A 71689-nucleotide genomic window follows, 5' to 3' on the forward strand; every position below is an offset into this window, starting at 1 on the left:
GGTTTTAATCCCGTTGAAAAAATGATAAATCTTTGGACTTTGACAACCACGGTTCAGAATCAATTGTCACAGTTTAACATGCCAAAAGGTGTTTGATCTTGATCAAGATTAAGAAAATATAATACAAGAAATATATTACTTTAGAAGAATTTCTCTTCATTCAAAACATAGACTATGATTCTTGGCATGAACTAGCGTGCATCAGGGTTCTCATCGGGTCCAAAGCCCATGCTAGGTCCAATGGAATTCTTCAGGTCAATGTCGGATGTCCCTCCTTTTCTTGAGTTTTCAATGAAAATACATGCTTTTAGCTCACCAGAAACTTGAGACATATTTGGTCTTCCAGATGAAGATGGCGTAACACATGACATTGCTAGTTCAAGAGCGTTCCACATAGAACTAGAGCTATAGTCTCCACCAAGGCTTGGATCCACAATATTTTCGATATCTCCATTTGTTAGCTTAAATCCCACCCATTCTACTATGTGAGGCTTTTCACGAGTCTGGTGAATCACTGGCAGACTAGTGATTATTTCCAATAATACAATCCCAAAGCTATAGACATCACTTTTCTCGGTCAACCAATTTGTTCTGTAATATCTGTAGTATAAAAAAAAAATTTATTTTATCAAAATGAAACGAAGGACATTATTTAAAATTAGATAGTGTATGAGAATTTACTTACTCAGGATCAAGATAACCCGGTGATCCAACTACATTTGTTGACACGTGAGTTTTAGATCCTATTGGGGAATATCTTGAAAGACCAAAATCGCCGAGTTTTGCTTGGAAGTGCTTGTCGATGAGTATGTTTGTAGATTTGACATCTCTATGAATCATTGGTGGTTTGCAGCCAATATGTAGATACTCCAATCCTACTTGAAATGACTTATAAAAGTTAAAAGAAGCATAAAACCAATCCTTCTAAGTGTTTGCAATTAAAAGGTAAATGCGATTTCTATAAATTTAAAATAGACCATCAAGTATTGGTAGCTCGACTGGTAAAGAGGTTTGACTGATAATGAGCTTTAGGTAAAGCCTAGAGATCACATGATGGAGTATCGCTTGGGACGAAACTAATATAACGGGTTCGGTAAGATTACGGGCTTTGGCTCAAAACCTTCTTGTAATTAAAAAATAATTAAAATGAACCTTGTGCAGTCTCTGCCGCAATTCTTAGTCTATTTTTCCAACTCAAAGGCGGCCTAGCACATTCCCCTGTACTCAACAAGACGTGTGTGATCAATTCCATCGAAAGTTTTAAATCTGAAATGCGGTCACTGCAACAGAAAATAACTAAGGTAATCAAATTTACCGGATAGATGTTTCCTTAAGTCTTCGTTGTGCATGTACTCATAGATGAGGACTAAGTGGTCTCCTTCATCACAATAGCCAACTAGACTTACTAGATTTATGTGGTGAACTCTGAGAAGAAGTTCTACCTATCAAACAACATAAACAACAAAATACAATAGCTTAGGTGAATCTAAATTTCATAGGATCTTGTAGTGATGAAGATTACTTATGGTGAGACTACCTCAGCCTTAAATTGCTCATAGCCTTGAGCTGAGGATTGAGAGAGTACTTTAGCTGCAACCTGTTCATCACGATTTAAATAACCATGATACACGATACCGAACCCTCCTTCTCCAATAACTCTCGCAAAGTTATCTGTCATCTCTTTGACCTCTCCATAAGTAAAGCTTCTCTTTTTGGCCACAATGAATGGGCGTAAAGCTGGAGAGTAAGGATCATGCATCACAAACAATATTCTAGTTCAAGATTCTTTATCTTTCATGGTGTTTACTTTACCTTTCGATGACTTCTTCTTTCTATTAATGAAAGTTATCAGAAGAAACACAACTGCAATGATGCAGATAAAGGCAACTGTCACAAGAACAGGAACCAGAATTTTATTTTCGTGTTTTCCATTACTTTCGCAAGAAGAAGACAAACAGAGGTTTGGATTTCCGTGAACACTGTTAATTGTAAATAATTATTTTTTGTTACTAAATATTGATAGGAGGGGAAATAAATAACTGCAAAACAAAAATTAATGGTGGAAAAAAGAAACATACATTAACTTTAGACCTTTCTTTTCCATGTTACGAAGACTTTGAGGAACTGAGCCACTAAGGTTATTGTAACTCAAGTCTCTGTCAATGTAAATAAACTTTAATATGAGAATGTTTTTACCATATAAAGCGAAATATGTGTGTTTAATTACTCCCCTATCAACTTACAGGAAGGTCAACGATTCCATGCTAGAGAAAAACTCTGGCACTCCTCCAGTCAAATTATTAGTTGATAGATCTCTGGTGTTTGAAAATAGATGGAATGATCATAAAAAAAATGATATCTTCTAACGATATGCAATAGCACCTTTTAAAGAAAATCTAACAACAGTTTAATCTTCATCCTACTGAAGTGTAGCAAAAATAGAGGTAAAATGCGAGACTTACAATTTTTGTAGCTCTCTTAAATTTTTTATGTCAGGAGATATGGCACCAATTAATCCACTTGTAGACAAATCTCTGTTCAAGGAGCGATGCATAATTTAGGTCAAAGATACTTTTCAGATATCACTGTGAAAAATTTGACTTATCTTACAAAGAAATTATAGTTGGAGAAGTAGATAGATTAGTGTTAGTGCAGTTTAATCCATCCCACTTGTATAGTATAGGAGCGCAGGGATCTCCTTGCCAATTGATTTTGTGTAATTTATAAGTAGCTTGGATTTTCTTGATTCCAATTACTGCATATAAAAAAGTTACTAGCTGTCAATTATAACTTAAAAAGAAGATTAAAAAATGTTGATAACAACTACTATAAATTTTTTTACATACTGTCGTTTTCATCCGTTTCTGAATAAGGAAGTTGGATAACTCCGAAAGCCTCAATGGCATTAAGCAGAGGTGGAAGAGTTGATGACTTAGCTTTTACGAGGGCCAAATCCAATGCGCAAATACGACGTTCACACATATTTATAGATTTAATAGGTAAAGTCTCTGCCATGAACTCTAGAGGTCTATATTCCGAGAAATATGTATGCTCATTACATAAAATATTAAATACTCTGGTATCATTGGGCTGGAGATCTTGGATATCAGCAAAGTGAAGGTACACATCAACTTGGGTGTACGGTTTTCGCAGAATCCAGCTCATGGTCAGCGGCTTACTAGAATTTTTGGTTGTCACAGCCTTTGAAATTACGGATTGTGGTATTTCAAAGGCATCCAAACTAGTTACATTGACTTTGGTGTTTATTTCTGTCCAGTCCGAGCCTATCTCTGTATACCACTTACGATCATGGATATCGAAAGGATACCTGGCACAATTTTTCATTAGACATAGATATCATATGTGTAAGTTTAACATGAAAGTTTTATTGTGATCGGGCTGGTAGGTAAGACTAAACTAGGATGATCAACATTCAACTATTGGTGCAACTGATTACCTTGATTGGAGTGGAAGAAAGAACAAAAATGATGAATTATAAGAAAAAGAAATCAATTTATTCTTCTTTTATTTCATGGAGTATATTTTTTCGTTATATTTTTTATTTTTCTAACTAAAATGGAATGAACTAATTAAATATTTTATACTACATTCAATGAAAGCTAAAATTGAGCATAATCAATTTTTCCTCTAATTTCTATTAATCTAAAAGTGCAACTATCTACCTTCTAGGAGGAATCTAGAATACTGCTTATTCAAATTGATAAATATGATTCCTCCAATTTTGGAAACACTATTTTTTGAATGTCCTCCATTAAAAACCCTTTAACCACCATTTTAAATTGATAAATATGATAGTTCATAGTGCTACTATTTACCTTCTTGGAAACACCATCGTTGCGGTACCATGTTTTGAAAATAATACTCCTTCCGTTTTACAAAAAGTGTCATTCTGACATTTTTCACACTTATTAAGAAAACTATTAAAAATATTATTTTACCATTTATTCATACATTAGATAACTTTTTTTAATTAATACATTAAATCAATAGGGTCAAAACTGGAATATTGTTTAAAATTCTGCATTGAAAATATAAAACGACACTTTTTATGAAACAAAAATAAAACCTTAAAACGACACTCTTTGTGAAACGGAGATAGTACTGCTTATTCTACTACATTTTTAAAATACTATCTTTTATATGTGTTTGGAAAGTCATTTATAAAACTAAAAATTATAAACACTTAGAAACTAGCTTATAAAAATGTTTATTAAGTTTTGTAAGGTTTTATAATCAGCATTATAAGATATTTTATAAAGTTTTATTACATGTTTATAAGATTTTATAAGGTAATGTATTTATGAAATGAAGAATGTATGTTTGAAAACCAATTTATAAAATGAGGTAAGTCTATAAATGATTATAAGTAAATTAATCGAAATTGTATATTTCAAAAAAAAACTCTTTCTTTAGTGATATACTGATATTTTTTAGACTATGATATAGTAAAAGTAGTAGATTTCAAAATTTCCCTATTACGTAAAACGTGTAGCTTACTAGTTTGTGCTAGTGTCATCAGGTTCAAAATCACATATTACACATTGTTAACCAAAAAAAAAAAAATGTAACCATTTGTAGCCTATATATTTTCAACCTATATTAACTATGCTAATCCATTAATTATATATATATATATACATATATATGTAGCCTATATACCTAATGATATTTATAATTGCATTTATTTCAACCCTCCAGAAAACTCCCACCTATAAGCTTATTTTCGTTCCAGTAACTGAAAAGCAGGTTGTTGAACAATTCAAAATCAAAGTAATTACCGTGTCTGGAGATTAAATTTCATAAAATCAGTTGAGAAGCGTTGTCGGAATAAGAGCTTCAGGGAGCCAGATTCAGTAGCATAACTATCATCTCTCAAGGGCCGTAGTTCTAAGGCTGATATGAATGGTGTTGTTGTTCCTGTCGAAACAAGACAAATGTCCAAAGAGTTTGACTTTGACATGTGAATGACCTCCTCCGCAATACCATTGTGCATTGTGATCTTACTAATATCCGAAAGTTGATCTTGAAAATCTATGGTTGTCCACAAGTTAGGGCCTATGTAGAGATCAAACTTGGGCATAGTTTTAAGACCATCGTAGTTTCCATATACGAAGACAGCTCTTATAAGATAGGTTTTGCCCTGCATGACCATTAGATTGTAGCAGTTCCGTTGTCCTTCTGGAAAATATCTCAGGTGTCTGTATGGCTTCAAGGACTCATATTCGTTATTTTTGATTTTGCCACTTTTTCCGCTTCGGATGAAATCAGCATCGGATGAGTAAATCAAACTGGTAATGTTTTCGGTATAACTAGACTCGCTACTTGGCATTCCGCAATCCAAGCTGATGAATCCTAGAAAAATTCAATGAAACGATAAATGGAAACCAAAATCTTGTGCTAATATGCCAAGTGCAAAGACAGCCACGAAAGTTTGCAATACCAGTGAACTTTGGCTATATATTCATAGGAAAATGAAAACAGAAATCTCGTGCAAAGATCGTTTATCCTCAAAAACATTAAATACCTAGTTGACCTTGAGCATTATTGAGATGAATAATGAAAAAACTCCCAATCAGCGCCATGGAAAGAACACTTCGAATACTCTCCATTACAGGAATTAAGATAGCTACTTTATCAGAAAAAATAATTATGATAACAAGCAACTACAAACATTATGGTATAAAGCTATTTGTAAACTAGAAAGATAAAGAGGAAGAGGCAAAATATATATTTGTTTATCCAAAAGATGAGGCATATTTGAAAGAAAATAATAATGATTAAAAGCCCCTCCAGATTGGTGTTGTTGGCATTTCGAGCACGTCGCTGTTGTAAAACTTCTATCCAGCGTTTCGATTACGTCGCCATACATACGGCATACCCGATATCTACTACTACAAGTTGAATATTATTTTTCTATTGTTTACCATATCAGCATTTTGTAAATTAAATAAGTACTTCTATTCATATTAATGATAAATTAAATTTATATAATAAAGATAGAGATAATTAATTCAGTAATATTGTAAATAAGAAAGAAAAAGAGAAAAGAAAATAAGAAATTATTGTATGTGATATTCCATAAATAATGATATATATATATATATATATATATATATAGGATCATAAAAATTTGGAGAGAAAGCTAAAACGTAAATAGTAAAAAAAATAGATAATATTCTAAACTTGGACCCTTTCATCAACGCTTACCTCAAGCATAAGTTTTCCTTAGCCATGGCTTTTGCTGTTGCCAATTTAGAATTTGCTTATAGGCTTCTTCCTTTTTGCTTCTCTCATTAGATAGAATCATTTTCTCCTAATGCGAGTAAAAATTTGTATGCGTCTATATCTGTTACAACAATGGTAAATCCATAATGTAAACAAAGTAATTAATATCTCCTCATAATCAGTTTAACAAATCTTCAGCTTGAATCTTTGTCCTCTTGTGAAACATCATTAAGATTCACAAAACAACTCAAGAAACTCTTGAACAAAATTCCTCTTAACTGACATGTATTCTCCATCTGACTTTGATCACTATTCTGGAGTGGAAAGTGGAGTTTGAGGAAAGTTCAACAAACAGAGGAAAAGCATACGAAGCTGTGAGCTGTATGAAAAATCAAATCATAACTCACAACCGATTTAGTGCTTTTGCCTCTTTAGGAAAATTCTGATGATTGAAAAGTTGCACTAGGGTTTTCTTTTATGAAATTCCTTGTAGGATAAGGCAACCAAATTTCTTTCTTGTTCTAAGCTAAGCTAAGATAAAAGAGATATATATAAAATAAGAAGAACAACAAAAAATATTGAATCATAAAAAGGAATAATTAAATAGAGATGATGCAAGATTAATACTCATGAAAATAGTTTATCATTATATATTGATTCTCTCTGGTCACTGAATCACTTAAGCTCTAAAGATTCTCCTAGGAGATGGGAAGAGGCGGAAGAAGGCGGAGAAGAGGCGGAGGAAGGAGGAGGAGAGGCCGCGGAGGAATGAAGGAGTTGGAGTAGAAGGCTGAACGTAGGCACAAGCGGCTTGCTTAACGAGGCGGTTGCTGATGGAGATGGTGGGACATGCGGTAGAGGCGGAGGGGGAATTGACGGTGGTTGTGGTGGAGGGGAGGATGTCCCTAAGGGAGGTGTAACATGGAACTATGGAAGAGGATCATCATTGGAGGATTCGTTGACAGTGACGAGCTTTAAAACGGTGTCGTTTCTGCGTTAAAGAAGAGAAAGCTGCATGAAATTTTCAGCCTCCATTTTAGAAGAGAGTGAGAAGCTTTTGAATTGTCGATACCACACGATCGATTCTTCTTTAATGATACCACACGATCGATTCTTCTTTAATGATACCACACGATCGATTTTTTTTTTTTGGTTCAAATATTCTAAATGTATTTACTTCATAACATTTTGCCCTTACCTTTAAGTACGTTAAAAAGGTAAGGTTTAGGGAAGAACAAACAAATTACAAAAAGTTAAGGTAAAAGAAAAAAAAAGATATTAAAACACAAATTGACAAACAGAAAAAGATAAATAGGTTAGGAAAAAAATATATTAAAACCAAAAATAAGGAGAATGATTGGCATCATTATATTATACTAGATTTTGCATCTACGCATACTAGTTTTTTAATGCTATCATATTAAAAAAATCATATTTAAACAATTATATTTTTTTAGATTTTAATTTGTTGTAATAAAATTTATCAAAAATAATTCAGTTTTAATTTCAAAATTTATATATAGATTTTGAGGTTTTAACGATCTTGTTTGAATTTATATATGTATTATTTTAAAAACATATTTTTTGTCGAATGTTTAACATTTTGTATACCAAAACCAACCCAAAATATAACAAACTAATTAAATTAGTATTAAATTAGTATTTAATTAGTATTAACACAAAGATATAGTACTATACATCACTTATTAGTCAAGAAAATAATGTTTTTTCTTCAGTTGCATCTTTGTTATGTATGTTTTTTATGAAAAAATGATAAAATTGAAAAAAAATTTCTTTCCTTAGGTAGTTTAGTCAATACATCTTTATGATTTATTCTAAATAAAAAAACCAAACTAATAAACATAATTTTGCTCTCATATGTTTTTAAAAAATATAAAATAAAATTTGAAACTAATTTTAAGTCACAAAGATTGATGAGTTCAATATAAATTTTTTTCAATCTTATCTTAAATTGGTAAATACCAAGCTTTTGTCGAATAACATATTGTGTGTGCTGAGAAAGACAAAAATTTTCTAAATTTTACTGTGTTAATGAGTATAAATTATACATGATAGTATTGAATTACCCTTCAATAAACTATTAAATTAATTTTTGGTATATCTTAAAATAAATTTCACAAACTTATTGTCACCCTTAAATTCTGTTTAAACCACTAATTTTTTTTTTTTTTGTCAACAGCTTAAACACCTAGAACGGTTCGACAACCCAAACCGGAGGTACTGAATTTACGTACATAAAATCGATAGAGCAGACACGAGCACTTTTTGCTAAGATATCGGCCTTTGTATTTCTTGCGCGTGGGATATGTGAAAGTGTGAATGAGTTGAAACTCTCTTTAATCTTCACAAACTCCTCTGTGTATATAGCAAATGCTGGCCAATCGTTAGGTGTAGACACTATCTTCACCAAATCCAAACAGTCCGTTGCAAAAGCTACCTCTGTCATATGGTTTCCTATCATGCACAGCATAGCCCAAATGAGAGCTTCCATCTCTGCATGAAGAGGTGAAAGACTTCGCCGAACATTCCTTGCTCCCATTATGTTGTCTCTATTTCCATCCTGAAAATAGTACCATCCTAAGCCGGAAAATGAATCCGTATCTTTCCAAGAAGCATCTATATAACACCACCAACTCCCCTGTGTAATGATTCTCGGTTCTGGGGGAAGGTTATTGTGTTGTGGGCCTAGATCGTCCTCTGACCTTTGCGCCTCTTCCCATAAATTCGCTTCAGATACCGCAATTTTTAATGTGATTTGTGGGTCCACATCTAAATTCGAATATACTTTCTCATTTCTCGCTTTCCATATGTACCACGCAATCCAAGGGAAATGAGTGTCACATATCCCTTTTGGTAGTCTCCAAAAAAGATAATCGAAATTAACGAAGACCGATTCCATCGGAAAAACGCCTAGGGGCGTTGGTATTTGAGATAGAGCCCATGTTTGTAAAGCAGGAGGACACTCAAAAAGAGCATGATTAATGGTTTCCCTCTCTGCCCCGCATCGATTACATTGCGTGTCACATTGTATTCCTCGGGAGCGTAACTGAGCTGCTACTGGGAGGCACCCAGATATTACTTGCCAAATAAAATGTCTTAACTTTGGAGTACATTTTATGTTCCATGTATGTACGTGTAGTGCTCTAATATCTGGACCATAAACAACTTCTGTAGGATTATCTGGGAATTGTTGCATTGTTTGATATCCTGATTTAACCGTATATTTTCCTGATTTCGTGAACTGCCATCCAAGTGAGTCTGGACTATAGGTCCTACTAATGGGAATGGCACGAATAATTTCCACGTCACCTGGGTCAATGATAGCATTTATCAAACCCATATTCCACATATTTGTTAATGGATCAATCAGATGATTAACCATAAGATTCGGGTAATAATTATACCCCTTACAAGTGGCTGATCTCGGGCAAGAGGATGGTATCCAAGGGTCATTCCATACCGAGATAGAACAACCCGATCCAACTCTTTTGATGAGCCCTTTATTAACCAGAGATCTAGCCGAAATAATGCTACGCCATCCGTAAGAAGACGAGTAAGACCGCAAAGAAGGCTCTAAGGGAGATGTATTTCTGTAATATCGCCCCTTAAAAACCCGTGCAAACAGTGATGTTGGTTTATCTAATAATCGCCATAGTTGTTTTGCCAGAAGTGCCGTGTTAAAATCCTCCATCGTTCGAAAACCCATCCCTCCGTTTGTTTTGCTTCGACACATTTTTGGCCATGCAAACCAATGCATTCTTCTATGAGAAACATCCGAACTCCACCAATATCTTGCTGCTGCACTAGTCAACTTTGCCGTTGTGGACTTAGGCAGTCTGAAGCACGACATAACAAAGGTAGGCATCGCAGATGCTACCGATTTAAGTAAAACTTCTTTACCCCCTTTTGAGAGTAGCCGCGAGGTCCAGCTGTTAATTCGATCATGTTGTTTATCCGCTACAAAGTTGAAAATTTTACTTTTAGCTCCACCCAAACTTTCAGGTATGCCCAAGTATGATCCTGTGCCTCCATCTCTAGAAATGCCCAATATTTGTTTCATCTCTTGTTGAGTATCCTCCGGAACTGAGTGGCCGAATTGAATGGAAGATTTTTCGAAATTAATTTGTTGTCCTGAGACACTTTCATATTGTTTTAGTATACTCAAGATCTTCTGGCATTCATCCTTAGTTGTTTTACAAAAGAACAAACTATCATCCGCAAAAAGTAGGTGTGATACCACTGGACTTGCTCTAGCAATCTTTAAACCTGTTAATCGCTTTTCTTCCTCCGCTTTTCGTATATTGGCTATTAAAACCTCCGTGCAGAGGATAAATAAACAAGGTGAAAGAGGATCCCCTTGTCGCAGTCCCCTTCCCGGGCTTATTTGACCTCTCGGCTGTCCATTTAATAATACTTTATACCGAACCGAGGTAATACAACACATCATCCATGTTATCCACTTCTCAGCGAAACCAAATTTCCGCATAATATTTTCAAGAAATGACCATTCCACTCGATCATAGGCTTTACTCATATCCGTCTTAATGGCCATATATTTATTTTTGCATGATTTATTGGTCCGCAAAGCATGAAACATCTCTTGTACAATCAGTATATTGTCTGAGATCAGACGACCCGCCACAAAAGCAGACTGTGTTTCCGAGATCAGATCTGGTAATAATCGTTTTAATCTTTGACATAACACTTTAGATATGATCTTATACCCCACATTACAAAGACTAATAGGTCTTAGTTCCGTCATTCTCGTGGGTCTTTCTGTTTTTGGTATTAAACAGATATTAGTCATATTTAGTCTTTCATCAAAAAACCCAGTATTTAAGAAACCATTAATTAACGGCCATGACCATTGATAGAATAGTGCAGTCATCCCATCTGGTCCCGGAGCTTTTTCTGGATTCATCATAAAAAGTGCCTTCCGTACCTCTTCCTCTGTAGCTAAAGCCGTGAGCATCGCATTATTATTATCTGTGATTTACCGGTTTTATCTCCTTCAACGCCTCCTCGAAGGCTGTGGGTGAGGTCGACGTGAATAATTCATCAAAGTATCTGACTGCCACTCGTTCAATTTCTTTTTCCGAGTCGACCCAAGTCCCTGTTTTATTATATAACCCAATAATTCTGTTTCGCGCTTTCCTTTGTTTAACCTGGGCATGGTAAAATTTTGTATTTTTATCTCCTGTCTTAGCCCATTGAATACGACTTTTCTGTTGCCAGAATAGCTCTTCATCCTTATACGCTTCCTTTAGCTTTTTGGCGGCCTCAAGTAATTCCTCCTCTGTTTTTGTATCATCATTTTGAATTTCTTCTAGAATCCGTTTCAACTCTTCTATTTTTTCCCGACCATATGGTTTGTTATTTTTCCGCCACCGTGATATTTCTCTTCGGCAGTTCCGAATTATATCCACAAATAACAACTCTTCACCACCAAAATTAGAGTTCCAACCTTTGGAGATAGATTCCATTAATCCATCTTGTCCAATCCATCTTTTGTCAAATCTAAATTGTGAATTTTTCCTTATAGGTTTATTCTCTATTGTAGCAATAATGGGTCTATGATCTGATCCAATCATTGCCAGGTATTCCAAATAAGAGTGTGAAAAAATCTCATGCCAATTTTCATTTGCTAAAGCCCGATCTAATATGCACCGAACAATTTTTCCATTTCTCCTACCTCTCCAAGACATTGTATTTCCTAAGCATGGAAATTCTAGAAATCCGCAATCCTTTATCATAAGGTTGAAAGATGTAAAAGTAGAGGCATGCCTTAAATTACCTCCTTGTTTTTCATTATTACTAGTAATCTCATTTAAATCACCAATCTAAACACACATATTAATATATGTATTATTTTTTTTATGTTGTAGGATATATTATTTTAATTTTTTTATAATTTTAACTCGTATAAATATTTTTAAATTATTCTAATGCTTGTAGGTTAGTATATTAAAAAGATAACTAAAACCTATAACAAAAGAATCAATTACTATTTAATAAAAATAGTATTGACACGAAAAAAATTATTATATGTTTCTTCTCTAATGGAAGAAAAAAAGAATTTATCATCTTTAATTTCATTTCTTTTATATCAGTTTTATAAGAAAACCAAAAAACAATTTTAATTGATTGCATATTATTTTATATCTAAATAATTGGTATTTTGTCTATGAAATATTTTAATTTAATATTGTTTTAGTTTTCGTTGTTAATGGAAAATATATATATATATATAATTTTCTTATTCTTATATATATATATATTTTTTCTTTTTTATTAACAATAATATTATTTTTGGAAACTTTCTTAATTTTGATTATTGATATGGACCAATAGAATTGCCCTTTTTAATCCTATGTGGACACTCTTACATGCATTTAGCTTCAAACTTTATTAATAATAGGATGTGAAGTCTTAATCTAATGTGTCGCACTCATAGCGATTCTCGGAAAAAAATGATGATGTGTTCTATTATCATTCGTCTGTCTTACTTAAATCAAACCGAGAATATTTACTTAAATCAAACCAAAAATCCGATTTCGAATATACCGATAATTTTTTTAAATGATTTTAATGGTTTAGTTAATAGGTTTAATTATCGGTTTGATTTAAGTAAAACGGTCGAATTCGGGATTAGCCATTTTCTTTGATAAAAACCCCATGAAACAAAATATTCTGGTATGGTTTAATGTTTCAACTAACTAATCGGAATTCTGTATTAATTTGATTACTTCAATTTTGGTATAGCGTTATTCTTTCGCGATTAGATTCTGATATCTAACCTCATTCGTTATATGAGGATAAAATTTGTTTGTTGTAAAAAGTTAGTTTAACTAAACTAAAACAAACAAAAAATTAAATTTTCAAAAAGTACAATTGGTAATGCTATTACACCCATATTTATGATATAAAAGGATGATAGACACATATAAAACAAAAAACAAAAAAAAACATCTCCTTCCACGAAAGAGCAATTTTATGCATATCAAAATAGTTAGTTTGATTCAGTTAATAATAAAAAAATATACCAAAAATTATTTTCTAATACTTCCATCTAAATATCTTAGTTGTAAGTTTAACAAAAAAAAATAAGCAGATAAATATACTAAAAAGTAAAGATCCTAATTCTTTTTATCTTTATATAAAACCACTTTTCATAACCCCTAACATTATAATTCACGCAGTTGCACATCACCAAACGCTTAACTAGGTCGTCCTCCAGTTTTTTCCCTTTTTGTTTGTTCTTCGTCTCGTGGAATCATGTTTAGGCATAGCTTGACGCATGCATTAGTTCAAGCACATGGTAATTTTCTGAACACTTATCTTCTTTTAAAACGCACTGATTTATTGCCTCATTAATGCAACAATATACACAACAGAATTCTAAAAAGAGGATTACCACATGCACATATAGTTCTTTTTCTTAGTTTCTTAGTTATTGGTGAAGACATCGACAAGTTTATTAGTGCTGAGATTCCTGATAAAGATGAAAATCCTCTTCTATATGAGATTGTTGGTGAGGTCATGTTACATGGACCATGTGACACAAACAATCAGCACAGTCCTTGTAGGGTAGGTTGGAAAATGTTCAAAGTTCTTCCCCAAGGCCGTTTATCCAGAAACAACTATTGATGAAGCTGGTTACCCAAAATATCGGAGGGGGAAAGATGGTAGAACAATTAATAAGAAGGGAGTTGAATGTGATAACTCTTATGTTATTCCATACAATCGGAACTTATTGATTTAATTTTGAGCCCACATCAATGTCGAATGGTGCAACCAATCATGCTCTATTAAGTTCAAATACATAACCAAAGGTCCTGACTACGTGATTCAGACTGGATATACTCCTAGTTTCTACTGCAATAGAACAGTGATGTAGTTGTAATATAAAGGATACGGAATCCAGAGGACCAGTGTTACTCTATGACTTTGCGAGGATTGAATTAAAGCTAAGACGAAAGATGGTTTGTTGCGAAAACTAAAAAGTAAACAGAATGGCAAACAACGATTTAAATTCAAATTAAAACAAGCACTAGATCAAAGCAATTCGCAGGAATTTCAGAGATAAGAACCAGATGACTATTCAGGGCACAAGTGTAACGCAAGTCTCGAACTCAAACAGAAAAGCTTATCGATCCACCGTCGTGATCTCGATAACTTTGTCTAACAACCTAAATCCTAAACTGTCGTTTGAACTTAGAAAATTGCAGACAAGCATTAGCTAGCAGGTTTGATCTGTTCACGATTTGCCTTAACTTCAACTGTCGTTGGCTAAGGACAAATCGCTCACCAATGTTTATTCTAGCGACCTATTACACTTTTGATGAATAGATTAACCTAAAATCGCAGATTGAGTGATCAATTCAACCTAAGCATTAAGTCTAACAATGGTGAAGACAATAGATATCAAGCCCTATTTGCATCTAATTCTTTAACTCATGAAATCCTTTGAACGCTTTAATCTAGCTAAGAGATCTACTCAGACATGGAGAAAAGAAACACAGCAACAGATGAAAAGAAATTCATGGATTAAAATCGCAGAAGAGATAATAGGGGTTCAGAATTCTTCTCAAAGTGTAGCAGATTTCTTCTCCCAAAAGCTTACAAGTAAAAACTCTCTGGTTCAGAAAATTGTAAAAAAGAAAGCGTAGAAAGTCTGTAGAAAAACGTGATAATAAAACACAGGCGGCTGTGGACTTTTTATTCTCTTTCTCCTCCTAAAATTAGGTAAAAGTCGATTTCCTTATTTTACTCCCGTCTGGAGCAGGTGCTCCACAAAGGGTCCAAACCGGGAGCAGGTGCTCCGCGGATGATTTCTCCAAAAGCGTGTGAAATAGCTCCTTATTGCTCCAATTCATCTCCTTTTGCTCCAATGCCTCCTAAACACTCCAATCCTCTGATAAGGCCTCTAAGTCACCTGAAACTTCCTGAAAAGACTCCAAAAACTCTTAAAACAATTAGTAAACACAGGTTAGAATGAGTCAAAATCTCCACTCATCACTACGTGAGAGTTGGAGTTGGAGTTGGTGAAAGCGATAAAGAAAACAAAATAAAAGAATATTAGTTGGAGATTAAAATTTGATTTTCTTAACTATTCTTTTAAGTTGTTTTTTATTACAAACCGAACTTTTTAAAGTTTTAGTAAATGTTTGTTAAAACTAGTGAAAAAGAAAACAATCATATAGGATATGGTAAATATGGAAACAAATAACCACAATGAACCTATAATTCATTCCTCTATGATGTTAAATTCTTTAGTCTCAACAATTAGCTTTTTTGGTTTCTAAAGTCAATATAATATACAGATATGTGTCCGCTTGTGAAGCAGTATGTCGTATCTTGGCATTCGTTATTCAGTTTCGTAGGATAGCAGTTGAGAAGCTTTCGTTCCATCATCCTCATCAACAACTTCTCGTGTATAATGAAGATGAAATGGTTGAAGATGTGTTAAATCATGTCTGTTAGTCAGTCTAATCTTAGCGTGGATGAAATGCAATAATATGTATCTAGAAGCTAAGGAGCTCACTTATGCTGATTTTCCAAATAAGTTTGCATGGCATGTCAAGACAAGAACTAGGGAGCCACAAAAACGACGAAAAGCTATATGCAAGATCACATATGTGCCGCCTACATTAGGCAAAGTATACTATCTACGTGTTTTACTTAACCTCGTGAAAGGACCTACGTGTTTTGATGATATTAGAACAGTAAATGTTGTGCTCTATGCTACTTTATAAGAAGCTTGCTTTGCATTAGGATTGCTGGATGATGACAAAGAATTTATCAAAGCAATCAAAGAAGCCATTTATTAGGGATCTTGACAGTTTTTACGTAAACTATTTGTTATAATGTTGCTATCGAATAACATTGGGTCAATCCTAAATGTCTGGAACACAACTTGGGAAATGTTATCAGATGATATTTTACACCAGCAAAAGAAGATAAGGAAAATCCCAAGTAAGTCGCTTTTTTCATGCTAACATGATTTTAAAGTCTTGGATTTGATCAAAATTTATTTAATGATAAAACATGTAGCCATGTTCGTGTTTTCTCGTTTTTAAATGAGCTCAAAAGTTCCGGAGTTTATAAGCTATGGAGACGTGTTTTCAAAGTCCCTATCTCCTCATGTTAAATCGTCTTTATAAGCTATGGATTTTACAAATTTATTTGTCATATAAATCAATAATTGCATTATTTAGCTACTTTAGGAAAATAAAAGGATCGCTTCCACTTAAACTAATAAGCACCTAATTTTTTATCACCAATTTAAAATGTGTTTTAGAAAATTGCAAAAATTCAAAAACTTGCAGAACTTTGGTTATCAATTTTTTATCCAGTTTTTAACAAACTCACGAATTTTTCTGTTGGAACCTCACAATTTCTATTACCATCATCTTAACTTGCAGAACTTTCAAACTCTACACAAATAACTATGTCGTGTTCACTTTAAATTGTTTCCCACTAATTTTTTCTAATTCTATCCGCATATTTGGTTATGGATGATGAATAAATTAAAAAGTTTATATTATCAGAGATTGAGAAGCTGTGAGTGGTAATTTTCTGTCCAATTTCAAGATCCCCAGTCTAGATGACATTGAGATCGACAAATACAAAAATACTTTAATAGGTGACTAGAAGAGTTATAGTCGAAATGAACTGCGAGAAAAACATAGTGAGCTCATGTCGAAGATAACTGATGAACAGCTTTTGATTTACACAGAGATATTAGATGCAGTAGACCGCGATGCTGGTGAAGTCTTTATTTTTGTCTACGGTTTTGGTGGTACTGGGAAAACTTTCCTCTGGAGTGCTCTAGGAGCTGTTTTGAGATCAAAAGGTGAAGTAGGATTGTGTCACTTCTATTGCAAGGTGGTAGAACAACACATTCTAGATTGTGCATTCCTATTAATGTTAATGACTATACCACATGCTCGATGAAGTCGGGTTAGTATTTGACGGAATTAATCAAAGAGACTCGGTTCATAACATGGGATGAGGCCCAATGATGAGCAAGTTCTGCTTTGAGATATGACATAGAAGCGTGTGATATATTAAAGTATCAGGAACTGTTTGGTGGTAAGGTGATTGTTTTTGGCAGTGATTTTAGACAGGTTTTGCCAGTAATACCAGATGTGAAAAGGTCTAAACCCATGATGGCCGCTTTAAATTTATCAGCGCTTTGGCACAAATGTGAAGTTTTACAACTTACACAAAATATGAGATTGCACGCAGGTCTGACTGATACTGATGCTGAAGATCTTAAAGAATTCTCAAAGTGGATATTAGATATTGGTGACGGAAAAATAAATGAGCCTAATATGGGAGAAGTCAAAATTGAGATACAAGAAGATTTGCTAATTCTTTATTCCGACGATCTTGTACGATCGATTGTTCGGGAGATTTATGGTGAATTGGTTTGCCACCAATACAGATGCACAGTTCTTCAGAGACAGAGCTATATCAAGTCGTAGGAATGTGGATGTGGAGATCATAAACCAATACATGCTATCAAAGTTACCAGGTATTTTTCAAACTTTTAAGACAATTTTACTATCATTAATTCGGCCAATAAATTTAAAATATGGAAACATATTTTAACAATAATATGGACTTAGTCACGAGCAAACTTCACCTTAAATGTTTAATACATTCGTATTTCAAATTAAAAAGAAAATGATTATTAAAAGCGGTACTAAAATTAATATTATGTTATATGTAACTAATGTTTGAAATTGTTAAATATTTAGGTGAAGAAAAAAGATTTTTAAGTGCAGATAGTATTGAACATTCAAACATAAATGATGCTGACGACATCATATATACGCAAGAGTTTTTGAAGAACATTAAAATTTCAGGTATGCCTGATCACAAACTATTCTTGAAGGTGAGAGCTCTGATAATGTTACTACGAAACATTGATCCTAAGAGTGGATTGTGCAATGGTACAAGATTGATAGTGACTAAGTTGGAAAATCATGTTATTGAGGCTAGGGTGATTACGGAAAATTACGACAATCACGTAGATGAGTGTGTGTAAATACCAAGGATGTTTGTAACACTGGTAGACGCACGCTTTCCCTTTTGTATGAATCGTAGACAGTTCCCCATAACACTTGTTTTTGCAGTGATTATTAACAAGAGTCAAAGTCAAACGTTTGAGAGAGTTGGGTTATATTTACCCAAACCTGTATTCTCTCACCGTCAGTTCTATGTTGCAGTTTCAAGAGTAACATCTAGAAAATGTTTGAAAATATTTAGGGAGGATTACTGTAGTAACCTTAGAAAGTATCTATATAACTTGTTTGGCGCATTTTTATTTTTATTACAAAACTAACATAGCATACCCAAAACACCCTTTTCGCCTTTGTTGAAAAAAACCTAATTACGAAAATGACATTACATTTTTAATGCCACGTAGGCAGAATATAGCGCTGAAAAATTGATAAGTCTACCAGGCTTTGACGGTAGACTTATCAAATTTTGGTCAACGCAAAAATTTTGTCGGTAGAGTTATTAGGTCGATGGTAGATTTATTCGAGAGTTGGTAGTGTTTACAAATATTGGTAGACTTATCTTGGTAGAGTTTTGACAATGAGAGGTAGATTTATTATGTTTCGGTAGATTTGTTGTTATGAATGGCAGACTTGTCAAACGTATTGGTAGACTTGTTAAAGAAATCGTTGACTTTCTCGCATAGTTGACTTTGTCAGTAGATTTATTGACAATGAGGTAGATTTAATTTCTGAGTTGGTAGACTTATGTCCTTTGGCAGTAGATTTATGTGAAAAAAGTTGTCAATACGTGACGGTAGATATATTTGTTTTATGGTAGAGTTATATCTAGTTGGTAGGTTTTTTGCTTTTGTGGTAGATATGTTTGTTTTGTGGTAGATTTAAATTCAAGTAAAATTCCTTCCGGTGAGTGGTAGAATATTTGTTACATGAGGTAGACTTACAGAATGTTGGTAGATTTATTTGTTTTGTAGTAGATATGTTTGTTTTGTGGAAGATTTAAAATTCAAATAAAATTCTTTTCCGGGTAAAGGGGTATATTATTGTTACATGAAGTAGACTTACAGAATGTCGGTAGATTTGTTTGTTAGTTTGGTAGAGTTTATGTAATTTGGTAGAGTTATTGTACATATAGTAGACTTCTTATAATAATCATGTGGTGGATTAATTAAGTTTGGTATTTACAAAGATAACCTCGATCTGGTAGAGATATGAGGTGCTTATGGTAGACTTGTTTCTATGGTAGAGTTATTTTTCATGCTTGAGGTAGACTTAGTTGTTAATGTTTGGCAGACATTTGACTTTTTGGATTGAAATTACTTTTTTGTCCTAAATGTATTCTGCAATCTACGAAAAAAACAGAGGTGTGGTAGACTTGTTTTGGAGTATCGTATGTTAAACAGGTTTCGTACATATGGTAGACTTGTTCAATGGTTATATTTGACTTGGTTTTGTTACCATTGACGTTTTCTTTGCATGAGTTTGCTAAGATTATGTCGGTTAACTGTGATTCGATCACATATGATTATTGGTCTTTACGATATAGATGCCATAATCAATGGTCAAAAATTTCTAACATGAATATTTTTTCTATGATATATCTTTTCTCTAAGATAACTTTGCTTTTCATATTAACTTTCAACATATATGTCATATTTGTAATAACCATTTCTTAACTTATGATCTTTTGATTTTTATTTTTGAATATTTGTTACATTTAACTCTATTTACATAAATTCTTACAACATCACAACGTCAAATGATTTTAGTCATGTGTTTTGATTAAAATTTTATTCAGTTATGATATACATCATAGTGAAAGTAAAGAAATAAATTGAATTGAATAATAACATTACAAGCAAATGTGGCAAAAATGTGAAATGTCTGGGTCAATGTTTTATGCAAATATAATTTGAAAACGAAAGTATTATCATTTAAAATCTAATTATCATTTTTATAAATTCAAATATAGATATACTATCAATTTAATAATAAATTTACCATTATTTCAAAACAAATCTACCAAATGCAAATCTACAATTCATAGTGAAACATGTCGGATCGATGCTGGATATCCCATCAAAGATTTGTTCACCATGGCAAAGCTCATAATCTGTCAGAAAAAAAAAATAAACAAATACTGTCATTCATATATAAAATTCAAATATATACGACTGATAAATCTACCATAAATAACTAATAAATATACCAAACACATATCATTTTTCAAATAAGTTACCTTTAAATGACTAATAAATCTACCAAACCACATCGTTTTACAAATAAGTCTATCATTAGATGACTAATAAATCTACCAAACGACATCGTTTTTTAAAATAATTTTACCATCAAATAACTAATAAATCTACCAAATTACATTTCGTTTTCTAAATATATCTACCATCAAATAACTAATAATCTACCAAACAACATACCGTTTTTCAAATAAATCTACCATCACACATTATGAACTTTACAACCAAAAAAATACAATATCGATTTCCAAATATATCTACCAAACGTACCTGAAAAAAAAAAATTAGGGTTATGGTTTTTACAGAAAAATTAACGCCACCGACAACCTCCACAACACCACCATTCCATCGCAACAACGTCTGTCCACCGCGGTTGTGCGCGACGCGGCGAGAATGCTGCTTAAGAGTCATGCCAAATATTACTGAGATCTCCAGCACCAAGATCTGTGTGGATCTGCGAAAAAGAGGGAAGCTGTGAAGAGATAAAAAGGGAGAAGGAAGGAGAAAGTTGGAAAGAGGAAAGCTGTGAAAAGAGGGAAACTGCTAACCGGAATCTTTCGAGCCAGAGGAGAAATCCCTATGTTCGCCTATCAAGAAGCTCTACATGGAAAGCGAAGAAGCTGCGACGGTGGAAGATTCAGAGCTGATGGGACCGTATCTTCGTGCCGCAGAGACGCCGGCGACAAGAACCAATCTTCGGTGAAGTCTTCTTCTTCTTCTTCTTCTTCTTCTACAACGGCGACAAGAACCAAATTAAGGTTTTTTTTTAATAATCAGATTTTTATGTTTTTTTTCTGTAGAAATATACTTATACTCGTTTTTTTCTGTAGAAATAATAATAAAAAGAAATCAATTTTTTAAATTTTTATTAACCAGGATGACATTTTCGTAATAATTTTGAACAGCTGGATAAAAAAATCAATTTTTTAATTTTTATTAACTATAGTGGCATTTTCGTAATAAGTTTGAACATGTGGATAAAAAATAAATTTTTTAATTTTTATTAACCAGAATGGCATTTTCGTAATAATTTTGAACAGCTGGATAAAAAATAAATTTTTTTAATTTTTATTAACTTGAATGGCATTTTTGTAATAATTTTGAACAGCTGGATAAAAAGGACTTAATCCAACTTTATAAGGTTAGTCTAGTAAGATGATCAAAATGTTAGGCTAGGTTTGTCATTTCATCAACTTTAAAGGCTAGTCTAAGGAATTTTCACAAATATTTATTACTGACGAGAAAAGAATACCGCAAAGGAAAACAATGAATATTGTCTACAAGGAAGTTTATGCTAAAATTTAGTGTTTAATAGACATGTTTATAAAAACTAGAAGAATATCTTTTTTAGTTTTCATTTTTTATAGTGATTTGTGCTTAGAGATACTTGTCACTATTATATCGATTTCTGAATTAAAGTCATTCGTTGCATTTTTTTACATATTTCTTTGTTTAACAGACATTGGTTGGCACTTACGAATAGATGCTATTTATTTGAAATTTTGAACACACAAATTTAATATACAATCTTTACAAGGAAATTACGATCAAAGAATGAGGTTAAGACTGAAAAACAACTATACCAATACAAACTTTAATTTTTTTTCGCAATTATTGAAGACTAGCAGACAAGAGTATAAATACTAAAATATGAAAAAAACATCAAATACATTTTAAATCAAAAACTCTACGAGGTATAAATATATTTTAAAAACAAAAAGAATTATCAAATTACAACAATAACAATCATCTCATAACAGAAATACTAATGAAAACATATAAAATAACAATTCGAGCCTGCACAAGATGCAGACCAAATCACTAGTAATCAAATGAAAATCAAAATATATTTAACCCATTACAATCATCAATTCATCATGTTACTATTCTATCAAAAAGTAAAAAAAAAAAACCATTTTGTAAAGTTGTTACATATGGTCTTGGAGTATATCTTTACGTAGTAGATAGATATTGCTACGGTAAGTAAAAGCTACACTCCAAATACCAGTTTGATAAAGTTCTGTCGTTTCTCTCAATGCCAAAATTTGAGGAAATGGTTCACCAACCAATACCACACCAGTCACACTCACAAATCACACAAATCACAACCAAAGTAGTCAGCTCTCAGTTTCTGAGAGGAAAATGGGAGAAATCGGAACCAAGAGATGGAACTTCGGAGCCAACGAGGTCGTCGAACGATCAAGCTCTCTGAGCATTCGTGAGTATCTACATACCTTGATTAGTAATCTCGACGCCGGCGACTCCAGACCCATCATCCCTCTCGGACACGGAGATCCTTCTCCGTTCCCGAGTTTCAGCACCGACCCATCCGCCGTCGAAGCAATCTGTGATTCTGTCCGCTCCACCAAGTTTAACAATTATTCCTCTGCTTCTGGTATCCCTGTCGCTAGGAAGTAAGAAACAACTTCTTCTCCTTCTCCTTCTTCTTCTTTCGTTTTCTGTTTGATGCCTTTGATTTCGTTTTGGGTCTTCTTAGTTTTTTACTTTTGATCTCAAAGCTGTGTTTTTTTGGGTATCCTAAGGCTCTGTTCTTGCTTACTGAGTACAAAAGATTTGAACTTTTGCTTGTTTTCTGTTAAAAGAGTGGATAAATTAACAAGAAACAGCCGGAAAATGAGTTAACTTGTCCTCGAAGACAATAATGGTTAATTGATTAAATTGATTGAGATCTTGGGGATGTCATGATTATTGGAACGTTTTGGGTCTTTTTAGTAAGTTATGAAAAAATCTTGCTGGCCTTGCTTGTTTACACCATTTTGCTGTTTAATTTTAAGAACCGCTGACTTTTTTATCTTTTGATCTCAATCTAAGGGTCTGTTCTTGCTTCCTACGTACACAAGATTTGAACTTTTACCTGTTTCTGTTCAAAGAGTGGATTATCAACAAGAAACAGTCGGAAAATAAGTTAAATTTAAATTTTCCACAAAGACAATAATGGTTAATTGGTTAAATCATTGGGTTAGATTGAGATATTGGGGTTGTTTTGATTCGTGTTTCTATGATGTTTTATCTTTTTTACATATTCAGACTACATTTTGCAATGTGTATTAAAGCTTTTGAGAAAGAACTGATGGCTTTGTTTCCACCTCACAGGGCTGTTGCAGAGTACCTCTCTCGCGATCTCTCTTACAAGATATCTCCAAATGATGTTCATATCACAGCTGGTTGTTTGCAAGCCATTGAGATTTTGATCTCCGCACTCGCAACTCCCGGTGCAAACATCCTGCTTCCTAGGCCCACTTACCCGATGTATGATTCAAGAGCGTCTTTAAGCCAGCTAGAGGTTCGTTATTTTGACCTCCTACCAGAAAATGGCTGGGATGTTGATCTCGACGCAGTTGAAGCTCTTGCAGATGACAAAACCGTGGCTATTGTTCTTATCAACCCTTGCAATCCTTGTGGAAACGTTTTTTCTCGCCAACATCTTCAAAAGGTGTGTTTACTTGCTTCTTACTTTTCGTTTTGGATACTAGGCTTCATTTGTGGAAATGGTAAGAGAATGTGTTCAGATTTTTTTGATGTCTTTGTCATCTTTATATGGTTGGATGAAGATTTCAGAGACGGCTTGCAAGCTTGGAATACTTGTGATCGCAGATGAAGTATATGACCATTTTGCATTTGGGGACAAACCATTTGTGTCCATGGCTGAGTTTGCAGAGATAGTGCCTGTAATTTTGTTTGGCGCCATATCGAAAAGATGGTTTGTTCCTGGCTGGAGACTTGGCTGGATGGTGACTCTTGACCCTCATAGCATCATGAAAGATTCTGGGGTTTGTCCCTTAGCAATTGCTCAATCAATCTCTTTTTAAGAATGTATCTGTAAATAATCTCTGTTTTTTGCTATCTATTAGTTTCTTCAGACTCTAACCAACGTCCTCAACATGTCCACGGATGCTGCAACGTTCATTCAGGTATGTTAATGAGATGCATCGGTGTTGAATAGTGGCTGGTATAAGACATGTATCTGACAGTAGAAATGAAATGACTTTTAGGGCGCAGTTCCTGATATTGTTGGGAACACGAAAGAAGAATTCTTCTCATCGAAACTCGAAATGGTGAAAGAATGTGCTGAGCTTTGTTATGAAGAGATTATGAAGATCCCTTGCATCACTTGTCCCTGCAAACCAGAGGGGTCAATGTTCACGATGGTAAAGAATTGACAGCAATCAGATTACTTATCTGTCAAAGCTCAAGCTCAGAGATTAATCTGTTTGTTGGTGCAGGTGAAGTTAAACCTTTCTCTACTCGAAGATATCAGTGATGATTTGGACTTCTGCTGCAAGCTAGCCAAAGAGGAGTCCATGATTATCCTACCAGGTAAATGTTATAGTCTTGTTAACGAGCTTTGTTGATGGTTATGGGCAGTTAAAGTAATCGATGCGGCTCTTGCAGGTCGAGCTGTTGGGCTTAAGAACTGGCTACGTATCACATTTGCGGTTGAGCACGAGCTCCTCATTGATGGGTTTTCCAGGATAAAGAACTTTGCTCAGAGACACTCCAAGAAGCAGCAGCCATGAGTATGAAGTCTGTCTCATTCTCTCTCACTTTCAATAGCCAAAGCAAATTAGATTTTGCTGAGAGGCATCTGAAATGACAATGTTGGTTACTTTGTATGTAATCACTAATAAAGCTTTAATTCTCTTTGAACAAAGAAACAAACCACTGTTGCAAGAAGCAGCTATGACCATAAGATTGAAAATTTGCTCAGAGGCTTCTAACATAACATTGTTGGATTTGATAATAACATTGATTGTAATAAGCTACAGCCTTACAACTCTATTAGCAAAAAGAAAACTAATCAATATTTCCAAAAAGCAGCCATGACCATGAGATATCTAGCATCCTCCACAGCCACAGCAGATTAATCCATAATTTTTACTAAGAGCCTTCTAAATGACATTGTAGGCTTCCTAAAATAAAAAGCTATTATCACCAAAAACCGGCAAAACTAGTCCGCTCGCAGTCTAAGTATCTCCTTTGCTGTTCTTAACCTGAAGTATGGCATGTCCTTCTGCAAAACATGTTTCACCACTGCATATTAATTCCATAACTAGCCCACCCACAATTCTGCAGATATTGATGATATCTCTTATTACCTGGCTAAAATGTAGCTTCAGTCCTCTACTGTAAAAGTCTATGTATTTAAGCATAAACATCCCACAGTCATACCTGGAGAAATTGCAAAAAAGGAGTGTCAGAAAATCTATAACTGCATAACGCAAATGGCTATAAAAGAGCTGTTGCATTAGCTACGCTTGATAATAAGCTACAAGGAATACGATAAGCTTGTAACTGCAAATTATATAGCAAACCATGAGAAACATTAGTTTTTTTTTATACTGTTAGTTTTTTTTTTTCTATAGAATATGTTTTCCTGCTTATCCGAACATAACCTATATCAACACATAAACCGGATCTATTCCTAACTCACATAGCTAAAGAAAGCTTGGATAATTCTACAATGGATGGTTTGTTAATAAGATAATTTCCTTTCACTTGATCAATAACATAGCAAAACTGGAATTACTTACCCATTCTGTTGCCGAGGAAGGTCTTTAACGTATCCGATCTCCCATGAACTAACGTCAATATGTTTCCCGCTCTTGTCCTTTACTTCATCCACCAAGTACTTTGCCTGAAGCAAATACCACCATTAACTTACAAATATCTTATTTTCACAGTAGCTTCAGAATTATCACATAATCAATAGCATCATATTTTCAAAGTGCAAATGGGTAAAATTTGTGATCAAGAATTTATACCAAAGCATTCAAGACTTTGGGATTAAATCCATTTAGTGAATCAAGATACAGGAACTTGCATTCCCTGATATTAATCATTGCCAGGGACCAATGTAGACTTCCGTGGATTGGAACAAATATCTGCAACAGATTCAACATCAATCAAATTGGATTATGTTTGTAAGATTAACAAAAGGTAACCAAGAGTTTAAGTTTTGCGGAAAGCTCACTATGTCACAGTCAATAAGATTATATCCCAGCTTTCTCTGGGTAGTCCATCTCCTGACAGCTTCGTAGTTGTAACCGGAGGCACTTACTAGCTGAACAAATGTAATTAGAAGGAGTAAACATAAGCCTGTGAACATTTATTAACATCATTAATAGCTGTCACAAGCCTTATATAGACAACTGAATACTAGGAGCAGAATCTGCTAGTTTCAGCCAAAACACATTGAGATCGGAGAAATCTTAAGCGTGGCAGTTTATAACTTTTATGGAAGCAAGTCATGGCCGAAATGATCTGACACTAGGAAACATGAAAACCTATATTTTTTTGAAGCATGAGAACTAGAACAGAAAGCAAACCTTGACGTAGAAAAAGGTATTGAAGAAATGACACTTGAGGTACTTTTGAGGATCTCTAGTTTCTCTCTCTTTCAGCAGGTCAAGATAAAGGTTGATGACCTATAAAACAGAGCAAATTAAAACACCATACATCAGTGCAAAACTGGAAAATGCAACAAAAAGAGTTCGAACCAAATTTAAAAGAAAAAAAAAAACAGATGTAAGAAAAGCAACCTCGTCGTTAAGCCAAGCAGACGGTTTAAGGCATTGTAAAGTTTCTCCACGAATATCAATGTTGGAGTTTTCATGCGAAACCACAACCTTCGTTCTGAGATTGTGCAATCAAAGTTGATCAGATTCCTGAATCATCAATAACATGAAATGCTAGAAGCTCAAAAAAAAAAATTATACCTATTTCTCATAGAGAATGCAACATTAACTTCAGTTTCTTCTTCCTTTTTGAGCGGTAGAAAGAGTTCATTAGAAACCTTCAACAAATCCATAAATCAACTTTCAATAATAAACACATGAATACAGTCTCAATAACGTGCTCTGTCGACAAAACTTAACCCAAGCTAAGAACTTGTGACTAGTTCGAAACAACCTCATAACTCGAAGAACTCAAACTATAAGTCTTGATTGCAGCTAACTAAATCTCTGGAATGTACAAAACTATATACAAATAAGCAACTTAGGTATTACTCAAAGTTCTTAAAGCTAATAGATACTCTAGTACGAGTGTTTGCATCAACAATAATCAGACAACCATATGCAACAACATTGCAAATCAATAAAACAACTTTCAATAACAAATGTGTACCGTTATCAACAATGTGCTTCTTCAACTAAATTTATCCCAAGCTAACAACTTGTCACTATGCAGAAACAACCTCATAACTCGAAAGAACTCTAACTACAAGTCATGATTGAATCTCTGTAATGTACAAAACCAGATACTATCAAGCAGCTTAGGTATCACTCCAAGTTCTTAAAGCTAATAGATACTATAATCCGACAACCATAAGCAACAACATCGTATGCATTCAAGAGAACATTGGAGCAAGAAGAGCACCTCAACACGGTTTTTCATCAAACGGGGAGATCTGCGGAGCAATGATACTCTCAAGTTGTTCCCATTTTTACCATTTCGAACACCCAAAGAAGAAGATCGTTCCTCAACCAAATTTTCCGTATCATCTTCAACCACGAGAGCAGCTTCTTCAGAGCTTGAATCGTCGTCATCAACCAAATCAATCACAATCCTCTCTTTTTCATTGTATCTCAATACGGGTTTGTTTGAATCACACTTGAGACCAGACAAATTGCTTGTTTCACGACTAATCTCTACATTGCCAGTGCAAATTCTAGGTTTTTCCTTCTTCTTTTTCAAGACTGGAGCACGACGAACCAGTGACCTAAATCGAAGAAACCCTCTGCGACGGGCATGAAATTCTCGAACTTTCGTAACTGGGTAGCTCGAAAGCGTCGAGATTGTAGCATTGGAAGAGGAAACTGGCTTGCCCGAGAAGAATCTGCGTTTTTTCGGGATGGTGGTTCTCTGTTGACTCGAGACGCCGCGCTTGCGTTTGCGTTTGGTCGCTACGTTCACAGCCATTAGAGATCGAATTAGGTTGCGAGCAGGTTCGTGTTCTTGTCCCCAAGCGACTAGGATTACGAATCGCCAACGTCACGCGAATCTATTGGAGAGTCATTTCAGGGTTTCAAAGTGATTTCATTCAAGTCGTTTGACAAAAAGTTTAGTACTTTCAATTCACCCACTCGAGCGATTTCGCCGACTCAAGTACAAGACTACAAGTGTTACATACAATGTCACAAACTTGCAAGTGTCTTTGAAAACCTAAGTTTGAAAAATATTGGAATGAATTTATCAAAATATGAATCCACTTGTGATAACTGTCAATATGTTTGATCAAAAGAATAAAATAAAGTTTGTTTCAATTTGCTTTGACAGGAAAGTAAGCTCTATGGTAAAGAAAGTATGGAAAGTAAGCATCTTAATTCTTATATCATCTGCATCAGCTATATGAAGAGTAGACGGTTATTCTAACCATACCATCTCAAGGTGATAGTGTTGGAAATGCAGGGGATCATGGTAATTATGATACAACAAGTGTTTTGTTTGATTTATCAGATGATGATGGGTATGAGAGGATGGATTTTATTTACGCAGAGATGGTTAGTGAATATGCAAATGAAGAATTAAGTAGTGAGTTGTGCATATATTTGATTGCACCAGCTTGGGACTTGGTTATGATATTTAGATTGGTGGAAGCGTAATAGTCCTAAATACCCTATTTTATTAGAGCTGACTAGAGATGTTCTTGCAATCCAAATATCTTTTGTTGCTTAAGAGTTGGCTTTTAGTACTAGTGCCTGAATTTTGGATCCTTTTAGAAGTTGTTTGACACCTTAAATGATTGAGGTGATTTGCATACAACAATGGCTGCGGAGTTCCATTAAAAAAAAAGTAAAGCTTGCTATCTTAGTGCAAATGATTAAATGTCTATATTTCCTGATTTTTTTTTCATGTAAGTTCATTTTCAGTGATGAATGTCTAACCATATTTTCTTGTATAAAATCTCGGAAGCAAACAGAATTTGGTCGTTGGGTTGCAATTGGAATTAGAGGTATAAAATATTTTCTATGATCTTTGTTACTAGTGGCTGAAACTCTATGAATATTTTTTTGATGAAAATCAGAATGACTTACATTTAAAGATGATAAATTAACTAATCGATTGAGAATGGTTGAATCTTGATTCTTGAGTGACTAAATCTTATTATTTTTTTAGAATAGATGAATGTACATATTGCATCAGATTATGAGAAAGTGAATATATTGGAGTTATTTGTTCGTATAAACACAAGGTCAATTCAGTAAAATATTATCGAAGAGGGTTCGGAAATTTTTGTTATATTGAGTTGAGCTCGATGTGCTATAGTGATCGAGGTCTTTTTATTGAGGTGAAAGTATAGATTTCTTTTATTCGTAAATATCGAGTTTTTAGTCTTTATTTCAGATTACGGATCCCGTAATAAATGAAGTTACAGGGCTATTTATAGTGATGAGATTAGGTTACATTTCGGTCAGGATAGGTCAAACGGTCGGGCAGGTAGACCTGACCGACCGTCTCTCTAAATATCATGTTGGCGAGCTGCTTCATCCATGTCGATGTGGCGAGTTGCTCCTTATATTCGCGAAGCCCATCTCTGGAACGACCTCGTTTTGGCTTGTCGAATGGGCTCTTAACGCCTCTTAGTTTCGTTGGGCCTTGTCAATTAGTTAACGGGCCTGGTCGAAATTACCAAAAGGGGTTGTGCTCAGTCCATAAAATAGAATGTATGAATCTTTCTGATCATGTTTCTTCTGATATATTTTTTACCATCTAATATTCTATTTTCAGAACGTGAATGGAGTGTTTGATGAAGAAATCTTCATTCAATTATGGGCAAGGCTTAAGAAGACCCAACAAGCAATTTTGATCTAATCCAACTAGCATTCAATGATGAGAAATGAATGGTTGAATCTTTTTATGGACACAAATTGTGCGTTTTATTTAGAGTAATAATATTGGTAAACCATTTTTTATCAAAAGTTGTGACATTTTCTTAATAATATTGCAATGTATGGTTTTTCAACAATAAATTTTTATCGTTTCTGTTTATTTTTTTTTCTTGTTTACCAAAGGATTATATCGTCGTTGTTTTTTCTATAAAGCATTTGTGATTTTAATACTAGATGGTAATACATCTCTTTTAAATTTGCTATGGAAATAATCGGCTCTCAAAATATATTAACAGGTAGAAGCTCTTTACCACCTCAAGAATAACAAATATTAATGATTATGTCTTTCTGTCCAAGAATTTCTAGACATGAATCCCAAACGATATTGTGACAACAGCCCGGTTGTTGATGAGAGGAGAGGGTTTTACGACGTTTTTTTTGTCTGTAGGATATATGTTGCCCCAAGATTGGTGAGAAATCAATCCCTGAGTATCCTGGTCATATCTTGGTTGGGTTTGACATTGACGAGCATGGAACCAAATACTGGGTGCTTCAGGATTCTTCCGGTGGGATGTTTGGTGATGGTGGCTTTGTCAAACTGGCACATGGACATGGCCTACTTACTTTTTTGTCAGTATGGCAATCTGTGAGAGAGTAGAGAGAAAGTTTGGACATCTTTATGTCAAAACGGCAATCTGAGAGAGTGTAGCGGTATATCCTTGTTGATGTTTAAACTCAAATGTCTTTTAAGAATATGTTCATATTATAGTCTTTGCAACTGTAAACCATATTGGATCGGTTCATATTATAGGTTTTTTTGAAATTGATCCTACGTTGTTTTGTTGAAATGGCTGCGGAGTTCCATCAAAAAAAAAAAAAAGTAAAGCTTGTACCTTAGTGCAAATATTTAAAGAACTTGACTTTCATGAGTAATTTCGTATTTTGGTTCTATATTTTTTTTTATTTTTTTTTTCATGTAAGTTCTAACCTTTTTTTTGTGTAGATTCTCGGAAGCAAACAACATTGGTCGTTGAGTTGCAATTGGTGTTGGATAATTCCTAACTTGATTAGGAAGTTATCTCTTTAGAAAGTTGTCTAAGAGATAAACATAAGGATTTATTTAATAAGGTTTTAGATATAGTTTAATATCTAGATAAGGTTTTATATTTCCTTTGTTATATAGAATTAGGAGAAGCTAATATCTATATAAACAGAGTCTAAGGAGAGATGTTCCTTAAGACTAAGATAAGAGGTTTAGTTTTGAGAAGTTTCTAAATCTAATAAAGAAGAGAAGTTCTTTATAAACAAGTTCTTAGCACATTATATTCTTGAATTGGTATCAGAGCAAAGACGAAGCCTAAGGGATTACCTAAACGAAGATCACAAGCAACACGACGATGGGAGACGAGTTGGTCCAACCACGTCCAAAGGATATCGGATCAGCAGCGATCCAATGTCCTATGCTCACGTCAACAAACTACACAGTTTGGACGATGAGGATGAGAGTTATGTTAAGGGTATACGAAGTATGGGACACGATCGAACCAGGGTCTACGGATGCAAAGAAGAATGACATCGCGATAGCCCTGCTGTTCCAATCTATACCCAAATCGCTCATACTTCAACTAGGAGAGCAAACTACATCAAAAGGAGTCTGGGATGCAGTCAAGTCGCGACATCTAGGAGCAGATCGAGTAAAAGAAGCAAGGCAACAGACATTGATGGCAGAATTTGACAAACTGACAATGAGCAACACTGACTCTGTAGATGATTTTTTAGGAAAAATCTCAGGTTTGGCTTCCAAGTCAGCCTCATTAGGAAAAACCATTGAAGAATCAGTACTAGTAAAGAAATTCCTGAAAGCTCTTTCCCGAAACAAGTTTATTCAGATCGTGGCTTCCATAGAACAAGATCTAGACTTAAACGCAACAAGTTTTGAAGAGATAGTTGGGAGGATAAAAGCATACGAAGAACGAATAGGAGAAGAAGCTCAAAAGGAAGATCAAGGCAAGCTAATGTGGGCTAACTCTGATCAAAATAACTGTGGAGGTTATGGAGGCTCTCGTGGAAAAAGCAGAGGTGGTGGAGGCAGAGGAAGAGGTCGAGGGAGATCAAATAGCCAAAACCAAGGAGGAGCACCTGGAGAATCGAATCAGAACAAAAGAAGGACAGGTCGAAAGTCATCTGTTGGATATGTGACAAACCTGGCCACTTCGCATCAACTTGTCCAGAAAAGAAAAATAAAAACCAAGAGACAAACCTGAATGAAACGGAAGAAGCCGAGGCATTATATGTTCACGAGGTTGTGTTTCTGAACGAGGACAAGATAAACCCAAATAACTATGATACCGGTGAAGAAAATAAAAGCATATGGTTCCTAGATAATGGCGCAAGCAACCATATGACGGGAAACATAGGATTCTTCTCCAGCCTAAACGAACTTATAAAAGGACAAGTAAAGTTTGGTGATGGCTCATATGTTGATATAATGGGAAAAGGTACAATTACCTTTGTGAGCAAGACAGGTGAAAAGAAGGCTCTCAAAGAAATTTACTTTATCCCGAGTTTGAAGCACAATATTTTGAGCTTAGGACAAGCAACAGAGAATGGGTGTGAGGTGAATATGAAAGGAGATTCACTAACACTAAGTGATCCTCAAGGAAGGTTACTTGTCAGAGTCAAAAGATCACAAAACCGCCTGTACAAAACTCCAATGGAAATACTGGTTCCTAAGTGTCTTCAAGCACAAAACGATGACACTGGTTGGACTTGGCATGCACGGCTGGGTCATGTGAACTTTGGAGTACTCAAGAACATGGTCGACAATGATCTGGTCACAGGGTTACCACGGTTTCAGCAAGAGAAAAGAGTATGCGATACATGTCTAGTAGGGAAACAAACAAGAAGGTCATTCCCAACAAAGACAATGTATCGAGCAACACAAGCGTTAGAGCTGATCCATGGCGACTTGTGCGGGCCTATATCACCACCAACACCAGGAAACAATCGATATATCTTTTTGCTTATCGATGATTTCTCAAGATTCATGTGGTCTATATTGATGAAGGAAAAAGGAGAAGCATTCGATCGGTTCAAAAGGTTTGAAGAAGGTGTTGAAAAACAAACAGGGTTGTCCATAAAAACCTTTCGCACCGATAGAGGAGGAGAGTTTACATCTTCTGAGTTTAATCTGTTCTGTGAAGAGAATGGAATAAAAAGACACTTAACGGCACCATACACACCACAGCAGAATGGTGTGGTGGAGAGAAGAAATCGGACGCTTATGGAGATGACAAGGAGCTTACTCATCGCAATGAAAGTTCCAAATCACTTATGGGGAGAAGCTGTTCGACACTCAACCTACCTCATTAACAGAATCCCAACAAAAGCCCTAAAGAATCAAACTCCTTATGAAAGCTTTACCTCCAAGAAACCAAACATTGAGCACTTAAAGGTTTTTGGATGTATCGCTTATGCTAAAATCACTACGCCACATCTAAAGAAGTTAGATGAGAGGTCAAGATGTGTAGTAAACCTAGGAACTGAGCCGGGTTCTAAGGCCTACAGGCTACTTGATCCAGAGGCAGGGAGAGTATTGGTTAGTAGGGATGTTATCTTTGATGAAACAAGAGGTTGGGACTGGTCACCAAAGATTAAAGAAACCGATGGTGAACCAGGAATGTTCAGGCTTCCTCAAGGAAATTCGGTAGAAGAAGAAATCGAACCTAATCATCATGATCAACAAGAGCAAGAACCACCGATTCAAGAAGAGGAAGAAGAACACAGTGGACAACAAGTGCAACAAGAAATAGAACCACAGCCAGCAACAACAAGATCCAGCCGAGTAATAAGAAAGCCTGGGTACTTAGATGACTTTGTAATGCTTGCAGAAGAAGAAAGTGAGAGATTGCTCTTCACCATAGATGGAGAGCCAGAAACTTTTCAAGAAGCAGAGCAATTACAAGAGTGGATCGATGCTATGAAAGCTGAGATGGATTCTATTTCAAAAAATAAAACATGGGAGCTTGTCAAAAGGCCAAAAGGACTTAAAACTATCGGACTAAAGTGGATCTACAAGACCAAAAGGAATGCGGATGGCTCGGTGAACAAGTATAAAGCCAGACTTGTGGCAAAAGGGTATGTGCAACAACAAGGTGTAGATTTCGACGAAGTATTTGCCCCTGTGGCAAGAATCGAAACTATACGACTTTTAATAGCCCTAGCAGTAGCAAGAGGATGGGAAATACATCACCTAGACGTCAAGACAGCCTTCTTGAATGGAGAACTCAATGAAATAGTCCATGTATGTCAACCAGAAGGCTTTGTGAAGAAAGGAGAAGAAGATCTTGTGTACAAACTTCATAAGGCTCTATATGGCCTGCGACAAGCACCTAGAGCTTGGAACATCAAGCTTGATCAGGTCTTAAAGGGGATGGGCTTTAAGAAGTGCTTAAAAGAACCATCGGTATACCTTAAGACGAAAAAGGAAGACACTCTCATTGTGGCGATATATGTTGATGACTTGTTTGTTACTGGAACATCTTTGAAGGTTATCAAACAATTCAAAGAAGATATATCAACAAGGTTTGAGATTTCCGACCTTGGGAAGTTAAGATATTATCTTGGTATAGAAGTAATTCAAGGAGCAGATGGAATAAAAATAAAACAAGAAGGTTATGCTCAGGGAATACTAGTTGATACCAAGATGGAGGCGTGCAATCTGTCTCATGTTCCAATGGAAGCAAATTTGAAGATTTCAAAAGCTGAAAACGAAACAGAAATCGATGCTACACGATATAGAAGAACAATAGGGTGCTTGAGGTACCTTCTTCATACGAGACCCGACTTAGCATTCTCAGTAGGGGTTTTGAGTCGCTATATGCAGAGTCCTAGAGAATCTCATGGACAGGCTATCAAGCGAATTCTAAGGTATGTAAGAGGAACAACAAACTTGGGATTGGAATTTAAGAGAGATGGAACAAGAAGTATTGTTGGGTACAGTGACAGTAGTCACAACATTGATGTCGATGATGGAAGAAGTACTGCAGGACACGTCTTCTATCTCGGAGCATCACCAGTTACTTGGACATCTCAGAAGCTATCCACCGTCGCCCTATCTTCATGTGAAGCAGAATTCATGGCAGCTACAGAGGTAGCAAAACAGGCGATATGGCTTCAAGAGTTGTTAAAAGAAATACTAAGTATCGATTCCAGCAAAGTTATACTTAGAGTTGATAACAAGTCAGCCATAGCCCTTACAAAGAATCCTGTGTTTCATGGAAGAAGCAAACACATTCTTTCTAGGTATCATTTCATCCGAGAGTGTGTGGAGAATGATCAGATCGAAGTGCAACACATCCCAGGAACGCAACAAAAGGCAGACATCCTTACTAAAGCCTTGGCGAGAGTCAAGTTCAAAGAAATGAGGAGTTTGCTTGGAGTAGAAGACATATTCTCATCTGAAGTTCAAGTTGGAATTAAGGGGGAGAATGTTGGATAATTCCTAACTTGATTAGGAAGTTATCTCTTTAGAAAGTTGTCTAAGAGATAAACATAAGGATTTATTTAATAAGGTTTTAGATATAGTTTAATATCTAGATAAGGTTTTATATTTCCTTTGTTATATAGAATTAGGAGAAGCTAATATTTATATAAACAGAGTCTAAGGAGAGATGTTCCTTAAGACTAAGATAAGAGGTTTAGTTTTGAGAAGTTTCTAAATCTAATAAAGAAGAGAAGTTCTTTATAAACAAGTTCTTAGCACATTATATTCTTGAATTGGAATTAGAGGTATAAAATCTTTTCTATGATCTTCACTTCTTCGTTACTAGTGGCTGAAACTCTATGAATATTTTTTGATGAAAATCAGAATGACTTACATTCAACGATGATAAATTAACTAATTGATTGAGAATGGTTGAATCTTTGATTCTTGAGTGATTAAATCTTATGTTTTTTAGAATAGATGATTGTACATATTGCATCGATTAGGAGAAAGTGAATATATTGGAGTGTTTGATGAGAACAAGAATGTATGAATCTTTTTGATCATGTTTCTTCTCTGATATATTTTTTACCGTCTAATGTTCTATTTGCAGAACGTGAATGAAGTATTTGATGAAGCAATCTTCATTCAATTATGGACAAGGCATAAGAAGACCCAACAAGCAATTTTCATCTAATCCAACTAGGATCCAATGATGACCCGTGAATGGTTGAATCTTTTTACATGCTTGACTTCTCTTATCAGTCCACCATCGAATCGAAGATATATCAACACCGGTAACCGATTAGTTGGTGAATTTGAACCCCCAAAAAATCAAAAGTAAAGAAAAGAAAAAAAAAATATGAGCAAAAAAAATTGTTCGTATACTATATCAGTGAAACAAAAACAAAATACTAGTGAAACGTTTTCTGATTCTTATTAAAGAAGAAGAAATCAAATTTGGTATATATATACACTTGAATTGACTAAACCAAAGTAAACCAAAACAATTCACAATTAATTTAGATTACATTAAACCAGACTAAACCAGTTTGGACCAACTTTCATATTCGCATAATGAGATTCTGATTCTTATCGAAGAAGAAGAAATTACATCTGGTATACATAACATATGACTAAACCAAAGTAAACCAAAACAATTCATAATTAATTTAGAATATAGTAAACCAGTATTGGACCAACCTGTGACAGTTTCTGATTTTCATATTCGCATAATCAGATTATCTTCAAGAACCCAATTCTCTGTGTTGTATATTCACAACCACAAAACAGAGACAAAATCTGTCATTTTTGGTTAACGAAGCAAAGAGATTGGGATGACAACAGTAGCCTCCGGCTTCGTCTTTTCCTCGCCGGCGTTGCTTCCGGTGAGATAATCAAGAGCAAGATTCATCAAACTCTGATTCCGTATCCTGTCTTTCTCTAACATGTCTCAAAAAAATCAATTTTTTCAGGCGAAACCTCGACGGTCATATCCCAATAATCGAAACCGATCAGCTTCTCTTCCCATGGTTTCAGCATCGGTAACCCAAATCGAACCAGACACAACAACAACAACGACAAGAATCTATTCAAGTATTGTCTCATCAAAACCGGTTTCAGAGGTTTTACATAACATCTCTCTAGCAGATCTGGATCCAGGAACCGCTAAGCTTGCGATTGGTATCTTAGGTCCTGCGTTTTCAGCTTTTGGGTTTCTTTTTATCTTGAGGATTGTTATGTCTTGGTACCCAAAACTTCCTGTTGAGAAGTTCCCTTACGTTTTGGCTTACGCTCCGACCGAACCGATCCTTGTCCAGACGAGGAAAGTGATTCCACCACTTGCTGGTGTCGATGTGACTCCAGTGGTTTGGTTCGGGCTTGTGAGTTTCCTTAGTGAGATTTTGGTTGGTCCTCAGGGACTTCTTGTTCTTGTTTCTCAACAAACAAGTTAGCTAGATATGTGAATGATACGAGATCACCTTCTTTAAAGATCCACTTTTTGTTCACTCTTTTGGTCTCTTATGATAATCTCTCTCTCTCTTATGATAATCTCTCTCTCTCTCTCTGTGCTGATTTCTCTTTGAGCTCGGCATCGATGTTTTTGAGCTAGGCTTGCGGGTTCGGTTCTTTGGATCAGGTTCGGTTATGTCATAACGAAAGTTTGAGTGGAACGAATACAACTCGAGAAAGTTTGTGTAGTTTATGGATGTTATCTTGAAAATACAATCTAGTCGAGTTTCTATTACGGAAAAATCTCATTCTCATTAATCTGTAAAAATGTACAATTGAGGGTTTATATACATCATTTGACCAGGCCTAAACCGAAAGCTTCAAACTGAATCAATTAAATACTGGTTTATCTATACCAATTCACAGACTATGTACAAGCTATATCTATAAGCTATACTATACATCAATAGTCTCCTCAAAATGGGACAAAGATATTAAGAAGACCCATCTTGCTTACCAAACGTTTGAAAAGAGCAGGATGCAACGGCTTGGTGAAGGGATCAGCTAGCTGTAGATCAGTCTTGATGTGCAGAAGCTTGAATAACCCTGCGACCATTCTTTCTCAGATGCTATGACAATCAGATTCTATGTGCTTCGTGCGCTCATGAAAAACAGAGTTACGTGTGATTTGCATAGCAGAAGTTGAGTCATAGAAGAGCAAAGTAGGCTTAGCTAAAGAGATATGTAGTTCCTTAAAAAAGTTAGTAAGCCATACCAATTCATCTGTAATCAGGGAAAAGACTCCTATATTCGGCTTATGTGGAACTCTTTGAAACCACTTGTGTTTCTTTGATTTCCATGAGTTCAAAGAAGTTCCAAGAAATATCAATGGCCTGAAGTAGATCGGCGTGTATCTTGACAAGAGGCCCAATCGGCATCTGCAAAAGCTTGAATTTGCAGTTCAGCGGTAGAGGTATAGAACAAACCTTGGCCTATAGTGCATTTGATGTAATGCAGAATCTTGAAAACAGCATGTTGATGAGCTTTTCGAGGTGTTTCAGAAAACTGACTGAGTTTGTTCACGGCAAAGGTGATGTCAGGACGAGTAATCTGTAAATACATCAACCTGCCAATAAGACGCCGATAGGTTTTGGCATCAACAAGTTCTCCTCCACTATCCTTGGCAAGTTTGATTGCGGATCCATAGAATTGTGGAAGGTTTGCAGCCAAGTAATCCAACATCATTGATTCACACTGGATATACTCCTAGTTTCTACTGCAATAGAACAGTGATATAGTTGTAATATAAAGGATTCGGAATCCAGAGGACCAGTGCTACTCTATGACTTTGTGAGGATTGAATTAAAGCTAAGACAAAGATGATTTGCTGCGAAAACTAAAAAGGTAAACAGAACGGCAAACATATTTAAATTCGAATTAAAACAAGCACTACACCAAAGCAATTCGCAGGAATTTTAGAGATAAGAATCATATGACTATTCAGGGCACAAGTGTAACACAAGTCTCAAACTCAAAAAGAAAAGCTTATCGATCCACTGTCGTAATCTCGATAACTTTGTCTAACAACCTAAATCATAAACTATCGTTTGAACCTAGAAAATTGCAGACAAGCATTAGCTAGCAGGTTTGATCTGTTCACGATTTGCCTTAACTTCAACTATCGTTGGCTAAGGACAAATCGCTCACCAATGTTTATTCTAGCAACCTATTACACTTTTGATGAATAGATTAACCTAAAATCGCAGATTGAGTGATCAATTCAACCTAAGCATTAAGTCTAACAATGGTGAAGACAATAGATGTCAAGCCCTATTTGCATCTAATCCTTTAACTCATGAAATCCTTTGAACGCTTTAATCTAGCTAAGAGATCTACTCAGACATGGAGAAAAGAAACACAGCAACAGATGAAAAGAAATTCATGAAATAAATCGCAGAAGAGATAATAGAATTTCAGAATTCTTGTCAAAGTGTAGCAGATACTTCTCCCAAAAGCTTACAAGCAGAAATCTCTCAAAGCTAAAGCGTAAAAAGTCTGTAGAAAAACGTGATAATAAAAAGTAGGCGGCTCTGGACTTTTTATTCTCTTTCTCATCCTAAAATTAGGTAAAATTCGATTTCCTTATTTCTCTCCAGGCGGTTGGAGCATGTGCTCCACGAAAGGGTGAAATCGGGAGCAGGTGCTCCCGACCAAGAATGATCCAACTTCGTGTAAATTGGCCTCTTTTGCTCAGCTTCAGCTCCTTTTTGCTCCCAATGCTCAAGCTGCTCCAAACCATCGCCTTAAGCCTCCTAGTTACCTGAAACGACTCGACAAAGACTAAAAAAACTCTAAAAAGATCAGTAAATACAGGTTATAATGAGTCAAAATCTTCACTTATCAACTCCTCCGGACTTAAACCTTTGTTTGTCCTCAAACAAACTCAAATCTAGTTCCAGAAAAATCGATTAGACAATGGTGGAAACTCGCAAAAACTAAGAAGACCGTAAATTTGACCAAGGCATGTGACAATCTGCTGTAAAGATCAATCAAAAATCTAACCTCCATGTACTTCTCCGTAGACATTGCAGCTTTCCAGATTAGTCCCTCAATTTCATGACATTATCCGTATCCCATCATCGCTGAGTCTCATCGATAAAACTAGTGCCAAGGACCTTCTAGACTCATTCCCATACTATACCATGACAAACTGACCAAAACACACAAATGTATTCTTCCTCTCCTCCGGACTTATTCATTTGCAAGCTTTTTTTTTGTGTGCAAGGTTGTAGGTGAATAGTGGGGTCACGGAAAACTTTTCTACCCCTCACTTCCAATCCTTGTGTGATCATTTCTCTCTAAAGTAAAATAATGAGGTCCCTGGAAACTTTCCTACCCCTTTACTTTGAAAGAAAATCATCTCATATTTTCAGCTTTAGCTAATACTTAGAATAAGGGAGAGGAGTACCAATTTTTTTTCATCACACAAGTCCTTTTTTGTCAGGTATGAATGAGGAGTCAAGCCCTGTGAACACCAGTCACATCGGTGAGGTAAAAGGAAGAGCTAAGAAACTAGCTCAGGTCAATGGATTTGTCAGAAACATGGACGCCTCTAGTCCACTGGTTAGTCCTTGGATTTTCTATTAGTCGGATCTAGACTGATTTTGCAGCAATGGTCACTAAAAAGAACATGGTCAAAATTCACAAATGGTCTAAACACATCACAGATTTGGTCATAGTTCTCACAAGCTTTGACTTGACTTATGTAACCAACTGACTCAAAGAAACAAACTGACTCAAAGAAACAAACTAAAAACTGACTCAGAGAAAGTACTGAAAGAAAGAAAGCAAAAGAAAGAAGTACAAGAGACACGACCTTCCCCCAGACTTACTTCACACCGTCCCCGGTGTGAAAATAAGCTAGGGAAGTGCCAAGAAAACTTACCTGGTTCACACATGTAGAGCACCCTGGCGGAGCAGGTGCTCCAGAACAGAGTTGGGTGCTCCCTCGTCTTTTCTTCGTCTGGAGCACTCAGCAGAGTAGGTGCTCCCGTCTCCCTTTGGTTGATCCTTCGTCACTTTTTACGTGGTGAGCACCCTGTGGAGCAGGTGCTCCGACAGAGGGGGGTTGGTGCTCTATCGTCAGTTTTCACGCTTTGAGCAACCAACCCAGCAGATGGAGCAGGTGCTCCGGTTGCGTGCTCTTCCTTCTTCTTCCTCACATCTTCTCTTCCACGTTGAACAACTTCTTACCTGTTTTTTTTTTTCGAACACAAAGAACCTAAAAACAAAGTTAGTAGCTAAGAATAAAAGACACAAAGTTAGAGACTCTTACCGGTGGGTTGCCTCCCACCAAGCACTTGTTTTAAGTCATTAGCTTGACTTGGAAAGCCATTTAGGCTTGAAGAGGATCGCTTAGGTGACTGATTCACCCTCTGCGATATTTGGACCAGCAAGGTATGGTTTCAACCTCTGTCCATTGACAACAAACTCGCCTCCTTTAGTGTCCAGCAACACTACAGCTCCATATGGTCGAACCTCCTTGATGGTGAATGGTCGAGACCATCTCGATCTCAGCTTCCCTGGAAACAATTTCAATCTAGAGTTAAAGAGCAATACCTGATCGTTTGGTGCAAAGCTTCTGTTGAGGATCCTCTTGTCATGGAAAGCTTTTGTCCTTTCTTTGTAAATCTTCGAGTTTTCATAGGCCAGGTGTCTAATTTCCTCCAGCTCATGCAACTGCAATACTCTCCTCTCCTGAGCACTCCTTGCATCAAAATTCAGCAGCTTCACTGCCCAAGCAGCTTTGTACTCAAGTTCCACTGGAAGATGACATGCTTTTCCATACACCAAGTGGAATGGTGTAGTCCCCAAAGGTGTTTTATAAGCTGTTCTGTATGCCCAAAGAGCATCATCAAGCTTCACTGCCCAATCCTTCCTTGTGGTGCTCACAGTCTTCTGCAGAATGTTCTTGATTTCCCTGTTGGAAACCTCAACTTGCCCACTCGTCTAAGGATGGTATGGGGTCGCCACCTTATGCCTTACACCATTCTTCTTCAACAAGTTTTCAAAGACTTTGTTGATGAAGTGAGAGCCTCCATCGCTAATCACCACTCGCGGCACACCATACCTGGGAAAAATGACAGATTTGAACATCTTTAAAACCACCTTTGCGTCATTTGTGGGAATAGCCAGAGCTTACACCCACTTTGACACATAGTCAACTGCCACCAGAATATGCTCATTCCCATAAGATGATGGAAAAGGCCCCATGAAGTCTATACCCCACACATCAAAAATCTCCACTTCCAAGATGAAATTCTGAGGCATCTCGTTTCTCCTGCTTATGTTCCCTTGCCTCTGGCATGTGTCACACCTGGATATGAATCTCTACGCATCTCGGAACATAGTAGGCCACCAATATCCAGCCTGCAGAATCTTTGACACTGTTTTAAAAGTGGCAAAGTGACCAGCATAAGGTGAACTATGACAATGAAATAAGACCCCAGGTGTCTCCTCATCAGCTACACATCTCCTGAAAATCCCATCAGAACAATGCCTATATAAGTAAGGCTCATCCCAAAAGTAGTGCCCCACATCCTTCAGAAACTTCTTCTTCTTGTTTCCCATGAAATCTGCAGGTTCCTGCTCTGCAGCAAGGTAATTTGCAATCTCTCCAAACCATGGGAAACCAGAATGTCGATCTACGTCAACTGAGTTGCACAAACTCGTCAGAGCAGGTGCTCCAGGTTGGAGCAGGTGCTCGTCGAACCCATAAACATCTATGGCGTAAACTTGTTCATCAGGAAGGCTGTCATCTAGTGGAATGTCATCATCAATCTTCAGCCTCGACAAGTGGTCTGCAACACCATTATCAATCCCTTTTTTGTCTTTAATCTCCAAATCAAACTCGTGCAGCAAGAGGATCCATCTAAGGAGCCTTGGCTTGGCATCCTTCTTCGTCAACAGGTATTTCAGCGCTGCATGGTCTGTGTGAACAAAAACTTTCGACCCAACAAGGTAAGACCTGAACTTCTCAAAGGCATAAACCACTGCAAGCAGTTCCTTTTCAGTTGTGGCATATTTACACTGAGCTTCGTCGAGTGTTCGACTGGCATAATAGATGACATGGAGCCTCTTTTCTTTCCTCTGTCCCAGCACTGCTCCCACTGTATAATCACTAGCATCAATCATGACCTTAAAAGGCAGTTCCCAATCTGGTGGCTGGACAATAGGAGCGCTGACTAGAGCTCCTTTTATCGTGTGAAATGCCTCCAAACATGCATCATCAAACTCAGATTTCACATCCTTTCACAGCAGCTGCGTCACAGGTCTAGCAATCTTTGAGAAGTCTTTGATGAAGCGTCTGTAAAAACCAGCATGACCCAGAAAACTGCAAACCCCTTTGACTGTTGTTGGTGGCTGCAAACTCATCATCACCTCGATCTTCGCCCTGTCCACCTCGATCCCTTTCTCTGAGATTTTGTGTCCCAAAACGATCCCATCTCTCACCATGAAATGGCATTTCTCCCAGTTAAGCACCAGATGCTTCTCCTCACACCGCTGCAAGACCCTGCACAAATTAGACAAACAGACAGAAAGGAGCTTCCATAGACAGAACAATCGTCCATGAAAACTTCCATTATGTCTTCAATCAGGTCAGTAAAAATCGACATCATGCAGCGTTGGAATGTTGCCGGAGCATTACACAAGCCAAATGGCATTCTGCGATACGCAAAGGTGCCATAAGGACATGTGAATGTCGTCTTCTCCTGGTCATCTAGGTGGGTTGGGATCTGAAAGAAACCTGAATAACCATCTAAGAAACAGTAGTAAGGATGGTTAGCCAAACGTTCAAGCATCTGATCAATAAATGGCAGAGGAAAGTGATCCTTGCGAGTTGCAGCATTCATTTTCCTGTAATCTATGCACATTCGATGCCCAGTAACAGTTCTAGTTGGTATCAATTCATTCCTATCGTTTTTATCACAGTGATGCCACCTTTCTTAGGAACTACATGAACCGGACTAACCCAATTACTGTCTGAAATCGCATAGATTACACCAGCTTCTAGAAGTTTCATTATCTCCTTCTTAACAACATCTTGTAGATTCGGGTTTAACCTCCTCTGATGTTCTACAGAAGTCATCGATTCATCTTCTAGATGTATTCTATGCATGCAAAGATCCGGAGAAGTCCCTGGAATGTCATATAGTGAATATCCTAGAGCTTTCCTATACTTTCTAAGTTCACAAAGAAGCAAGGCAATCTCTACATTATTCAATTCAGAGTTCACTATCACAGGATATGTCGAATTTGGTCGTAGAAACGCGTACCTGAGCCCCGCAGGAAGGAGTTTGAGCTCAAGCTTTGGAGCTCTTAATTCGCTCCAAGGTCCATCAACCAAGCCATCGCGAGCAGGTGCTCTAGAACTCGGAGCAGGTGCTCCATCGGCTTTTTCTGCAGGTGAGCTCTCCTTGCCTTCTAAGCTCATGTACGCCACCAGCCTTTGCATCCTCGTGCTTGCATTCAGCATCCTTGCAAACTTATCAGATTCCTCACTCAAATACCCATGTTCTCCTTCGGCTTTTGTGAGTGCAACTTCCAAAGGATCAATGGCTAAAACCTCTTCAGCAACCTCTTCAGCAATGTCTGAACCATCATCTATGACAAATGTCTGTCCGTCCAGCATTGGTTTCTTGAGGAGTTTATTCATCTCAAATCGCACCACCATGTCTCCCAGCTGGAGATCTATAACACCTCCTTTCACATCTATGATTGCACCAGCTGTGCATAAGAAAGATCGTCCCAATATCAAAGGATCCTTGGGTTCTTCATCAACCTCCAGAACCAAAAAATCTGCTGGAATGAGTGTATCGCCTATCTAAACATGCAGATCCTCAAGTATACCAACAGGAAATTTGGTTGATCTATCAGTGAACACCAGCGAGATTTTCGTCGGTTTGAATCTGGTGTAACCCAATCGCTTGGCTACAGAATAAGGCATCAGATTCACACTTGAACCCAGATCGCAGAGAGACCTTGCAAACAGCACATTCCCAATCCTAACTGAGAGAACAAACCTTCCTGGATCACTTCTCTTCTTCAGCACTTTGTTCTGAAGCACAACACTGCACTCCTTCGAAACCATCATGACATTCTCTTCCTCAACAGCTTTCCAGGACACTAACCCCTTCATGTATCTTTTAAGGGCTGGTATCATCTGAACAGCATCAGCTAGAGGGAGTTTCACAGTCAAATCATTCAGCATCTCCCTGCACTTGGCCTCCTCTAAGTCCTTGCGGGACTTCTTTGGTGGAACTGGATAAGGTACCTTAGGCGTGTAAAATCTTGCAGGAATGTTTGCTGGAGCAGGTGCTCCGTCGTTGGCTCAGGGTGCTCCATCGTCAAATCTACGTCTGGAGCAGGTGCTCCTGATTTTGGAGCATGTGCTCCGGTTGGGGAAGAATGCTCCATCGTCTTTTTTACGTCATGAGCTGGTTCCTCTTCCTGGAGCAGGTGCTCCACGTCATTTTCCTTCCTCTTTTCTGAGACAGAACTTGTTGGTGCAGCATGCAGAGTATTCCCACTTCTCAGCTCAATAGCATTCACAAACTCATTCCTGGGGTTTTGACCTTTTCCAGGGAGAGTTCCAGGTGATCTCTTCACAGCTTCTGCAGTCTGAGCTACCTGAACATCCAGCTTCTTCACATGAGTCCACACTGTTTCATACTTGCCATTCAAATCATTGTACATGGTGTCCACTTTGGCATTAATCTCCATGGAAGACTTTTTCTGATTAACCAGCAGCTGTTGCATCAAGTTTCTCAGCTCATCTTGCGAGTTATTTGAGGAACTCGAAGAAGGCTGCAGACTTGTGAAAGGCAACTTCTGCTGATTTCCACCTTGAAACCGATTCTGATTGGTGATGAACTGCTTTCCTTGGAAGTTGCTGGAGAAGTTCTTTTGAAATCCTGACTGATTCTGCACTCCTTGCTGCGGATAGACCTGATCCTGAGGGTTCTCAATATCGTTGCTCTTGTAAGACAAATTCGGGTGGTTTCTGAAGTTGTTGAAGCTGCGATTCTGCATATACCCTTGTCCATTCACAAAGTTTACCTCCATCTGATCATCATTCTCTGCATCTACAAACTCTTGAGCAAGAGGTGCATCACCAACCTCATCAGAAAAATGCACAGATCTCTGGTTCTCTCTCAACAGCAGATTCACCTTCGCTGTAAGCTCATCGATCTTGCTCAACTCCACACTATGAACTGCTTTGCTAGACCTGTCATACTCTTGGGATTTGTTGCTGGAGCTTGCAGCTAAGTTCTCAATCAACTCATAAGCAGCTTCTTTGGACTTAGTCATGAAATCGCTATTGCTAGCTGCATTCAAAGCATTCCTGTAATCCCAGTTGACACCATCATAAAAGGTTGACAGAATCTGCTCATCAGAGAACCCATGGTGAGGGCACTCTCTTCGGTACTCCTTGTACCTTTCCCAAGCTTCGCAGAAAGCTTGACCAGGTTGCTGTTTAAATGACGAGATCTTGTTCTTCAGAGCTGCAGTTTTTGGCCTTAGTATAGAAATGGTCCAAAAATGCTGATCTGCACTCTTCCCATGTAGTCAATGACCCAGGTGGTAATGACTTCAGCCAGCGCAAAGCTTTGTCCGCAAGTGAGAATGAGAAAAGCTTGCACTTCAAAAAATCGGCTAGTATCCCATTTGATCCAGTCGTGCTGCAAATCTCCTCAAAATTCTCGATGTGGTCCATTGGAATCTCAGCAGGAAGCCCATGAAAGAGATGCTGCTTCACCAATGAGATCAGCTGAGGTTTGATCTCAAAGTCTTGCCTCTGAATGGTAGGAGGAGCAATCGCAGCCCTGTTTTGATAGTAAGCATGCGGACTGTCCTTGTCTCCAATAGCAGGCTGTGGCTGCTCCCTGTCTTGCTGCGCCTTTTGCAGCTGCTCCAATTGCTGTCGAAGCTGTTACAGCTCCACAGCCATGTTGTCATTGTTGCCTTGATCGCCCATGATGGCTTGAATAGGCCTTTGACATCTGTTTTCTCGCTCGACTCTTGCTAGCTCGGTGTTCGACAAAGAAACAAGATCGGTGCAGTTGCTCCTTGTGGATATGTTTGACATACACCTGAAACACACGCAAACAAGAGAAAAAGAGAAAAAAAAAATTAGTAAAGTCTTAGTCTGAATTTCAAACCAAAAATTAAAGGTAACGAATTGGTCTCCGTCGCAACGGCACCAAAATTTGATTCACACTGGATATACTCCTAGTTTCTACTGCAATAGAACAGTGATGTAGTTGTAATATAAAGGATTCGGAATCCAGAGGACCAGTGCTACTCTATGACTTTGTGAGGATTGAATTAAAGCTAAGAAAAAGATGATTTTCTGCGAAAACTAAAAAAGTAAACAGAACGGCAAACAACGATTTAAATTCGAATTAAAACAAGCATTAGACCAAAGCAATTCGCAGGAATTTTAGAGATAAGAATCATATGACTATTCAGGGCACAAGTGTAACGCAAGTCTCGAACTCAAAAAGAAAAGCTTATCGATCCACTGTCGTGATCTCGATAACTTTGTCTAACAACCTAAATCCTAAACTATCGTTTGAACCTAGAAAATTGCAGACAAGCATTAGCTAGCAGGTTTGATCTTTTCACGATTTGCCTTAACTTCAATTGTCGTTGGCTAAGGACAAATCGCTCACCAATGTTTATTCTAGCAACCTATTACACTTTTGATGAATATATTAACCTAAACTCGCAGATTGAGTGATCAATTCAACCTAAGCATTAAGTCTAACAATGGTGAAGACAATAGATGTCAAGCCCTATTTGCATCTAATCCTTTAACTCATGAAATCCTTTGAACGCTTTAATCTAGCTAAGAGATCTACTCAGACATGGAGAAAAGAAACACAGAAACAGATGAAAAGGAATTCATGAAATAAATCGCAGAAGAGATAATAGAATTTCAGAATTCTTGTCAAAGTGTAGCAGATTTCTTCTCCCAAAAGCTTACAAGCAGAAATCTCTCAAAGCTAAAGCGTAAAAAGTCTGTAGAAAAACGTGATAATAAAAAGTAGGCGGCTCTGGACTTTTTATTCTCTTTCTCATCCTAAAATTAGGTAAAATTCGATTTTCTTATTTCTCTCCAGGCGGTTGGAGCAGTTGCTCCACGAAAGGGTGAAATCGGGAGCAGGTGCTTCTGACCAAGAATGATCCAACTTCGTGTAAATTGGCCTCTTTTGCTCAGCTTCAGCTCCTTTTTGCTCCCAATGCTCAAGCTGCTCCAAACCATCGCCTTAAGCCTCCTAGTTACCTGAAACGACTCGACAAAGACTAAAAAAACTCTAAAAAGATCAGTAAACACAGGTTATAATGAGTCAAAATCTTCACTTATCAACTCCCCCGGACTTAAACATTTGTTTGTCCTCAAACAAACTCAAATCTAGTTCCAGAAAAATCGATTAGACAATGGTGGAAACTCGCAAAAACTAAGAAGACCGTAAATTTGACCAAGGCATGTGACAATCTGCTGTAAAGATCAATCAAAAATCTAACCTCCATGTACTTCTCTGTAGATATTGCAGCTTTCCAGATTAGTCCCTCAATTTCATGACATTATCCGTATCCCATCATCGCTGAGTCTCATCAATAAAACTAGTGCCAAGGACCTTCTAGACTCATTCCCATACTATACCATGACAAACTGACCCAAACACACAAATGTATTCTTCCTCTCCTCCGGACTTATTCATTTGCAAGCTTTTTTTTTGTGCAAGGTTGTAGGTGAATAGTGGGGTCACAGAAAACTTTTCTACCCCTCACTTCCAATCCTTGTGTGATAATTTCTCTTTAACGTAAAATAATGAGCTCCCTGGAAACTTTCCTACCCCTTTACTTTGAAAGAAAATCATCTCATCTTTTCAGCTTTAGCTAATACTTAGAAGAAGGGAGAGGAGTACCAATTTTTTTTCATCACAAAGGTCCTTTTTTGTCAGGTATGAATGAGGAGTCAAGCCCTGTGAACACCAGTCACATCGGTGAGGTAAAAGGAAGAGCTAAGAAATTAGCTCAGGTCAATGGATTTGTCAGAAACATGGACGCCTCTAGTCCACTAGTTAGTCCTTGGATTTTTTATTAGTCGGATCTAGACTGATTCTGCAGCAATGGTAACTAAAAAGAACATGGTCAAAATTCACAAATGGTCTAAACACATCACAGATTTGGTCATAGTTCTCACAAGCTTTGACTTGACTCATGTAACCAACTGACTCAAAGAAACAAAATGACTCAAAGAAACAAACTAAAAACTGACTCAGAGAAAGTACTGAAAGAAAGAAAGCAAAAAAAAGAAGTACAAGAGACACGACCTTCCCCCGGACTTACTTCACACCATCCCCGGTGTGAAAATAAGCTAGAGAAGTGCCAAGAAAACTTACCTGGTTCACACATGTAGAGCACCCTGGCGGAGCAGGTGCTCCAGAACAGAGTTGGGTGCTCCCTCGTCTTTTCTTCGTCTGGAGCACTCAGCAGAGCAGGTGCTCCCGTCTCCTTCTAGTTGCTCCTTCGTCACTTTTACGTGGTAAGCACCTTGTGGAGCAGGTGCTCCGACAGAGGGGGGGTGTGCTATCGTCAGTTTTCACGCTTTGAGCAACCAACCCAGCAGATGGAGCAGGTGCTCCGGTTGGGTGCTCTTCCTTCTTCTTCCTCACATCTTCTCTTCCACGTTGAACAACTTCTTACCTGTTTTTTTTTTTTTTTTTTTTTCGAACACAAAGAACCTAAAAACAAAGTTAGTAACTAAGAATAAAAGACACAAAGTTAGAGGCTGAATTTCGTCTTGTAGATAAGATGGTTTCTTTGAATTTTGTTTAAGAGGCTGAAAAGATTGGTCATGATTAGGTAAAGAAGATTCGGAAACCAAAGAAGACTGTAGAATCAGGTTGAACTGAAACAGGGGTTATATCAGTGAAGAAGTTTAGATCATCAGAAGATAACGGATCTGTTCCAACAAAAGGAAAAAGATCTTCATGAAAAACTACGTGCCTTGAGATATGGATGGAATTGGTTTCAAGATTAAAGCCTTTGTATCCAGAGGGATAACCGAGAAAGACACAGGCACGAGCACGAGGATCAAATTTATGACGACCTTTAGGAGAAGTGGAAGAATAACAAAGGCAACCAAAGATTTTAAGTTGGTTATAGTCTGGTACTTTCTTTGTTAGGACTTCAAAAGGACTTTTATCATGAAGAACAGGAGCAGGAAGGCGATTAATGAGGTGAACTGCGGTTAAGATGCAGTCACCCCAATATTGGAGAGGGATTTGAGATTGAAAAAAGAGAGAACGAGCCACATTTAAAATGTGTTGACGCTTGCGTTCTACCACTGAGTTTTGTTGGGGAGTTTCTGGGCAAGAATGATAAGGCACAATACCTTTGGATTGGTAAAAAGTGGTGAAATTGAGTTCTGGAGCATTGTCGGATCTAAGCCCCTTAACTTTTGTGTCAAACTGAGTTTCAATCATTTGAATAAAGTTTGGAAAAATGTGAAGAACATCAGATTTGGCTTTAAGTAAATATACCCAAGTTGCTCTAGAACAATCATCCACTATAGTTAGAAAGTATTTAAACCCATCATGAGTAGGAGTAAAAAATAGACCCCAAACATCAATATGAAGCAAATCAAAATGATTATCACTGAGATTATTATTAGAGATAAAAGGGAGATGTTTTTGTTTGGACAAATGACAAGTTTTACAGTGATAATCATGAACTGTCTTTCGAGGAGTAAAAGAAAGAACAGAGTGTAAAGGATGTAATTTTGTCAAAGAAGGATGTCCTAATCTCTTGTGCCAAATATCTAAGGAAAAGACAGCAGCAGCAACTGTAAGAGAGGTAGAACCGTTGAAATTGAGAGACTCTATATCCAAGAAATAAAGATTGGACACCAGCCTACCCATTCCAATCGTTAATTCCCGTGTATGATCCTGAATGGCACATGAGAATTCATCAAACCAGATTCGACAATGAAGACTCTTGGTTAAGGAACTGACACTTAGGAGATTGAATTTGAACTGAAGAATATAGAGAACATCAGAAAGAAGCAGGTTACTACCCAAAGATATATTTCCTATCACAACAATGCTCACAAGAACTCCAGTGGGTAAAGTAACAGTGGTGTTGGGAAGGGATTTAGAAGACTGAAAGGATGAGCGTTGATGAGAAAATTGATTAGTTGCTCCTGTATCTATCACCCAAGCATTTAAGGTCGGGATATTGCTACTCGTGGAACAAATGTAAGGCTTATCAATCCCAGCAAAAGAGCAGACAATAGAGGGAAAAGAGTTACCCGAGATAGGACAAATGATGGATGAGGATGGGAGGGAAGCTGAGACAGAGTGAACTTCTGGGACAGAAGGAGCACCATGGACTTGAAGTTTACTGCTTAGAAATGACACCAGTTTCTGTATATGAGTTAGAGACAAATCATTCTGATGGACGTCATCTTGAGAAATTTCGCCAACAGTCACATTTGCTGAGAGTTCAGGCTTCTGATTTGACTTGAAACCTGTTGGATAACCATGCTTTTTATAGCAGCGATCCACAATGTGTCCAACCCGATGACAGAAAGTGCAATAAGGTCTGTATTTCTTCACATTTCCACTAGCCTGACCCCCTGAAGAAGCTTGAGCTGGTTTACCAGAAGTTTGACTTTGTTGCTGAGAGACTTGAAAAGCTGCAGAAGTAGTGAGATCAGCAGAAACAGGTTGTCTAGCATCTCTCTGACTTTCATCTTGATCAAGCAAATTATACACCACAGACAACGATGGTAAAGTCTTCTTCATGTGAATGCGGCTCCTGATATTTTCATAGTTATCATTGAGTCCCATGAGAAAGTCAATGAATCTGTTTGTTTCCTTCTCGGCTAAGAGATCTTCAACTGTAGATGGAGTGACTTGAATGTTGGATAATTCCTCCCAAAGAGCTTGAGTCTGAGTATGATATGTAGATAGATCCAAGCTTCCTTGACGAAACGAATGAATTTGATGTCGCAGTTTGTATAACCGTGGGAGATTTGACTTATGGAACCGAGTGTGAAGATCCGTCAGATATCGGAAGCATGTTTGATATAGAGAATGCTCGTATAGATCTTCTTAGAAACACTGTTCAACAGCCATGACTTCACCATGCTATTACAACGACACCAAATCTTGAAATACGGATCAGTTTCAGGATGTTTAACAATCAATCCATCCAGAAATCCTATCTTATTCTTAGCTTCTAGACTAGTAGTCATGGCAATAATCAAGACTCCATAGTTACTCCCGTCTAATAGTTCTGATGTCAAAACTAAGCCAGGATGATCTGAGCTATGTTGATGATATGGAGAGTGGATGTTATCGGGATTGTTAGATACCTCGAAGTGATCCGACGGAGACGATGAGATAGATCGACGACTATAGGTGCGATCCGTTAAAGCGGTGACACGATCCGGAGCTTCCGACGCAACACGAGCTGGATTAGAGACAGAGGCTTCGCCGCGAGTCATCGGAGACCTCGGAGAATGAGGATTCGCAGAATCCGGTGTGGTGGAACGATACTTTGACTTGCATTTGCGTTTCGCCATTGAGAATCGATTTTAGCTGAGAATCGCCAAATCGCATAGAGAAACGGATAGAAATGCTCGTCAAGATGAGATGAAGGTGATGGAATGAGGAAGAAAGAGAGATCCGATGATTTTCTGGTGAGAATCCGGGAAAGCAGCAGATCGAAATTTGAAAAAAAAATGAGTACGCAGAAGAGTTTATTAGAGATAAGACTTATCACTCTGATACCATATTACGGAAAAATCTCATTCTCATTAATCTGTAAAAATGTACAATTGAAGGTTTATATACATCACTTGACCAGGCCTAAACCGGGAGCCTTAGACTGAATCAATTAAATACTGGGTTATCTATACCAGTTCACAGACTCTGTACAACTATATCTATAAGCTATACTATATACATCCATAGTTTCTTGAAAGTTTAGACATTGATTACAGAGCTATTCACAAACAAATGGGAGAACTCAAGTTGGGAATGATCACTGGGAAGAGCCAAATCATTGTGAGAAAATGGAAACCGTAGGAAGAAATTTTGTAGAAAGCTAGGGATTGTCCGTGCTACGCATGAATTTTTAAAATTTTTGGTTTATAAGTTAATTTTCTTGTTTTTTGTTTTTTTTTCATTAAGTATTTATTGTTTGATACTCTCTCTGTTCCTAAATATATGATGCTTTAGAATTTAGTCTTGTTTCACAAAAGATGATGTTTTAAAAGTATTTAATGCTATTTTATTTGTAAATTAAAAAATTACTTAATTTATATTGGTTGGAGTGCGTGGCTAAAATGCTATATAACGCTAAAAAGTGTGCTCAAAAGCCATCCACCTAATAATTATTTTCTTTTTCATTTTCTTTTATCAACTTAAACCATGGATATTCTTCTTTTCTCCTTGTATGTCAAGATATTAACAAAAAAACCAGGGTAATACCCATCCGAATTCAACCCACCCGATAACCCATTTTTATTTTTTTTATTAATTATTTAAATATTTTTTCTCTTTTCCAGCAATTTCTTTTAATTCTCTTATTTTTTTTTCTTTATATTTTTTTTCTTATTCTCCTTCATCGTTGAAACATCAACAAATTTTAAAAACCACTAAAATATCATCTTCATCATTCAACCCTTGCTTACTCATCTTCTCTAATCAGTGTTCTGTCTTTATCTCCTCTCCATATCACCATTGTTGAAGTTTCAAAACCCAATTAGGTTTTTATTTGGAGATTTAGGGAGTTCACAATTTAGGGATTAGATTTGCCAAAATTGCTTGTTCGGTATGCAAATCGGGTTAGTAACCCAGATTTATGTGACAATTAGGTCTTTGCATAGGTAATTTATCGAATATAGTTGTTGAATCGTAGTGAGTCTTAGGTAGATTGAAATGAAAACCCGAATTCATCATCAAATCTGCAGAGAAGGACAACTGGTACAAATGGTACAACTAAGAGATAAGAGGACAACTGGTACAACTATGAGATAGAGGACAACTGGTACAACTATGAGATAGAGGACAACTGGTACAACTATGAGATAGAGGACAACTGGTACAATAGGTATAACTACGACAACTTAAATAATTACTGATTGAAAATACTTTTGTTATAATTGCAAATCGGGTTGGTAATCCAGTTTTATGTGACGATTACGTATTTGTATGGATAATTTTATAAATATAGTTGTTGATAGTAATTTTTACATAAATTATAATTATACCTGAGTTCATCACCAAATTTATAGAGAAGAACAACTGGTACGAAATGGTACAACTAAGTGATAAGATGACCACTAATATAACTAGTACAACTATGAGATAGAGGACAAGTAGAACAAATGGATAGTACTAAGACATGTTGAATAATTGTTAATTAATAATTTTTTATTATATTTTCAAGAGATAATGAACATCAGCCACACAAGCAATTCAATAGATTTTATATCATTTAATCTCTCATATTTGGAGTAGATAACTTATTCGGTATTAGTAGATAAAATATTGTATGTAAGAAGATTGTAATATATGAAACTAAAAAGCTTTGGAGTAGATAATTTATGTGGAGAATGAATTGCACACATAAATGGTTTCTATTCTCCAAAAAAAACATTGTTGAAAGATGAAAAATGGATAATAAATTAGATAAGTGGTTTCAGAGCAAACGTAACATGAAAACTTAATTTGTGTATGTTTTCAGGTTTGTTTTATCCGAAAATATTTTATTTTAGCTAAGAAAATTATATGTTAGCTGACGAATTTTCATTCTGTATAACCACATTATTCATTTTAGCAGAAAAAATCTTTCCCAAATAAGAATAAACAAGGTACAGTTAGACACATATATACAATTATCTGTAACTCTTTAATTTAAAAACAAGGTACAACTGAATGAACGATTCAACTTATTTTAGCCTTAAAGTGTACAAGAGAATTTTGAAGTTATTTGTATTTTGGATTTCTTGGATTTCTTTGATTTCTTGCATTACTATTTATTTTGGAGTTATTTATATTTTGGATTTTTTGGATTTCTTTGATTTCTTGCATTACTATTTTCAATTTCTCCAGGGTAACTTGGTGCAATTACGTAACGAATTGCTCCATGGCAACTAGGTGCAACTAGGTACAATTACGTTATGAATTTCTCTAGGACAACTATGTGCAACTAGGTACAATTACGTTATGAATTTCTCCAGGACAACTAGGTGCAAATCGGGACAACTATATTTTAATTGTAATGTTAAAAAATAAATTCCTAAAGTTATTTACTTAAAACCAATACAACCCCTACCCTGAAAGCCGTATATTTTCAATTTTATACTAGAAAGAATAAAATAAAACTTTGTTTTGTTCAAAGAACCAAATATTTTTGGTTTCACTTGAAATAACCCTTATGTTATAAGGAAGTCTTTGATAATGTTATCCATCTTATGCAAGCGTCTATGCAAAAATATAGGAAATAGAAAAATAATAATGCAAAACCCTTAGGGCTGCTATATAATGTTCAAAATTCTTGTGGACAATTAGAACATAATAATTTATGTCAAAGGACAACTGAAAAAACTACAAAAACGATCAAAGGACAACTATTAAGAATTTTGGACAACTGGACAACTAGGTACAACTATGTGCGCCGACAAAAAGGGGACATGTGCGCCGACAAAAAGGGACAAGGGACACGTGCGAGTCAAAGTACCATGTGCGTCGTCAATTTTATACATAGTTGTACTCAGTTGTCCAAAATTCTTCATAGTTATCCTTTGACAATTTTAGCATTTTTTCCCAGTTGTCCCTTGATATAAATTATTATTTTTTAGTTGTCCACATGATTTTTGACTATTGTAGTCCATTTACAACATTTTCATACTACAATTTATGCAAAATCATAATTTTGGCTCTTTTCCATCATAAGATTGTTAACATTATCAAAGTCTTCTTTGTATCATAAAGGGTGTTGGATGTGAAACCAATAATATGTATTAGAAAAATGATAAATTTCATGTTATCCATCTTTTTAATTTTATTCCTTATAGTTTACGAATGTTTACATTTTTAAGTGAATGTTTGCTTTCTATATTTATAGTTTATCATTATTATTTTCTAATGAAAGAATTGCATATAGTTGTACATATGTGTCTAGTTGTACCTTGTTTATTTCTATCCAGAAAGTATTCTCGGCCAAAAATGAAATCCTCTAGATTAGATTGACTTACCTATGTGTCAAGTTATCCATCAAAATAATATGTGCACTTATGTGCGCAGTCAATTTTTGTACATAGTTGTACCTAATTGTACTAATTATCCTCCTCTGCAGATTTGGAGATGAACTCAGATATAATTATAATTTATCTAAGAATCACTACGATTCAACGACTATATTTAAAAAATTATTCATGCAAATACCTAATCGTCTTATAAAACTGGGTTACCAACCTGATTTTCAATTATAATAAAAGAATTTTCAATCAAAAATTATTTAAGTTGTCTTAGTTATACCTATTTGTACCAGTTGTCCCCTATCTCATAGTTGTACCAGTTGTACTAGTTGTCCTCTTATCTCGTAGTTGTACTATTCGTACCAGTTGTCCTCTTCTGCAGATTTGGTGATGAACTCGGATTTTCTACCTAAGAATCACTACGATTCAACAACTATATTTGATAAATTATCTATGCAAAGACCTAATCATCACATAAACTAGGTTACCAACCAGATTTACATACCAAACAAGCAATTTTGACAAATTCAATCCTTAAATTGTAAAATTCCCAAATCTCCAAATAAAAACCTAACTGGGTTTGAAACTTCAACAATGGTGGTGGAGAGAGGAGATAAAAACAATAAAGTGATTACAGAGGATGAAGACGAGGAGGAGAGGCGAGAGTTTGACGGCGAGAATGAGATTTGGTGATTTTCAGAATCCATCAACAAAACGTTGACGAAGAAGAAGAAACAGAAAAAAAAATTAATTAAAAAAAATATTTCTTAAACTAATTTCGTTTTAAATTATTAATTTCAATTTAAATAAAATCAATCACTTTTTTTATTAAATTCAGGAATGCCACAAAAAATTTCATTAAGGGTAAAATTGGAATTACATGTGTATTATGGCACACAGACTTGTTTATGGCACACCAGATTAGTTTTTTCCAATTTATGGCATTACAGCCATTAAACCTATTGGTTGTAAAAACATCAAATTTTTTAATTAGTATTGGAAAGTGAGAATAATAGTTATACATTTATTGAAAATAATAAAAAAAACAAAAAGTAATTAGTAAAAACATGTATTTATTGTTTTTTAATAAGTGTGAAAAATCTTAAAACATCAAATATTCTGGAACAGAGGGAGTAGATACCAAGTTTATTTTTCCATGGTGTTGTAGAGGTATAGTGCTTTGGTTGGATTACTTTTCTATTATTGGTTAATAATATTTAATTTAAATAATTTTGTTTTGGTACTACTAATGGTTGCTCATTTTGATTTTTTTATTTTGCCTTAGGTAGGAGAGGATGATGAATGAGACGCTTGGTTATTTGGAATGCCAATAAACAAATAAGGAGCGATGTCTTGCTTGGCTATGATTCATTGAGCCACTTTTCAACGCTGAAGGGCTTTCCTTACTTTCACTGGATGCATTATGTATGTTCATAAACTCACTCATTTTCACGTATGTTCCCTCTCTTTTTTTGTTCACTGGTTGCATTCAGATGATGCCGAAACCGTTTTGTTGGTATGGTCTTAAATCACGCCTCACATTTTGTAGCTTTCTCTTCTCATTCTAATACTCTTTTAAGATAAATATGAAAGAGCGGAGACGGTTGTGAGGGTGATGTGGATTAGAAGCTCACCTCTGATCCCATGGTTTATCTATGCCTATAAGTACTAAAGATCAGCAGTAACTTTAGATAATTTATTTAAGACAAACTCCGTCTCTCTTACCTATAGTTCAACATCAATCATCTCATGATTTTGGACCTTCAGATTAGTGGAAGAGCTTGTTTCCTTGTAAAAAGAGTCGCCGATGCGATGATATTAGACCTCATATCATACGTACTTTGATGCTACTCGGCGAGTAATTTTCTATGGCTTATGAAATGCACGGTAAAAGATTGTTCACATTTATTCTGTTTGATTTGAGTTTTGCTTCCTCACTCACAGGTGCAAAATCCTACAGCTCGAGTCAGCATGGTTTTCGTGATCCAAATCTGAGCATTGTTGGCGAATATATTTGGACTACCTTGAGTTGATTTCATGAGCCTCTATTTAACTTAGAGACTACCTTGACATTGCTTTCTAATGTCAAAATGTCATTTCTCACCACATTGGACTCGCTAAGCTGCATATCATCACATAATTTGTTCTGAAAAGTGTTTTCTAAATCTGAGTTAGCGGTCATATCCTGCAATTGTGTAAAAACAACCTGAAATCTTTTTTTCCTTTGACGGTGTGGCAATGCAAGATTATAACCAAGTAGAGCCGTAACTGAAAAGACAGTCATATTTGTAAGATACCACCTAGTAGAAGCTCGAGATGGTGCAGACTTCCTGGTTTTTCTATTGCTTGTCTTTGAATATATCGTAGAAGATTCTTTTCGTCTTAAGCTCTGCAGAAAAATGAATACAAAACCTTATTAAGCTCAGTAAACCTTATAAGTGCCCATCAAGTCTTAATTGTTTTTTTTTGGTTTTGTTGATTTCTGTTATCTATGTTTTTTATTCTAATTTCTGTAACAAATTGAAACAGGGTTTATTTCATAACAGTATTTATCTATGATATTGGGCGGATTTTCTAATAATAACAGTATTCATTTCATAACGTTTTTTTTTTTTAATTACGTTTTTTTTTTTATCTATTATTGTGTTTCTTTAATAGATTTGCTGTGGCTTTTGGTTGGTGTAGCCTAAATTTATGTGGGAAATATTTCTTTGCGTTTCTGTAATTAAAGATATCTGGTAGATAAACTAAATAAAAAAAGTAAAAAACATTGTTATTTAGGGGAAACAATTTATAAGAGAATAAACAAAAGACGAACACGTACGATATGGAAAACAGAAAGTAAATTAGAGAGAGCTGAGTTATTGTTACTACAGGCGAAATAAAACTTAAATGGGAAGAGAGATTAGAGTGGTGCTATTAGTTTTCCAGACGGGGACACTTCTCTTTCTTTTTTCCACTGTCCTCTGTTGTCTCGGTAGCTTCTGTGTGTGTGTGTGTTTAACCTTGGCATCCCGATTGCTGGGTCGCTATCCTCATCAGCATTGCTATCCCCATCAGCATTTTCCACACTGGTGTCTTCAGTAGTTGTTGTGGTCTGGCTGTTGATATTTCCCTCAATCATACGGGACACCAAGAAAGTTTGGCGAGTAGCAGTGAAATTGAATGTTGTGAGCTTGATCTCAAACTTGTAAATGCGGCCAATGATACTTTTAAGGCAGTCATGCATTCTTGTGTTCTCTTTCGTAGGATGTTGAATATGTTGTCAGTGTATTACGTAAAAAAGTGGAAGTTACATTTTAGAATCTATACGTCATTGGGATCATTCAGAAAATATTTAGCATTTCTTCCTGCAATCTTTTTTGGCATCATCGTCAAAGATGACGAACGTTACAACATCGTTGTTTTCATCTTTGACTGAAATCTCAAAACGGTACCTGAGCGTGAAAATTATTTTTTAAATAAGCAATAATTCATACTAATAGATAAGAGTTCAAGATTTGATAAGAAAGGTGGTCGATGTTGTGACATCAATGTTTCCATATTTTATGAGTTTTAGTGGCAAACCTGATTATACCAACGTTGTTGGTTTTTTTTGAATTTTGGACAGTATAATGATGTTTCAGTCTTCCCTAGTTTTGTTTTGCAGCGACAGGAAATGTAGTACCACCCATATTGTTCAAGTACGTCAGTGGCTGTTGCGAAGCAATAGAAACTGGCGATCTGTTTGGTGGAAAAGTTATATTCAGAGCCTTTGTTAATTTTTGCTTTTCAATTGTTTGGAGTTACATTAGACAAAAAACAGACCATATTACCTGTGGGATTTCATTCTGGATGAACGTGTTGATTTCTTTGAGAGTAACTGTTTCCAATTTGGTAATAGCAGAGCTGGAGCTGGTGACAGTTGGTAAGTTTTCTCTGCCTTCACCTAACCTGTGTCATGGTTTTTAGGGAATTACGTACTTTATTTAGGTATATATCATGAATATTAACGTGTTAAGTAATGATAATTAAGTACCATGACATGAAGGTCTGTGTCGAAGAACAGGCGGGTAGAGGTTGTGGAGCTCAGGGTTATAGCACCTCCAATTGTTCTTGGGTTGACAGTGGTGAGGAGTCAGAACCGAAATGATCAATGGTCAACTACATGTAATTAGGATTGCACAATTGACATTAAGATTTAAGGGAGAATGTATTACTCTTTCATAAGCAAGTGCAGGAAAAGTCTGTCTTTTGCTTTGGTGCCTATCACTTGGGGAGCTGTTTCCATGGTGGTAGGAGATCGTAGGTTGTCACCACTGATGAGGCGAACCTGCCCAATGACATCTACAATATACAGATTTGTGGTGAGCAATGGTTAACATGGCATAAGAAGTGAATAAACGTTAGCAAAAGAAAGAGAGCTCATTTAAGAACAGGCTGTCATATTCCTTTTGACGTATGGAGTAAAATATTGTATTTGTAAAAATAATAACAAATCGTTTAGGTTGACTTAAAATTAAAAAGAATATATGACTGAGAACAGGTTTTGATAGTATAGAATATACCAAATATATCGGTGTCGGTGTCGACGATTGCTGCGAAACTTTGAAGGTCCGGAGTCGGAATTTCTGGTGATTTATTTGGTGGTTTTCTTCAACCAACTCAATCATTTGGGCTGGACAAATTTGGGCTGGACAAATTTTCCAATTATTTTGTACGGATTTATTTCTATACTTCTTGTTGGCTGTAGAAGTTTTAGTAAGGCGTTTTTTAACGTGAATTGCAGTGCTGATGTGGCAGCCTCTCCATAATTTTTCAAAAAGTTGACGTGGATAGGCTAAGAAGCTCTAAACATCTGCTTTTATATAATATAGATATATATTTATAGATATAAAGTAACACAATACTGTACGTGTCTTTTTTTTGTCAACATCTTTATTAATTAAACTGTAAATGGAAAATACAAATAATCCACAAGTCATTCTGGCGGATCACTAAATAGTAAATGCAGAGCACAAATCATCAAAATCATAGTTTTTTTTTGGCTAAGATATCTGCTGCTTGATTTCTTTCTGTATTGACATTCTCCAGTGAACACAGTGATAACTTCATCATCCAATGCCTAATATCATAGAGTATGTTTCCTATTTCAAGGTTGTCTTCTTTATTGTTGATGACCTGTGTTAATACGGCGCAATCTCCTTTAAACCAAACATGTCTCCAGCCATTAGCCCAAATTAGCTGTAATACATGAAGAAATCATGAAGCATCTGCTTGTAAAGAAGTACTTACCCTTGAGTTGGTAATCTCATCCTGTTAGCATTTCGAACTCATTTGCATCATAATCCAAAGGTATTCACTCTGTTAAAACTCATCTTTTTCCATGTTCTTGAATGGTGATTTTTGAGCTTCATTTTGTGGAATCGATTTTAATAGGTTGTTGTAGACCTTGGGATTATTTTTATAAATGCTAGGGTGCTAGATTATCATGGAAAACAGAGCTCTTTCTTGGTGATTCACTGTTCTTGAATTTTGAAAATTGTTGCAAAACAATTCATGGAAAAATCGATTTTTCTCAAAAAAGTGGTGAACTTGTTTGTTGCTGAGTCTTTGCTTTGCACTTTTGTTTTGCATTGCTATGAATTCATTGGACTGATGCTTGGCTTGAGAAACTTGTTCATGTTCTTTAGAAATCGATTTTTGCAATAATTTTTCAAAATTTTTGAGAACTTTGTGGAACTTGATCTCGTGCTAACTTGTTTCTGAGAATTTTTTTGGCAGATGACTGAGAGAACGAATGCTCTAGCCCGCATGAAGAAAGGTCTAGCATCCAAAGACAAGAGTTTGGTCTCAGGATCTTCAAAGCCAAAAGGAAATGGCAAAGGCACCAAGAAGAGCACAAAGTAAATAAGGAGTGAGCAAGAGCCAAAAAGAACAAGGGCTGAGGAGAAAGCTTTGGTGGTTGTTTCTGGTTCTAAGAAGAAGGGAAAACAACTGGCTGTGGTCTCTGATGATGAACAAACTGAGAGTGGTTCAAGCAGCTCAGCTGGAGGTTCCCAAGGCGCCATTGAAGAGGCACCAAAGAGGATCAAGAAAACTAAACCAGAAACACCTGATTATCTGGCCAAGTTTCAGCAGATGGGGATTCAGCAAGGGAGGTTCCCTGATGTGGAATTTTTGAAGAAGATTGGCTTCTATGAGGATGTCAAAACTTACTTGGGAACATAGGCATTGAATCCCTCTTGGAACTGAGAGAAGTGGCTTATGAGGAGGAATCTCAAGAGTTCTTGGCCTCTCTTGAAATTGATATGTACATGCCAAGGGACCCAAAAGTGATTCAAGGAAGAGGTCTGGGAACTATTCAGTTTCAGGTGAAGGGGCATCTCTACACGGTGCCATTCAAGGAGCTGACTGAGATATTTGGATTCTCTGCACCTAAAAAATACCTCTCTCCAACAAGATCGGTCTTAGAAAGGAAGAAGTTCAAGCTTTATGGGGATCAAATGCTTTTGGGAAGTACACAGCTGGAGCAGCTAAGTCCTCTTGGATAAGAAACCTGGTGCTGAGAATATGTCCACAAGATCTTTTCTCACAGCTTGTGCTTCAAGCTTGATGTTGGGAGGGTTCATCAAGGCGATCTGAACCTCCTTGGTGTGGGGCTGAAACAGTTGATGCCAACTCATGAAAATGGGAAGCCATATGAAGGATATGCTCACACACCTTGCCTTGCCTCTCAACTAGCAAGGTCTTTGATGTTCTACAAGGAGTGCATTTGGGATTCAAAGAAGAAGGATGCAAAGCTGGCCCATGGTTGGGTTGTAACAAAGATTTTGAAGGCAAGAGGATACAGGTTTAAGGAAAGCAAGGCAAAACTTGATCTGATTAATGAAGCTCATCTGTACAAGATCGGTTTCTTTCAAGGGAGAATTGGTGCCAAGCTGGTTTACAACTTCAAGTACTTCATTGATGAGCCACTCCAAGTTCTCCTGTCCAATCCCTCCATCACCACAGTCCAAGTAAAGCGCAACATTCACTTCTACTTATTGAAGGAAGAGCTCTACAATGTCCAAACTGATCCACCAGTTCTCAAGTACAAGAAAGCTTGCAGAGAAGAAGCTTCAAAGGAAAAGAAAGCAGCCGCTGAAGCTGCTGCTGCTAGTGCTGCTGGTGCTGGAGATGATGGTCTGCCTCCACCTCAAAAAAGTTATGGTGGGAACAGATACCACTTTGATAATTAAAACTGGGAGGAGCCAGGCACCTCAGGGTTCAGAGCTCAGCAAAAGATTGGTGTCCTTCAGCAATGGTGCAAGTACCAGGACAAAATGATACACAAGATGGCCAAGTGTATCAAGGAGATGAAGAAAAGGATCAAGAAGCTTGAGAACCCTTGCAAAGATGGATCTCCAACACCGGTTTCCCCAAGACACAGAGAAGAGGTTGGAGAGAGCTCCACCAATTGCACAGCACTGGTCCCATATGGCACAGCATGGGTGGATCTTGAAGACAGTTCTGATGAGGCAAGCCATCACTCTTAGGAGACACCATCCGGTCACACATCAAACCCCTCATACTCCTTGGGGTCAGACTTCCACAGCTCTTAGGTAACACTCCACCCTTGTACATATGCATGTAGTCTTTCTTTTTCTCTTTGCATTTTACTTGTTTGTTTTGCTTTTACTCCTTTCTCATGTTTTTATAACACAGGGGACTGTGTTATTTAAGTGTGGGGGAAGAGTTTCATCTTTTACTAATTATATTTTCTCTGTTCTTATTTTCTACTTTGAGTCTTGAGTCACATTCTTGCATGCATTCATGTAGTTGCATCTAAGTGCATATAAAAAAAAACAAAAAAATCAAAAAATCAAAAAAATTTCACAAAAAAATGTTCATGTAGTTGCATTCTCATTTTTAGGATTGAGTCTAGTTGCATATTCATATAGGCTGCATCAATGCAAGGGAGTGATGATAGGTTTTTCCTTGAGAGAATATCACTTTAAGAATTCGGTTCATAGCCCTAATTTCTAGTTCTTTGATGCATGTAAACAAGAAAGAAGTCAAGACTGATCCATGCTTTGAACTTGTTGAGTGAATCAAGCTTTGATTAGTTCCAGCATTATCTAAGTGAGAACCATAATTTGACAATCTAATTATCATTGTTTGTGCATGTCATTGTGAACTCATGGGTACCCTTAAAATATTTGAGCTCTCTTATCCTTTTTACCACTCTTTGCTAGCTCAAATAGCTGTTCTCTCATCTTGAGACAGTTCCCTGCCTTGAGCCAAACCTTCCTTGAAGCCTGAAACACTATAGTGAGAGATGTGAGGCCTTTTTCTGAATAAACTTGACAGAAAGTATTTGGTTTAGGGCGACAAGAGTAGAGTCTCATGTAGATCTAGCTCTGCATCATGAGTCTAGAGTAGGCTAGGAAGAGATCTTGGGAAACACTGAGTGAAAAAGAGAGAGTTTGAGATGAGAACCAGGGGATGGAAAAGAAAGCGGTTTGGGGTCTGCTGTTTAAAGAAAGAAAAGATCTTGTGTTTTGAAAAGAAAAGTCTAGCCTCTAAGTAAAGAGAAAAGTAAAGAAGCCAAAAGGCTCAAGTGTTTGAAAAGAAAAGAAAAGAGGCTAGACAGTGCTATGTGAGAAAGAGCTAAGTGAAAGGTTCAGACCCCAAAGCCTGAGTTTAAAGATGAAATGATGAATCCCCTGGTGAGAAAAAGAGTGAGAGTGAAGTGAGGAGTGGGTTGATGAGGCAATGAATGCCTTGAGAGAGGAGTAGCTCGGATGTGATCTTCATGGGGCATTGGGTAGATGGGATTCTACTCTTGTATGCACCAGTTGCCTTTTACCCTTAGCCTTCTGTTAAAGTTTATTCCTTCTTGAGTGATCCCTTGAGCTGCATTGAAACCATAAGCATTGAATGAGATCATCTTTGTCTCATAACCCTGTCCCAAGACAAGTGAGTTCACATGATTTGCATAAGCTTGATTCACATGAGCTTTAATGAATGTCAAAAGGTTGGAACTATGGCTGTTTGTGAAAGCTTAAGCTTGAGCTTGATTCATTTTATGATGAGTATGGCTAAAGTTTTGTGAGTAATCTTGTTTGCACTGCATCTTAGAATTAGAAACTAGGACAATGAGCCTTAAATTCTTTTAGTGATACACTCTCTCATTAAGGAATATGAACTCCCAATGCATCCAACCTCTTTCTCTCATTTGCTCTTTTTGCTTGAGGACAAGCAAAGGACAAGTGTGGGGGAGTTGATATGTTCATAATTTGCATCATTTAGGTTGCATATTTCATTCCAAATCATATCTTATTTCATGCATTTTAGGTCTTTAGGTGTTGTTTTAGAACTTAGGGGTTTGCATTAGGTCCAAGTGAGTTTTGCATGTTTTGGAGTGTTTATAGGTGGGTTGGAAGCAGTTTGGACCTAAAAAGATGAAGCCAGGAGGAGAAATGGTGAATGGGGGTTTAAATGGTGAAACCAGCCTTTTGGAGATTCTCGGCGCTAGCCTGTACCGCGGGAAGCTTTTTCTCGGCTATTTTCATGTACCGCGGGTGAATTTCTCGGCCAAAACGCGTACCGGCTGTTCAAGTTTCTTGGCCAAAATTCCTGGGTGCACATATATCTCCGAAATTGCGTTACCGGAAAGTCTTGCCGGGCGATTCAGCCTACGAGGTCTTCAGAAACGATCAAGATAATGGAGTCTAGATCTGAGAACAGGTGGAATCAATAAGTTTGGAGCACCGAGCTGAAAGATACGGCCACCGGAAGACAGACCTCTCTCGCATCCGTTCCGGAGCAATCCCATACGTCTGGAAAGATCGCCTGTCCGGGAAATCTTAACGTCCGATTCAGATTACAGGGTCTTCATCAAAGTTGGAGATGATAAGGTCATGAATCTCGAACAGGTAGAATTATTGGATTTGGAGTCGTGAGCATAGAGTTAAGCTCACCGGAAGGTACACCTGTCTCGCTACAGCTTCAAGACCGGTCCAATGAGTCACAAAGATTTCGTGGGACGATGCCTTTCCTTTCTGATTAAGTTGCCGGGGTATTCATCAAGATTATATATCCTTGAGTGCTGAACATCTGAGTTCATCCAGTTTGGTGCTACGTGCTGAAAGATATCATCTCCGGAGTGAACACTAGTCTAAGAGCTTCGTTTTGACCGTTTCAATGCACTACAGAGATGAGCCGTCCAGGAAACCTTCCAATTCCCAAGTACTGAAGGTTTCGTCACCAAAGTTCAATATATTTGAGTGCTCTCTCCACTGCAGCTGGAATCAAGCCATTTGGATCTATATCCTGGAAGTTACGCTCCCCCGAATGTGAAGTGGTCCGAGGAGATTTGAAGTCTGCGAGATACTTTTGCGACTTGGATAACTCGCAGCCCTTAAAAGGATAATTTCTGGGAATTTAGCTGCATGTGGAGATGTGCGGGTAAGGTAACCCTGGATGAGGTCTGAAACACCCCATCCCGGACTCTAAGCCCGTGGAGATTGTTCCCGGTCATACCGCTATACGGCTCCGACCCCATCAGTCCATTTTAGGGTCTAGTCCTTTATTTAATCTATGTTCGATGTATGTATTCTTAGATTCACTAACTTCAAATCGATATGTAATATATAAGTAAGATAACAGATATTTTATTGATATAATAAAGGATTCAATACAACTTAAGAGTTTGCATATAAGCTATTATAAGTTCGCATGATCCTACTATCTGTTCTATCACACCACCCATCATCCTTGGCTAAACGGCCTGCGCGCCTATCCTTTTTCCTTTCCGTGTTCATCGCTTCCTATAAACCAACATCATAAGTACACGCTATTCTGGCTAAATATTATTCATGCACATGTATGCGTTTTATGCTCATGATTCCCGACCCTTTTTATTAACCCACAGTAATCTATTTTTCCGATACGGATCATGGGTCAGCCTTGGACCGGCCGAGTCTCGGTAAGATCGGCCCCGCCTATCAAACTGCTCGCCAGCCACGCCGACCGGATCCGAACAATACTACACAACCGAGCGCGCTCTATCGCCGGCCCAAATCTCAATTCCATGGCCGGCGACTTGTTGGGATTTCAGCCGGGTCACACAAACGGATCGGCCTAGCCCATACTTGGGCCGATCGTTTAATGCGCCCGGTGAAACACTTATCGGTTCGGCCGAGACTTACCATCTGATCGGCCTAGCCCATACTTTGGCCGATCATCAGATTCGCCCGGCGGACCGACAATTTAACCGCGCACGCTTACAACTATAACACGTACCTTTAGTCACTTGCGGTCGGATTACCTTCACCGCACTTATCACTTCCCTTCTTTCTCCGCGACCCGCACCAGCCGCTCCGGTCGGTTTCTCTTACCGCCAGACAGGTTACTTCTCTCCCCCGGTTTGCCTTAGTCTCACAGTTTGGTAGAAATTTGGGCAGAGTTTTTCTCCCTGTTTGTGCGTGTCTAAAAATGGGGACAAGGGGGTCTATCTATAGATTTCTCCTTGTTGTAACCGCCTTGGGCGAACTGGTGCATGTTGTTGGCCGAACGGGTGTGTTGATTGGGTGCATAGGCTTTTCAACCCTTCGGCCATAACCGCCCAAGTCCAGCCAGCTCACTTACCACTTAGCTCGAACTGTATTATACTCTTCCCAGCTGAGCTGAGCTTCCCGGCAGCTGATCCAGCTAGCTTAGCTTACCCCTTCCAGCTCGTCTTAGCTCAATTCAACTCGTTGAGCTATCTTTCTTTCTTTTTCTTGGCTAAGTCCCACGCTAACAAACTTAACCCATCCTTCTGGACCATGGCTCATGTTCTTCCTTAAACTCTCGGCCATTGTTTCCTGTTTCACGGCCATAGTCCGTCCCGGCGACTCTATTGCGAATCGGGGACGTTACAAGTCTCCCCCTCTTGAAAGGGATTCTTCCTCGAATCCGGGCTAAGGGGTAGAACCTTGTTCCATTCCTCGAACCACTCGGGATAATCAGCCTTCATCCGATACTCTGTTTCCCAAGTTTCTTCTTCCACACCGTTACTTTCCCAAACGACTTTAACCATCGGTATCATCTTTTTCCTTGTTGCTTTTTCCATTTTGTCAGTGATCCGGATGGTCTTGTTTCCACAGTCAGATTCCCTTTAAGGTCTGAAAGAATCTCGGCTAGGACTTTATCTTGATCCGTTAAGCACTTCCGTAGTTGAGATACATGGAAAACGTTGTGGAATGCCTCCATCTCCGGTGGTAAGTCTAACTTGTATGCGACTACCCCAACTTTTCCACAATCCGGAGTGGTCCTATGTACCTTGGATCACGCTTCCCCCTCTTGGAAGTTCGAGCCCTTCCTTTGAACGTGATCATCTTAAGATATACCAGATCGCCCACCGCGAACTCAAGGTCCTTTCGACGCTTGTCCGCATAGCTTTTCTGTCTGTCTTGGGCTTCCTTCATTTTTATCTTTAGGAACTTGATCCTTTCCGTGGTTTCCTACACAATAGCCGGTCTAATTGCACTCCGCTCCCCCACTTCAGTCCAACAAAGCGGTGTTCGGCACGGCCGCCCATATAAGGCTTCATACGGCGACATCCCAATGCTGGCTTGGAAACTGTTGTTGTAAGCGAATTCGGCTAAGGGTAAATATTTTTCCCATGAACCGCCCTAATCTAGAACGCAAGCCCGTAGCATGTTTTCCAGGATTTGTATGGTCCGTTCTGACTGACAGTCTGTCTGCGGATAGTAAGCCGTGCTCATGTTCACTCTTGTTCCTAAGGCATTTTGAAAAACCCTCCAGAAGAAAGATGTGAACCAAGAATCCCGGTCTGAAACTATGCTTGCCGGAACACCACGAAAACAGACTATTTCATCCAGATACCTGCCCACAATGTGTTCAACACCATCCCTCTTCTTAATTGCGATGAAGTGAGCAGACTTAGTTAATCGATCCACCACAACCCAGACCACATCACGTCCGGTCCTTGTTCGGGGAAAACCAGTCACGAAATCCATCGTTACATTGTCCCATTTCCACTCCGAAATGGGTAAACTCTGTAGCAACCCACTCGGGACTTGATGTTCCGCCTTTACCAGTTGACATGTAGGACATCTTGCCACCCACTCAGCCACGTCCCTTTTCATCCCGACCCAATGATAATACCATTTCAGATCCTGGTACATCTTGTTAAGTCCGGGATAAATCAAAAACTTAGACTGATGCACTTCTCTAAGGATTTCTTCCTTTAACTCTTTCACCTCTGGAACACATACCCGGCCGTTAATCACAATCGTGCCATTGTTTGAGGTTTGGTACTCCATCTTTCCATTCTGCACAGCCTTGCACAAGACCTCATCTTTTCCTTGTGCAATCCGAATCCGGGTAAGCAGGCCAGCTTGATCTGCCGCCCCTAAGTCAAACGGTTCCGGTTTGGTGGACAAGGCATTAAGGTGCAATGTCCCAATCATGTTTACTAGCATCTCCGCTTCTTTTCCCGCAGCCACTTTGGACTGTATTCTGCTCAGAGCATCCGCGACTAAGTTAGCTTTGCCAGGATGGTAAGCTATATCCAAGTTGTAATCTGCCACAAGTTCCATCCACCGCCTTTGCCTTAGGTTTAATTCAGGCTGCGTGAAGATGTACTTCAGACTCTTATGGTTGGTGTAGATTTGCACTTTAGCTCCATAGAGTTAAGATCGCCATATCTTAAGTGCAAAGACAACTGCCGCCATTTCCAAGTCATGGGTTGGATAATTTCTTTCGTGTTCCCGTAACTGCCTTGATGCATAGGCGATCACCTTGCCTTTTTGCATAAAGACACATCCCAGCCCGTTTATAGATGCATCCGTGTACACCACATACGGCTCGTCTGTTTCCGATAAAGCTAGAACCGGTGCGCTTGTTAATTTTTCCTTCAGCCCGGCGAAACTCTTTTCACATTCCTCCGTCCACGTGAATTTCATATCCTTCCCGGTCAGCCACATCAATGACTTGGCTAAACTCGAGAATCCATTCCCAAACTTCCTATAATATCCCGCCAAGCCGAGAAAACTCCTTATTTCCGAGGCGTTTTTGGGTCTTGGCCATTCTTCAATGGCTTTGATCTTCTCCGGATCCACCGATACACCTTGGTCCGAGACAATATGTCCTAGGAACCCAATACTCCTTTGCCAAAAGCTACACTTTCTCAATTTCGCATATAGCTTTTGGTCCCTTAGTCGCTGCAACACTGCCCTCAAATGACCTTGATGCGTTTCCCGGTCTTTTGAATAAACGAGAATGTCATCGATGAAAATGATAACAAACTCGTCCAGAAAATCATGGAAAATCCCGTTCATCATCTTCATGAAGACTGCTGGCGCGTTGGTCAATCCGAATGGCATAACCACAAATTCAAAGTGGCCATACCTAGTCCGGAAAGCCGTCTTGCGCACATCCGAAGGCACTATGGGAATCTGATGATATCCCGAAGCCAAATCCACCTTTGAGAACACGGTCGCCCCTTTCAACTGATCCAGCAACTCGTGTATTCGAGGCAACGGGTACTTGTTCTTAACAGTTACTCGGTTAAGCCCTCGGTAGTCGATGCACAGCCTAAAGCTTCCGTCTTTCTTCTTAACAAATAGAACCGGCGCTACCCATGGTGAACTACTTGGCCTGATATATCCCTTTTCCAATAGCTCTTCCAACTGTTTCTTAAGCTCGGCCATTTCTGCCGGAGCCATCCGGTAAGGCGCCTTCGAGAGTGGGGTCGGTCCCAGTTCAAGTTCTATCGTAAATGGATCCGACCGGTCAGGTGGTAAACCTGTTAAGGCCTGGAACACATCTGCGAATTCATTGACTACCGGAATTTCCTTGATCTCGGCACCTTTACCCAAATCAGCTGTGGTGATCATGGCCAAGTAAGCCTCACATTCTCCAGCATCCTTTCTGCTTGGATTGCCGAGACTATCAAACTTCCTGAAGTTGATCGAATTCCCTGGAACTCCAACCTTTCCGCATCCCGCTCAAACCGCACCCGCCCCCGGTAA

At 37.3% G+C, this 71689-nt stretch overlaps 4 protein-coding genes, 1 non-coding gene and 2 pseudogenes across 6 annotated transcripts; 3 read left to right on the forward strand and 4 right to left on the reverse strand.

The window, feature by feature from the left end:
• Positions 1-93: 93 nt before the first annotated feature.
• LOC18011867 (probable LRR receptor-like serine/threonine-protein kinase At4g20450) lies at positions 94-5630 on the reverse strand. 2 transcript variants are annotated; one of them, XM_024151590.1, is made up of 13 exons: positions 5546-5630; positions 4800-5373; positions 2847-3328; positions 2611-2755; positions 2463-2534; positions 2244-2315; positions 2079-2156; positions 1813-1979; positions 1538-1737; positions 1316-1442; positions 1153-1218; positions 686-875; positions 94-555 (listed from the first exon to the last, which is right to left on the reverse strand). In XM_024151590.1, the coding sequence occupies exons 1-13, from the start codon at positions 5628-5630 to the stop codon at positions 192-194; spliced, it is 2622 nt and encodes an 873-aa protein (XP_024007358.1). In that variant the 3' UTR covers positions 94-191. The 2 variants fall into 2 exon arrangements, with proteins under 2 accessions (XP_024007358.1, XP_006395915.1); XM_006395853.2 differs by having other exon boundaries at positions 94-600.
• Positions 5631-6925: 1295 nt separating this feature from the next.
• Positions 6926-7281, reverse strand: LOC112083350 (annotated as a pseudogene).
• A 15341-nt stretch (positions 7282-22622) lies between these two features.
• Positions 22623-25283, forward strand: LOC18011903 (tyrosine aminotransferase). The gene is made up of 7 exons (XM_006395854.2): positions 22623-22965; positions 23666-24005; positions 24124-24342; positions 24424-24483; positions 24565-24720; positions 24796-24889; positions 24965-25283. Exons 1-7 carry the CDS (start codon positions 22694-22696, stop codon positions 25087-25089), a joined length of 1266 nt encoding a protein of 421 aa, XP_006395916.1. The 5' UTR covers positions 22623-22693; the 3' UTR covers positions 25090-25283.
• Positions 25254-28638, reverse strand: LOC18011807 (putative ubiquitin-like-specific protease 1B). The gene is made up of 9 exons (XM_006395855.2): positions 27950-28638; positions 27289-27365; positions 27112-27205; positions 26899-26997; positions 26544-26633; positions 26335-26454; positions 26104-26207; positions 25669-25741; positions 25254-25583 (listed from the first exon to the last, which is right to left on the reverse strand). Exons 1-9 carry the CDS (start codon positions 28490-28492, stop codon positions 25521-25523), a joined length of 1263 nt encoding a protein of 420 aa, XP_006395917.2. The 5' UTR covers positions 28493-28638; the 3' UTR covers positions 25254-25520.
• An 8437-nt stretch (positions 28639-37075) lies between these two features.
• On the forward strand, positions 37076-37936 carry LOC18011947 (protein COFACTOR ASSEMBLY OF COMPLEX C SUBUNIT B CCB3, chloroplastic). The gene is made up of 2 exons (XM_006395856.2): positions 37076-37275; positions 37363-37936. Exons 1-2 carry the CDS (start codon positions 37225-37227, stop codon positions 37840-37842), a joined length of 531 nt encoding a protein of 176 aa, XP_006395918.1. The 5' UTR covers positions 37076-37224; the 3' UTR covers positions 37843-37936.
• Positions 37937-38315: 379 nt separating this feature from the next.
• LOC112083436 lies at positions 38316-53000 on the reverse strand (annotated as a pseudogene).
• Positions 46800-46906, forward strand: LOC112083712. The gene has a single exon (XR_002897848.1). It is a non-coding gene; the product is annotated as a small nucleolar RNA R71 (small nucleolar RNA).
• Positions 53001-71689: the final 18689 nt, after the last annotated feature.

This window comes from Eutrema salsugineum, unplaced genomic scaffold (assembly GCF_000478725.1).
Source record: "Eutrema salsugineum unplaced genomic scaffold, Eutsalg1_0 scaffold_6, whole genome shotgun sequence".
NCBI classification, from domain to species: Eukaryota; Viridiplantae; Streptophyta; class Magnoliopsida; order Brassicales; family Brassicaceae; genus Eutrema; species Eutrema salsugineum.

Coding starts and splice junctions, on each gene's coding strand:
- LOC18011807 (XM_006395855.2), bottom strand. CDS start 28,492: ATGGCTGTGAACGTAGCGACCAAACGCAAACGCAAGCGCGGCGTCTCG. Junction 27,366..27,949: donor TGATGAAAAACCGTGTTGAG/GTGCTCTTCTTG, acceptor GATTTGTTGAAG/GTTTCTAATGAACTCTTTCT. Junction 26,634..26,898: donor ATACCTTTTTCTACGTCAAG/GTTTGCTTTCTG, acceptor ACATTTGTTCAG/CTAGTAAGTGCCTCCGGTTA.
- LOC18011903 (XM_006395854.2), top strand. CDS start 22,694: ATGGGAGAAATCGGAACCAAGAGATGGAACTTCGGAGCCAACGAGGTC. Junction 24,343..24,423: donor GCATCATGAAAGATTCTGGG/GTTTGTCCCTTA, acceptor GCTATCTATTAG/TTTCTTCAGACTCTAACCAA. Junction 24,721..24,795: donor AGGGGTCAATGTTCACGATG/GTAAAGAATTGA, acceptor TTGTTGGTGCAG/GTGAAGTTAAACCTTTCTCT.
- LOC18011947 (XM_006395856.2), top strand. CDS start 37,225: ATGACAACAGTAGCCTCCGGCTTCGTCTTTTCCTCGCCGGCGTTGCTT. Junction 37,276..37,362: donor CCTCGCCGGCGTTGCTTCCG/GTGAGATAATCA, acceptor CAATTTTTTCAG/GCGAAACCTCGACGGTCATA.
- LOC18011867 (XM_006395853.2), bottom strand. CDS start 5,630: ATGGAGAGTATTCGAAGTGTTCTTTCCATGGCGCTGATTGGGAGTTTT. Junction 1,738..1,812: donor AAAGAAGAAGTCATCGAAAG/GTAAAGTAAACA, acceptor CTTACTCTCCAG/CTTTACGCCCATTCATTGTG. Junction 876..1,152: donor TGCGGCAGAGACTGCACAAG/GTTCATTTTAAT, acceptor CATTTCAAGTAG/GATTGGAGTATCTACATATT.